The 60948-nt window shown below is 36.0% G+C and overlaps 1 protein-coding gene across 1 annotated transcript; it reads left to right on the forward strand.

The window, feature by feature from the left end:
- The first annotated feature begins 25724 nt into the window (after window positions 1-25724).
- LOC145771321 (MAM and LDL-receptor class A domain-containing protein 2-like) lies at window positions 25725-60684 on the forward strand. The gene is made up of 29 exons (XM_082583068.1): window positions 25725-26021; window positions 34340-34504; window positions 35213-35324; window positions 35748-35949; window positions 36678-36765; window positions 38307-38447; window positions 41015-41129; window positions 41934-42105; window positions 44614-44803; window positions 45608-45742; window positions 47009-47183; window positions 47989-48167; window positions 48603-48686; window positions 49896-50036; window positions 51092-51220; window positions 51767-51903; window positions 52394-52493; window positions 52618-52755; window positions 53035-53136; window positions 53369-53547; window positions 53701-53899; window positions 55472-55602; window positions 55972-56774; window positions 57127-57223; window positions 57708-57811; window positions 58101-58250; window positions 58935-59053; window positions 59928-60061; window positions 60306-60684. The coding sequence occupies exons 1-29, from the start codon at window positions 25943-25945 to the stop codon at window positions 60477-60479; spliced, it is 4674 nt and encodes a 1557-aa protein (XP_082439194.1). The 5' UTR covers window positions 25725-25942; the 3' UTR covers window positions 60480-60684.
- The last annotated feature ends 264 nt before the right edge of the window (window positions 60685-60948 follow it).

Raw genomic sequence — 60948 nt, forward strand, 5'->3', positions numbered from 1 at the left:
GTTTAAATTTATCCCACATGCCCGCAACTGCACAACAGACATACGATGAAATTTTCATGGAACTTCAAACTCATCGACGATATGTTTGAGTTTGTTGATACATTTGTCAATTCCAACAACTATCGAATCCCCTTTGCAATGTACGGTGTCGGTAGAATACATTTCCTTCGAATGATTCAGCTAGTTAAGTGGAGTTATAAAAGCGTTCTGTCCTCAGGAAAAGAAAATCATTTTCTTTTAAATTTATAATTGCCACTGCAACTTTAGCTTGCGAGTAGTAGCCTAGCCTACTCTTCTCAGCTTTCTCTTAGGCCTACTTAGATTACATCTTCCTTTAATTTCATTAAATTCATCAGTGAATCTTGTTTAGGACCGTAATCCACATAATGCAAAGCGGTCACAAATTTAAAACTGCTAGTTGTAGGCTACTTTAGCATTGACTCAGCTTCCGATCACGCTCTTGTTGGTTCCAACTTGATGCATTTAAGAAACGTCTTTAGAGCTTCAATTGCAAAAGGGTAATGTAAAGCATTGGGTATGACTGCACCACGCCTTGATTACCCTCTCGAAGTCAATTTTCTTTGCAAGATGATAGGACAGCTTTCTTTAGATTTTTCAGAATTTTTCCTCTGACTGGGCTATAACTTTAAAGATGCCACTAGCTTACAGATAATCAATTACTCCAAAAATGATAAGACATTTGAACAACTCTGTCTGTAGGCAACATTATGAATTCCAACTAGATTTAGCCTAAGCAACAACATCCATAAACAAAAAACTCACTACCTTCCAAAATCACATCATGAGAAGCATGACCACCAAAAGGCTACTTGACCACACGAAAACAGAAGATCTTTTAACTATGACAAAATTACATCCAATTGCAGCAATAATAAAATCAAAAGTTTTAAAACTGTTCGGCCACACTAAAAGATCACAATTCGGAATCAGCAAAGTTTGCACAGAAGGAAAAGTAGAAGAAAAAAGAAAACGTGGCAGACAACTAAAACGATGGCAAGGCAACATCCAATCATGGACCGGACTCAACTTGGCGACACTGGTCGAGCTGGCTCAAAATCGCCACTCTTGGAAGCAAATAACTCATGTTGATGCACAATCTGCTGCAGGCGGAGATGATGACTGATGATGATCCATAAACAAAAAATATACAGGATTTGCTTTCTTTAATCATGCTTGGACTGATACCTTTAACTTTCCCAGATAACTTATGTTGAATAAAACTTGACAAAACAAACAACAACTTCCTATGCCTGGCCAACGCAGATTTTGAAGTTGAGGTTCAGTTGTCAAGCAAAAATAGTTCCCGCTTAGCTAAAACAGCACCAGTTTTCAAGTTGAAACTATCAATACAATCGAAACCGTTCAGTGATACAGAAATCATTTCAGCCTCAGATTTTACGTCTTGAAGCAGTTCAACATCGCCTACCTTAACACGAAAATGATTTGTTCTTGATGAGAAGCATCGAGAGTGACATTTACAATGATTGAGAAATACTTGGAACTACGCACTTCATTTAAAAATTTGTTGATTATTTAGTTGGTACATCTTTACTTTAGTACTAAAAATGGGCCCCCCTCAAAATTGAAAAAACAAAAAACTACTCGTTTTTCCTTTACAATGTTTTGCTAGGGGGGAAACTGGCCCGACTTTCCCCCCGTCTCGGAGCCACTGGCTCCAACCGGTGATTTTATATCAATATCTTGGACTGGATCGACATGCCATTGTCTGTTCGCTTGTCTACTACTTTTTCAACGTAATAAGCCGAATTGGATAAATTTTTTTTTATTTTGGTTCAACGCGTAAAACATACAGTAACCCAAAATTCTCATAGTACTGTGACATGCCACTGCTACATTCCAGCTAGCATATTGTTGTTTTTGTTTGTTTGTTTTGCAGTGAATTTCCAGCTTGTTTGTTTTTACGACAAGGACGAAACGATGACAAAGTTTAGTACCACGAGTTTCTGGCTGAAGGTCTGGAAAGAATGGAAAAGAGCTCTCCTGGGTTGACATAAAAAGTTTAATGAGAGAAGATTCCGAGACGTATCCCGTTCGAGCGCCAATACATTTATACTGTAAGTTTCGCCCTTCGACAGCACCCGAATCTTCTCTCTATGAGTGCTCAGCCTTGTGCTGATACTAGCCATCAGGAAGAGATAGCCATCAGCTCCCTTTTACATAAAATTTGTAAGTTGAAAATTACAACATCATCAATGTATACAATCCATCATCTTCACGCTTTAACCCATCATCTATACTTGTTTTCCCCTCACCCAGTATCTATGCTGGTGATTTTAACTGCCAGCACATCGACTGAGGTTACAAGTATAACGAATAACAACCTCGCCCTTCTTTACTGTAGAATTCTGGCTCAAATTCTACGTTATAGAATGTCTTTCTCACTGGCACCAAACAGTAGATGGGATTAAAGTAATGCGTCGCTTGAATACACTGTTTTGGACCTCCAACAAGACAGAGAAACAAGCCATGTATCTTAGATTGAACTGAATACGGTCTTGAATTCTGTAAGTTTATTGTAGCAAAAAGTTCACAAGTCACAAGAGTACAAGCTGCAGGTCAAGATCTCAAGGTTGATTGCAAGGTCTCCAGGTCGCAAGGTTGAAAGATCTCAAGGTCGTTTACCGAATTTAGTGCGCAGATATACCTCAGTTCTAAGTAGAGCTGATGAAAAAGACAGTTCAGTCGAATCAACAAAGTCAGCAGGGCTTGAAGTGATAAATTCGTATAAAAAATAATTCGAATGCATAAAGTCGTGACAGTCATACAGCAAATGATTCTAGCCTACTAATGCTTTTTACTCAAATACAATACAAAATTGCAATTCGCAAATGGTTAAGAAATATTTAACATAACCTTTCTCAATTTAGAAATAACATTAAACATCTCACTTTACTAATGCAGTTAATATATACACGACAGAATCAAGCGATCTAATCACTTCCTGTGATAATGACAAGTCTGAAGTTTATGCTGCTCAAACATAATAAATTATTCTCCAAAGCAACGCTTCAGTGTCTAAAACGTTTTTTTGCTTCATAGATCCCACTTCTCCTCTACAAAACACGGCTCGTTACTGACACAACTCGTAAAAAACGCAATTTTTAGCACTCCACAAAAATGTATGGCCTATAACGAGAAAAAAACGATCGTTGAGTGCAGTTGTTAACAGATTTAGCAACTTTTAGCCAAAGCATTCAATTATGCGTATAGGAGTGGCAAAAATTCCTCCCCCACTTAGTAGGCTCACTCGCTTAATAAGCCCAAAATTGTTCAGTCCCTAGGTGAGCTTATTAACCGGGGACTACTGCATATTTCTATATCCTGTCTATGATGGTTGTTTTAGACACTTTTATTACCGTCAGAGGGCGTTACAGCATTGGTCTACAAAAAAATTTTTTTTTTCTACAGTTTAGACTGAACTGATTTAGGGTAATTTTGGGGTGCTGAATCCAAATCTGAACTCAGATTTCTTGTATCACGTCACATTTTTAAGATATGATAAGAAATAAACTTGATTTTTGTCAAAAGTGAAAGATTTAACATTGTGTTCATCACCAATATGCAGTGCCATAGCGAAAAGTTAGCGTTAGACAAGCCAAAATAGCTTAAATAAGGTTACTAGACAAGAATTGCTATAGACTTGTTTCAATGCTTGTGATTTGATGCAAAACATCGACAGAGAGTGCTAAGTTATACGTTTAGCTTCCTTTTCAGCTTGTCATTACTTTTTAGTTAATAACTTCAAAGACAAATTTGTATCAAATTCATTTCGAACCTACCACTTGTGGCAAAAGTAGCAATTTGTTTATCTTATCTCAAAAACCTGACGTGATAGAATGAATCTGAAATCAGATTCGTATTCAGCACCTTTAGCCTACTCTGTGTTAGCTTTCAAAGTTTGTATCGCAAAAATTGTGTTGACCAGTAAATCTGTCTCTTCTCACCTAAAAATACTGGAAACTAACTTATCGGAAGTAGCTATGATTAGACTGCTATTCAATTGGTAAAAGAATGTTGAAGATTTAAAAGCTAACAATACTTTCAATTTATCAACTGCAACGTCATCTTCGATATGAGAGTTGGAGAATGTAGCTGCCAATGTTGTTCCATAACAAAACTATCACCGATCAACAATTCATTGCAATAAACAGCCTGCCAATAGGCAATGTGATTTTTTACTGCTTTGCTAAACAAATTCTTTTAAATGGTCTTCGTAGTCTGCATTGTGTCAGGCATGTTTGTTTTGGGATACTATACCAGTCCTGTTTGTTTTTATTTGTGACCATCACAACGAAAAACAACACCTGCTAAACATAGCAGAGACCGGAATAGAATAACAAGTTTAAAATTTGGCACGGTTGCAACACTTTTAAACAATTTAAAGGTTGACAGCAAGCAAGAAAAAAGAGAGAGTAATAAAGTTAACTTTTCAAAATTTATATTAGTAAAAAATATAGATATAATTGTAATGTAGTTCGACCTTAGTGCGTTATCAAAAGTGCTAGTGGTCGTGAGTGGAACATTCTTGATGGGTTTAGCTCACCACGAAGAAGAGCAAGGTAGGCATAGAAAACCAAATGTAAAGAAATCCTACCACGGGCTAAAGGGGCGAGCAACTTCTCCAGCTTGTGGGCCTGATATGGGAAAATGAAGCACTTGGCGGGCCGGATTCATGAACCGCTACATTAATCGCGTATTTATCTACCTAGACAAGGAATAAATCGTATTTAATGTAATGTAAACTTTAGGTTTAAAGCATAAAGACCAAAAACAGTATTTAATGAATTGATTAACGTAATGTACTTCAATTGCTGGTGAAGTCAATGAGACATCGGTGGTCGATCAAAGTTGTCAACAAGTTCTTTCAACTCTGGCTGTATGTCGGACGTAGAAACCCTCAGTAAAGACTGCACGTGAACATCAGTGAGATTGGATCGCAACTTTGTCTTGTTAATGTTCATGGTCGAATGTATGTAGACCCGAACAGAACAAGTAGTTTCATGGCCATCCATAGACTTACTTAAGGAGTCTATGTGGCCATCTTTCTCAGGTTGGCAAACCTGGACTCATTCAGTGACGCATAAAATTTGTCAATGCCTTTAGATTGGAATATCTCTTTCAGGGTAGAGTCACACTGCAAATCAATCAATTCCAGCTGTAGAGCATCAGACACCTTTTCAAAGTCAGTTGTAAAGGGTGATGACAAGATATCAAACTCAGCAGAAAGTTTCTGGAAATCCGCAAAACGACGACCAAATTCGTTGTCTAGCGCAGATATCATATTGGTGTAGCTTACTTTTCAATTGTTAATTTTCACTGAAAACAAAGAATCTAAAAACACAAAGAAGTAAAGAATAACCAACTGTCACTGTTATTTGTATAGCCTACTTCCCGTTTAATTATTACATTAATCAGCCAAATTTCACTTCGATCTATTTTTCCGCTTGAGGCAAGGCTTGAGACTGAAAGAGATTGTCACAAGAGACAGAGAAAAAGGATGGAAGGGCCCGTTTATGACGGAACATAACATGCTTGTCACTTGACTAAAAACCGAAAACAAAGAACTAAAGAATAACTAACAGTCACTATTATTTGACGTACCGGTAGTAAGCAAGTAGTGGAGGATTGCGGCAGAGTGTGGCAGCAGGCCACATTATCATGTAAAGACCGGAAACTGTCTGCGGGCCGCTCAAAATCCCGTCGCGGGCCGGGTCCGGCCGCGGGCCGTATGTTGCCCGCCCTTGAAAGCCATTTCAAAACGCATCAAGCCTTGCAAGAATAACAAAAATGATTTGATGGACCGTATTAGGTAAACGACGTGGAAGTATGGTGTTGTAAGCTGTTGAACAGACAGACAACAGACTTGTAAGCTGTTGAAAAACTGTAGAAAAGTTTATCAAAAAAAGATGTAGTTTCTTGATCAAATTGATACTGCATTTAGATAACAATTTCGCTTCTAAGGGCTTTTTTAATGAGCTACCATTGACTATGACATCACACTGCTAAGCTACATCCCATATAAAGCGAGGCGATTGTGACATCATATTCCGATACATTTTGATAAGTTGGAAAAGCAACAAGAAGAGTTGTTGATTTAGACTGAAAGTTCTTTTAGAATAAGCAATTTTAAGGCATGTTTTCAAAATTTCCTGTGGAAAGTCCCCCTGACTCCTGTACAGTCTTTGACGACAAGTAGATCACCTCACTGCAGGCCCAGATTTAGGGGGGGGGCAAAGGGTGCAGGTGCCCCGGCCCCCCGGCTTTTGAAGGGCCCCCCTACGTGGAAAAAATACGATTTTGTGTTATTTTTTTTCCTTTCAGTCTTTAAAGTTTCTGCAAAATGCTGTGCAGTGTTGGATTAATGCTACTGTAGACGTAGAGGTGGATTTTTGCGCCGTAGGCGCGAAACATTTTTTTGCACGGGGGCCCCCCGATCTAAAAGTGCCCCGGGCCCCCCATCAGCTAAATCCGGCCCTGCCTCACTGACCTGTTCAATAATATTCATTTGCCTCCCCCAGAAATTTTGTGCTAGCTACCCCCCTGTCAGTGCTGTGTTAAGGGGGGGCACGGGGGGCCTGGCCCCCGGGCCCATCATCTCAGGGGCCCACAAATAATAGACTTTTGCGTTTCAGTAAAGCTTTTTTTGAGTTGCTAAAGTTCACTGCATGTACTTGTCAATTAGGAAGATGATTTAGGTCTACTTATACTAACACATCTCAAATTTGGGCCCTTACTGCACTGAAACATCTCTAAAACACCATTACTATCTTAAAAGAAAGTTAAAATGCGATAACGTTAGTAACATGATCTGCAGAAGTGTATTTAACAAATAACAGGTGGGATGCAATTAAATATGTGAATTCAAGAAGGGCCCAATTACCACAAACTGTTTTGCACAACCGTTTTAATTATTTTGGTCATTTACTTTTGTGGTGAAACTTCTATAATGATTGCATGCTTAAACATACTGGTAAGAAGCATCATACCTAAAACGTTCACTCGATGAAGATTTTGTGGAGAAACTAAGAAGTTGAAATGCAATTGCTGTAGTTGGGCCCATTTCAAAATCAATGGAAATATTTATAAGGTATTTGTGTTTACCGATATGTTTTAAAAATTTGGCCGTTTTTTTAAGTATCATTTAAAAGACATTGGAAGAAATAAGCACAAATAATGAAATAAAAAAAAAAAAAACTGGAGGGCCCTTTTTGAATTCACATATTCAATTTGTTTTTCATTGAAAGAAATCAAAAAGCACAAAAAGTGAAATGAAAAAAGTAGAGTTGGGCCCTTTGTGAATTCACATATATATTCATATTCAATTTATTTTCATCAATAAAAGTGTTTTGTTTTAAAAAAATGTTAGGTGTGGGCAAAATAACATTTCTGATAGTTTAATTATCATTTCATTTTTAACATTTACAATAACGTAATTATAAATATCCTTGACTAGTGATGTCACGAACAGGAAAAACCTGTCCGCTGCCACACTGCACATGTCTCTCTGTACACTGCAACGTAAAATGTCACACTGCCCCTGCACCACAAAAAATAAGAGTGCACTTGCGCAAGTACGGAGCAAATGGAAGGCAATCTATTAAACATAAACAAATTTTTGAAAAAATTTAGGGCCTATTTAGGCAATTGAGTAGGTATCTTGCAGCACTTATTATCAACCTTTGATAGCTCATTTTAGTTGCCTTTTATTGACGGCTGGGTAATTTTAGCAGAAACGTTCTTCTCTATTTACTTTTTTCTAAACATATGCACATGAAATTGCTCATATCTTCAAATACCTTATAGACCTGGCATATCACATGTTGTACGGTGGCCTACTGAAATTGCTTTGATCCAAAACAAAAATCATTCTTATCACAAGTGACCTGTTCATTCTTGCTACTAACCTTGGCTACCATACCCTAAAAACTTTAATCAACTTGAATGCCTACATAAAATAATGAAAGCTTTGCCTTGGAATGAAATAATGTTGAATAAAAATAATTGCTTTACACTGTATGTACTTTTTGTTTGTTTATCGCCAGCAAAACAATAAACTGAACTGAACTGTTTTTGTTTACAAATTACAATCACAATGTTTTTACTTTGGTTGACAGAACAATTAGTATTGCCAGATAAACCATAAAAATAGTAAAAACAATAATGTTACCAGATGACCAAATCTGAATGAAAATTAATTTTCTACAGTTTTGGTTTTATCTTCAGATTTTATCTGGGCGGTACCACGCGGCAAAGTTCAAACGGTCAAAATTCTGCGCAGTACGGTGGTATTACCGCGTCATGACCATACTCTATTGCCAGTTTTTTTTTTGTTAGAAATTGTTAACACTTTTGGCTTTCATTTCGTGCAAAGGTGTAGCTAAGAAATAAATAGAACTGTGTTTGTGTTTACTTACATTTGTGTTGTTTTCTAAACTGGTGAGAAAGTCTATTGAAGTGAACCACATTTCCATATCGGTGCAGTAAAAATATACACAATACTATAGGTCTGCTTGACGATAGAGGGCCCAAAATTATTCTGGCCCCGGAGGCCCACAAAGGGTTTAACACAGCACTGCCCCCTGTCAGTGACATAACATCATCTTTGAGCGTATTATAGCACTTTTATTGGTCATGGTTGGATGAAGAAACTTTTGCAAACGAACACTAGAACCAGGGGCCCAGTGGATGTGGGTTTTTCGTATGCATTATGCATACCTTAGAAAGACCTTATGCTATATTATAAATAATGTGTTGATATAAACAAGATAAATGACACGAAACAAAGTGATGAATGTAAGGTGCAATGCTTGGCTGAATAAAGTCACGAAAGTATTAGCCTACACCGCCAATACAGAAATCAGTTTATCATCTCAAAAAGGACCCCATTTTGAACAGAGCCCTCATATATTCATATTTGCTAATGTCTTAGGCATATTACATAGTATTGTGATTTGCATAATGGCTGAAAGTTTATAAATTGAATGTAACTGAATGTTGACTCAAACATAAAAGATGTCTAGAAATTTCGATAACAACTCTGCGAAGTACAGATGAAATAAAATCTAAGAATCTGCAACTAAAGAAACAAATAATTTTCTTACTATGTAGAAAAACAAATTATGTCACAAAAACAATGTAAGATTGACCAACTCTATCATTTTCATGTTGCGTTAATTGGTTTGACTAAAACCTCAACGGTAAATATTTGATACTAAACAACATAACATATTCAGTTTCGTAAACAGCATATGAAAGTAAACACAAAATACGCGCACAACAAAGAACAGCATACTGATTTACATATATCTCATCGCCTCCACCTGGTTTGACTGAGAGAATGCATTGTTGCCATGCAATGGTAATATTGGAAAAGTGATTACTTTTTGGAATGTCCAGGTGCAACGGTGACTATATGTTGGATAGTCAGCTGGCCAGTATTACACAGAAGGTTGAACCATAGGTACGCGAAGCCTAGCAACGTAATCAAATTTAACATATTTAAGTTTATTACAATAATTTTTACAGAAGTCAAAAAGAAAACTACATAGAAACAAAGTACTAAGGTTTTCGACATCACAGATGTTCTTTTCAGGAATAACATACAGTACTTTTACATCTAAACTAAAGTGCAATGGTTAAACATTAAATTCATCAACAGGAAAAAAACAAAAACTACAGTAGTTAGGAACTTGGCGGTACGAACCCTAGATAAGGCTGACGCAATGTAAATTCCATTTTCTCCCTTTGATTCATATAGATCAGTGGTTGCAACCTTTTTGGCCGAACGGAACACAATGAAACATTCCAAAAGCTCGAGGAACCCCATCTCGAACACGTTCACGACGATTTGAGCCACCGGTGTACAAACGATTAAACTGTCTGAAAGAACTCCTTGAAGCGAAGAAAACATGTCGACGAAATTTTGCGGAAAGCAGAAAGTTAAAGGTAATTGCACCACAAGAAAAAACACAAAAATTCGGGATCGCAGCGAACGTGTTAAAGTGTAGCAAATTTATTAATAGTGGCAAACCTAATCAATATTTGATTATATTTAAACAATATGCATATAATAATAAAATAGATTCTCGGATGTGAATGTAAACTTGCGGAACCCCTAGACTTACTGGCGGAACCTTACGGTTCCGCGGAACCCTGGTTGAAAACCACTGATATAGACAAAGTTTCAGTTTTACAAAAAAGTAATTTATTATTGTTTTAAGAAATGTCAAATCAGATATATATTTTACAATTAATACATGACTTTTTTGTGTTAACATATCGCCATAGCTGGTAATTGGTAAAATGCATTGTATGTTCTCAATATCACACTTTTTAACATAGCATCTGAAACTCTTATATGAGCACATTTGAGTTTCCTGGATATTGTGAGTTGTACATTTGAACCCTCGCATATTATGAGCACATTTTCTGTATTGTTGAGCGGAAAATTTTATGTTGTTTTCAGAACTAAAAGTAGTGTTGATTTGGTGTTGCTTCTACGTTTCATTTAAATCAGGAAGTTTCAAATAAGTTATTGAAAGGAAGCTTGTGTTGTATAAAGAGTGAGCAGATGAAATATCACTGCTGTTGAAACTCGATCTATCATTTGTTGGTTTCAAGCAATTTTCAAGTTTCTAGACAAAAAGTTTTCTTATTCTCTATGAGGTTTGTGATGTTTATGTATTGCCTGTTTGATTTGTAACCTATGAGAAGATTGAAATTTAAATTTTATGTGATTTCTCTTGTGTTCATTATTATCTGTTTGATTTTTAGCTCATTAGAAATGTTTCATTGATCTATCAATAAGTTTATATACGTTATTTGAAAAAAAATGGCAATGATGTCAGACCAACCATCCAGATTTACAACGTAAGTATTTACCTTTTTTTAATTTTTTTTTTCAGGTTCATATTACTATATAAATTTTTTTCGATCTCTCTTAAATTGAACCATAGGCATACGAAGCCGAGCAACGTGATCAAGTTTAACATCTTCAAGTTTAGTACATTTACATAAACATAAAACTACGCAAAAAATTAAGTATCGAACGTTTTCGACATCACATGATGTCCTCTTCAGGAATAATATACATACAACTTAACTACATCTGAATAAAATACAATGGTTAACTAAATCTGTAAACAGGAAAAGACAAAAACTGCACAGTACTTCTGACTAGCTCAAACTCAACGATAGGCTCCACGAGAATCAAAGGTAACTGCATCAAAAAGGTGTTAAACAGATCACATGATATGGCAGAAAGGCAAGGTGCGAAAAAACTAATTTTAAAACACAGAGAGCAAGAAAGACGAGCCGCAAGCATACAATTGTCTGTTCAAAAGTGGATTGTGACGTTTTATGTACAAGGCTTCCAAGATCTTAGTTTGATACTCAGATCTGCCTCTGGACATGATCTCAAATTGCTTGATAGAAACGTTGTTTTGACATTCTGATTCTGTACATGAGAAAATGTGATCTTTAATTGCGCTTTTCTGTACAGAATTCAAATTGAGGTGTTCCCCAGCTCTAGTCGATAAATGTCTTGTTGACATACCGATGTATGTCAGGCTTGCATCACGCATACAACTGAATTTATAAACGACATTAGAACATAGAGCAAAGGGCGTAGGCGACTTCACCTGGAAATATCTCCCTACTTTGAACGTTCTATATACAGGGTAAATGTCACAATCAAATTTCTTTTTGACAATTTTGACAATCTTGATCACGTTGCTCGGCTTCGTATACCTATGGTTCAACAAGACAAACTCTCTACCGAAGCTCTCTCTTAAATTCATAAATATTTTCTTTTCGGTGATTTTTATGAACGAAAACGAAAGATTTTTTGTTTTCCAAAAGACTTTTTGTTACATAACGAAAGATTTTTGCTTTCCTTGTATTATTATATTGAAGAAGCAGTAAAGTGTTATATTTTAATATTGTTCGTGAGTGGGTGTGAAAGTAAGTTTCATATCGTGCGAAATCAAAATTTATCAACCAAAAGAAAATGGATTTTCTTGAGTTTTGTTGCTTCAATTAGGCCATCCGAAAAAAACTGTTACTACAATTTGTTACCAGTGGGACAAACTACCTTGTCATATCGCTGTTCACCACTTTTCTGTTTTGGAATTACCTCTTTTACCCATTTTCTTATAAAGTAATTGACCTTTACGCTCAGCTCAATTTTTTATGCTAAAATTATCCCTCGTGAAGGAGTGCATGCTTTTTATTGTTGCATTTGCACACGCCTTGCCAGAGCAGAGGAAGAAGTAATGTTTCTATAATTAACGCATGTTGCTACATTTTATTGCGTTGTTCTATTGGTTTACGTTGGTAACCTTAACTTTGACATTTTCAACTTCAATAATGACGACATCGTTTTGGTGTACGGAATCAGGTTTTCTGGACTTTTTCTCTACTTCGATTCCGAAGTTTGAGTCTCCAACTCCACTCTTGCTCTAAATGTTTTAGGGGCATTGACTCAACTCTCAATTGATTCAGAGCGCAAACGATAAACCACAATAATTATAAGCTGTTTTATACCATAACCTAATTATACCTTCTCTATTTCTTGCCATAAAACAAAAAGCATATTTTTTAATGTAAAAATGACTGCTTGGACAATAAAGCCACAGAAGTACGCAAAAATACCAACTGCGCCAAGTCCAGCGTAAATATATTTGTACGCTGAAAGTATCAACTGGTAAAAAACAGACTCCGGCTCCTGTTTGTACTTAGAATATTAGACGTCGGCTCCAACGTTGACTTAAACCCGAGAAATACCAAACCAAAACCCGGCTTGAAATATTCCAAAACTCCGGCTATTCCAAATGCCATGACACAGCTGCGTGCTATTGAGCGGTGTTGAACGGTCGTCCTTTCGAGAGTCGTGAAGGCGCATTTGCGTAGAATATGTTTTCCATACAAGGATACGTCAACAACAACGTTGTTGTTGTTGACGTGTTGTTGTTGTTGTTGTTTGTTGTTTGTTGTTTGTTGTTTGCTGTTGTTGTTGTTGTTGTTGTTGTTGTTGTTGTTGACGTTGTATACGTCATCAACAACAACGTGTAACAATGCTAAAGCATTGTTACACAAAATGCAGAATGTGTTTTCCATGGAATATGTTTTCCAAGTCTTTATGTTTTCCAAGTTTTCCAAGTCTAATAGTTTTAAACAATACAACTTTGTATGAAAACTTTCCAATGCTAATGATGCTGTAAAGATTCTATTTTAAATAAACAGCCAGCTTGTGGAAATAATGACGAAAACTTTATGTCGTCCGATGCAAGGTCGTGAAAAGTTGAAACGCTGTCCCTGAAATCATTTGTCTGAAGGTGCATGACGGTCGGTAGTGTTTTACTGGAATCGTACAAACGTGGACAGCAAACACTTTACGTTTTAGCATAGGCTACGTTTTCACTTGATAGTATATCGTCACGTTGACGTATCCTTGTAATCTACAGTTCTCTTTAAAGTTAAACGATTCATAAACTTCCGAAAATAAAAGTGTTAAAGAAAGTGTTAAAGAAAGTCATTTACTGCAGAAAAAGAATAGAGCCTGAAACAGTACAGAACGTAAATTAATCTAGCTCCACTAGCTAATAGTTTTAAATCAATTGCTGAAACATGCTTATTTTCTGCGCTATGTGCTCTATCGTTGATTTCAGATAGACCAAGCATTTGAACCAGTTTGCTTTCAAATGTTTTCACTGGTAACCCTATTTCCTGTGGAGGGGGGGGGGGTCGGTGGGGACTTGGTACTTTTCAAAGCAGTATCATTAAAGAACTGCGCGATCCACAGCTTTGAAATTTCTTGACTTTTCCTAAAAATTATTCAAGTATTTATTCCGCTTTAAATGACGTTGCTATTGTCCATAGTTTTAAAGATATTACATGATTTTCATAACATACTCTGATAATTTAGCTAGCTACTAGCTAGCCCTTTTGTTTTCAAATTATACGGATTAATAGGATTACTGAGCGCCGCAGTGCGTGGTCTGCGACGCAGATATCTCATGAGTTGGCTTTGTTGTAAAGCATTCAACCGTAATGATTCCGCCTTTTGTTTGCAAACTCGAGTTTTGAGTTGCTTTGATTAATCTTTTAATTACATCTGAGTTTCTTTGAAATTATAAAAGAGCATCCGATAAGCTATGCTGAAAAAAATGTAATTTTACGTTGTTTTCTATGGCCAATACATTTTATTTCTAACTTATAACAAGAAGCAGTAGGAAAATTCTTGACAAAACTCTGTTTATCTCATAAAACAAACAGACTAATGTGGTATATACATATTTCTTGATTTCTTGTCCGAAAGCAAGGAGTGCGTTCTTGACCCGCCAATAAACTTTTCCATGTACCTGTACACTTATATTCACATGAATATTTATGGATGTTGTGAAAATGTTTTATGAAAACGAGAGATTGATGGATACTGAAAAGAACTTGACGCAGACTATCTAAACTGCTTGGCTTTTGTGGAAAAACACGCGCAGCTAAATTATTGTGCTTTGACAAACATTGTGCATATTGTATCAGCACTGAATCTTTACCTAAATGGTAATTTTGCAGTTGCTTGAGAGATTACAAAATTATTTTTTCTCTACGAGGATTGAAAAGTTTTGATATATCTCAGCAGAAACACTATTAGGACGAACTCAATAAATTCAAACTTTTCATTCAAATGTTGGTCTTCAAAAGCTTATTTTCACAAAACGGTGTAGGCTTATATCTTTTTCTGCATAAATTTGGACGTTTGTGTCATTTGGAGCAAAGTTGTTTGTTGGGTTGAAAACATCTGAGATCAATGCCTCGTATTTGTAACGTATTGTAACGCAATCTATCAGTCAGCCGCTTTTGTGACTTTTTGTTTTCGAATACATTTCCGTGACAAAAGATTGGCTTTTGTAATAACGCCTTCAACCATAAAGTTGCATTCTCTGACTGCATCTCAAACGCTATACCATACTCAGCAATTTTGCTAAAGCATTGTTACACAAAATGCATATCTGACAAAAGGAAAATATGTTGAATTGAATTATTTTTTATACGGATCGTTTTCCTTGTCCTTGAAAAAAAGAAAGAACGATTTTTATCGTTTGGCATAAAAATATGTATATTGAGGTTCACCTTGGTTTGCATAATGAAAATCACCCCAAAGAATTGCTTGAAGTGATTTTCGCAGCTATTTGATCCTTCACGATGATATCAATTATAGTTTCTATCAGATGAAACCTGTTCAAACTATTTTTTTTTAAAACTATGGTTCATTCAAGAATATAATACTTTGTAAATATAGCTTACTTCATTTTTGTGTTTTTACTTCGATTTTTTCACAAGCAAGACTTTACACAAAACAAGTTACTTGCAACGTGAATTGATTGACCATAGTAGCCTAAATGGACCAGAAAGCTGTGGTCAAAACTTGATTACTTTTTATCAAAATGTTTGCACATTGGAAACAGCAATCACTTTGTTTCAAATCAGCAAATCACTTTTTGTCATTGGTTCAACGTCTGCAGACGTCTAAACTAATATACGACAAAATTGGTTTTCTGGGTCTTCGGTTCGGAAAAACATCATTATGATGTATTGTGACGTGGTCTATCAGCCAGCAGTAGTTTATGCGTCTTTTGTTTTTGGACGTGTGTCAATTACAAAAGATGGCTTTTTGCAGTAACGCCATCAATCGCAAACTGCATCTAAAATGCTATTTCAAAATTTGAACAGAAAGAAATCTTCTAATGCGTAATAAATAACGACACAAAATGCATGTCCAACAAATTAGAAAAAAATGTAGAAAACGTTATTTTGCAAATCTAGTTAACAACATGAAAAAAAAACACTTCAATCATTTTGACACAAACGTGCATTTTTAAAATATCAATAACCTTCAATTTTGCCCAAGGAAAAAGTCAACACTTTAGTGATTTTTTGTTTTTTTACGACAATAGCACTCGGCCTGAAAAAGATTTTTTTTCTATTTTTCGCATTGTTATGCCACGACTTTGAGTTTGTCACGCAGAACGGGAGTTCCATTTGGCAAACGACCTCTTCTATGGCCTACCAACACGATTTGACTAAACGATTATTATTATCACTACATTTTGTCACAACTGTTTGCAAAATTGTTTCATTCAAAGTGATTATAGTTGGTAAGTATTGAAACATATCACTTAGGAATGCATCGTGACATAGTTTATCAGTCAGGAGTTTCAGACGCTCTTTGTTTTTGGAGTGCATGATGGCCTAAAATGGAACAAGCTCCTATCGAAGCAAGTCACTACCTTTGGATAGGTTGTTGTTCAAATACCACGTGACACCATTTGGCTACCTTACTTTTCTGTATTCAACCGCTACCCAGACAGCAAATCAGACACTTTTTACATCGATTCAACCTCTTTAGACGTTGAAATAATGTTAAAAACGAATAAATAGCTTCCTGAGATGTGCTGTGAAATACAAAGTGTTTCTTGATCATGCATAACCAAATTCGACAGTGCGAATGTGAAAAAAAATTTGCTTGATTTAGTTCCAATATCAAGTAATGACAGTACGTTTGAAAAAGTGTAGACTATAAACATGTGGCTCAAAAAGAACTTGAAATAGTTTTTTTGCGGTGATTTTGTCTCATTCTCTGCAAATGTTGAAACAAACCAAATTTTTTTTTACAATGCCTCCGGCAAAACAACAAGCAAACGCGAGTCGGACGCCAATTACGATTTCATTGAAGCGTGGACGACGTCTCCGCGTAAGAGATTAAAATCTACACAATGGAATTAACCCGTCACACTCAATTATAAGTTAATTAAGAAGCAATTTCTCAAGTCAAATAAAAAAATATGACCAACCATTAAATTATTTGATTTTTTAAGTTGCACTGTTGAACAAATTGCAAAAGAGTTTCGATGTTATGTTGTCAGATAAATTATCTACACCATGTGAAAATTTGATTGATCTATCTTGCGTAGTTTTTGAGTTACACGAGCTCAAAGTGATAGTGTCGAACCGACCCCCCGTCCGCAAGTCAACTGGCCAAAATACGTCACAGGAAAAAGGGTTAACATCTTACTTTTAAACAGCATTAAAACTAAACTAAATCGTTTAAAATCAATTGCGTTTTGAACTTTCTATGCCAGTGGTTCTCAACCGGGGGTCCGCGGACCCCAAGGGGTCCGTGAAGCGATTTCAGGGGGTCTGCAAAAGTTTTGGAGTTTTCAGCATGATTGATAAATTACGAAATTTAAGAATTGTTTGTGCTTTGTTTATGTATTAGACCACAGTGATTCTCAAACGCAAAGGACATGGCTCAAAGGTTTGGTTTTTTAACTAAAATATGATATAAATGACTTAAACCTTTTAATAAGGCTATGTTGGCTATGTTCAACTTAATTCTTTTGAGACGGCAGGTTGTTGATCAATCTTAGAAATACAAACGTTAGTCAGCAGTCTATCACCACCAGTGCTGTGTTAAGGGGAGGGCCAAAGGGGGCCCGGCCCCCGGGCCCACCATCTCAGGGGGCCACAAATAATAGACTTTTGCGTTTCAGTAAAGTTTTTTTGAGCTGCTAAAGTTCACTGCGTGTACTTATCCATTAAAAAGATGATTTAGGTCTTATTAAACTAAAACATCTCAAATTTGGGCCCTTACTACACTGAAACATCTCTAAAAACACCATTACTATCTTAACAGAAAGTTAAAATGCGATAACGTTAGTAACATGATCTGCAGAAATGTATTTAACAAATAACAGGTGGGATGCAATTGAATATGTGAATTCAAGAAGGGCCCAATTGCCACAAAGTGTTTTTTCACAACCGTTTTAATTATTTTGGTCATTTACTTTTGTGTTGAAACTTCGATAATGGTTATATTCTTAAACATACTGGTAAGAAGCATATCATTTAGAAGATATTGAAAGAAATTGGAAAGCACAAATAGTGTAATGAAAAAAAACTGGAGGGCCCTTTTCAATTCACACATTAAATTTCTTTTCATTGAAATAAATCGAAATTCACAAAAAGTGAAATAAAAAAAAAATGGAGTTGGGCCCTTTGTGAATCCACATAGGCCATTCAATTTATTCTCATCAACAAAAGTTTTTTGTTTTAAAAAATTGTTCGGTGTAGCCAAAATAGCATTTCTGATAGTTTAATTACCGTATCATTTCATTTTCAACATTTACATACAATACCGTAATTATAAATATTTTTGACTAGTGATGGCACGAGCAGGAAAAACCTGTCCGCTGCCGCACTGCAATGTCTTCCCGTACACTGCAACGCAAAATATCTCAAAATGTCACACTGTCCCTGTACCACAAAAACTAAGAGTGCACTTGCGCAAGGGCACATCAAATGCAAGGGAATCTATTAAATGAAAGCAAATTTTGGAAAAAATTTAGGGCCTATTTAGGCAATTGAGTAACTTGCAGCACTTATTATCCACCTTTGATAGCTCATCTGAGTTGCCTTTTATCGAATGTTGGGTACTTCTAGCAGAAACGTTCTTCTGTATTTACTTTTTTCTGAATATTAGCACATGAAATTGCTCTTATCTTCAAATACCTTATATGCTTGGCATATCACATGTTAATCGAACACTTCACTCTGTCAATCTCGGTGACCGGGCCTACGTCAGTGATTCAAAGCCTCTACAAGTATGCAAAACTGCCAGGATCAAGCTCTTCAAGAAGTTTTCCCAGTCCGAGGATAAAGATTCAATCAAATCAAATCATTCTTATCACAAGTGACCTGTTTATTTTTGTCACTAACCAGGCTACCATTCCTAAAAACTTTAATTAACTTGAATGCCTGCATAAAATAATGAAAGCTTTGCCTTGGAATGAAATATTGTTAAATAAAAATAATTGAACACCTGATCCTCAAAACGCTTTACATTGTTTTGTTTACAAATTACAATCACTATGTTTTTACCTTGGTTCACAGAACAAGTAGAGTTGCCAGATAAACCATAAAAATGGTGAAAAACAATAATGTTACCAGATGACCAAATCTGAATGAAAATTAATAATTTCTACAGTTTTGGTTTTATCTTCAGATTTCATCTGCGTGGTACCGCACGGCAAAGTTCAAACAGTCAAAATTACGCGTGGTATGGTGGTATTATCGCGTTGTGACCATACTCTATTGGCAGAATTTTTTTTATTAGAAATTGTTAACACTTTGAGCTTTCAATCCGAGCAAAGGTGTGGCCTAGCTAAGAAATGATAGACCTGTGTTTGCATTTAGTTTCACTTGTGCTGTTTTCTAAACTGGTGAGAAAGTTTATTTAAGTGAACCACATTCCCACATAAGTGCAGTGAAAGAATAGCCTACACAACACTATAGGTCTGCTTGACGATAGAGGGCCCAAAATTATTCTGGCCCCGGGGCCCACAAAGGGTTTAACGCAGCACTGATCACCACTCACAGTTTTGCAATGACTGCGATTATTACGAATTAATATTGATTACAAATGAAAAAAGGAAGAAATTCTTCGTAACGGTCGCAAGTATTCTATTAACTTTTGATAAAATTTATAGAAAAACATGAAATGAGCATATAAATTACTGATGTTTGATCCTGTGTGCCAATATATAGTTCATAAGTCATAACATAATTTCGTCAATCTCATCAATTACGTTGCGAATAGAGCAAATTCTTCTAAGTGTGTTGCTTTGAAACTTATGCAACATAGGATTCCATAAGGAGACGCGATATACCAAAATTTCAAATAGAAATTTTTAGGGGTCCGCGATCGCTTCGAAAGCACCAAAAGGGGTCCACCAAGAAAAAAAGGTTGAAAACCTATTATTCCAGACTGCATATAATGTTCTCTTGCATCAGAAAAAACAAAGGAAATAGGGAAGACACGAAATTTGCCAATAGCAATACCTTGGAGCTTAAATGACTTCTTCTTATACTCAATTCCGTTTGAGCTTGTTATTGATAAAACTAATAAATTTCTAAAAGGGCAATAGCCAAGTTCTTGCTTTTCAGGCGTAGTAAAATCATGACGAACAGTTTGCATTGTTCAGATTCAGTGGCGAGTTGGGGGGAGATTGAAGCAATCGCTCTCTTAAAATATAGAAAAGTAACTTAGCCTACTAATAATGCAAGCTTCAGTGTACCTACTTCTGCTTCCATTATTTAACAAAAAATTGCTTTTCCCCTTTTAAACCACCTTCAACCTCAAATGTTAATTGTGAAAAAAAAAATCCAAACCTTGTAAGCTACAATGACGTAACAATGGAATGTTGCACCACCACGGAATAACAATACTAATACTACATAATAATATAATTTATTTCACACCAGTTGGGTGCAAGATAGCGTCAATCAAAAGTCTCCATGCGCTAATTAACGATTTTCAGCCAACTGTGGTAGTTCTTCAGAGCTGTGCTCTGTGAGGAATCGTAAAAAACTTCGAACCCTTTGCGTGAAAGTTTGTGCTGATCTTTCTTGGGTTGGTTTACCTTTGATCAGTATAAACTACAATCAAAATAAAGTTATTGAGCTAAAGTTAGTTAATTATAGGTGGAGAAATAATTGAACCAGGTCAGTTTTGATAAATTCCGTGGTTGGTATATTCTGATATCAAAAAAGACTGTTTTGTAAGTATTGCAGCTTATTTAACATTTAAAATCTTTAAGTCCATCTGAAAATTGAGCTCACACCACCAAAACTATCAGCAGGCCAGTTACCACTTTGATTGGTACGATCACGATCACCAGCAGTTTCACAAAGCGGTCAGTAAATATTGAACATCAATTATGATTCAACGAGATCATATTAGGTTATGTGTTTATTTTGGCGCCATAAAAAGGTTTAAAAAACTTGTCTATGAAATTAAAAAGCACGAACAAGCTTGAATTTTTTTTACATTTCCTGTTCAAATTTAACAAATTAGTTGGGCAATGATTTACATATTTTAAGTTTTTGTCACGTCGCACGTTTATCATGGCCGACACAGCATTATTTCTTGATTAAAGCATTCTATTTTAATCTTTGTGCTCTATTATTTGCCAGACACAATCCATTTTACTACTTTGTCATAGACCACGTTTCTTCATGAAAATTTAACATTCAATAACACAAAAATAACTTGTAAAACTTATCGAATGCTTTCTCGACTTGCCAACCTACCTTGCAAATCCACACTTCATGGAAACGAGACGTCATTACAAATTTCTACTTTCAGCTGCGTCAAACGCTTGTGCAGTGTCATTTCAGCTTACCACGTTTCATTTTCTTTTTTATCTTCCAGAAATTTCTTTTTGACGCAAAACGCAACACGATCTATCATACGTGTGCGTGGCATTAACTTCAGGTGAAAAGGTGCTTGCTCAGCCCCAAATTCAACTAGTGTTTCCAACCTGGGTTTCCACTTTACCCAAACTCGAAACCCTGTCTTGCTCTTTTTACCACCCAAAACTAGATTGCATAGAACAGTGGTTTTTGTCAGCAAAGCAAAGTTCGCTCAAAGAGCATTCGGGAATAAGTCATATTCAAGGTCGTTGATAACTCTAGTCACAACCTCTTGAGTAGGTCTACCATATTTTCATCACCCAAAAAGAGGACATGTTTAGTAAGCAAGTAAAATGCCAGTGGATTTGTACGTTTAAACAGTTTTTGCATCTTAGATGATTATAGGCCTATGTAGCAAAAGTGACAAATAAAAAACATCACATATTTATTTGTCAGATTTAGTCAATGAACATTTTGCTGTTCATTTGATTTTCTCCACAGAAAGTTTGCATTTGATTTGCTCCACAGTTGGGCGAAGAAAAAAATCTCCACAAAAAAGATTCGTTTTACATTTGCATTTTGAGCCATAGCTTATTGTAGATGAAGAATTGCTCGATTTTTAAAAATTCATTTAAAAAAATCTATAGTTCTGCAATATTTGAACTATTCTGTCCATTTTCTAATGTGCCATCATTTAAACAAAGCTAATGCAAGCTACCTATCAGGTTTAAGATGCCTTTGCACTAGCTTTGGTATAGATCGAACCATCAATGTCAACATTTTTCTCTGACAGATACTTCCACACACCGCTGAAAAGCGTTATCCTATTCTTTGGTGTAAGACAGTATAAGCATCCAATCAAAGGATGTGAACTCGGAAAATGAAATTAGTGGTCTATTCATCCAAATAGGCAACAAAAGAGTCGAACAATAGAAATACATCTGACATGATCATCGAGTAACACTTTCTTCCTTTGCCACAGAAATAAATGTATCTACCATATCCACAGCAAGCAATGTATTGTCAACCTCAAAGTCAATAAACACTTTTCTTAAACAAGTATAGCCTACTTCTGCCACAGCTCACAGAAAACATACTTTTCCTTTTCGGTATCGTTGCTTAGCCTTATTTAGCTTTCGCCAAGGTCACATAAAAATAAAACCTTGTTGAAAATGATAGCAATGCAAAAAAGAGGACATTTGAGCATTTTCAAGTGTCCTCGGAGGACAATCCATTTTTTACAAAAGAAGAGGACAAGTCCTCATAAAAGAGGACATATGGTAGCCCCACTCGTGAGGAAACGGTAGCTGTTGAGAGGCAGAAGCTTCGATAACACTTCTTCCATTCCCATATTGTGCGTATCTTCAACGTACTGTTGAGCTCATGAGTCTATTTGCAGCCACGCACTGAGTAGGAGATAAAACCAGGAAATAAGAAATGTAAAGTATAAAAAAAGTTCACTCATTTAATGTTGCATTTTCTTGCCTGGTGTGTGATGCCGTGCATTGTGAGGGTATGTGAGAAAAGAGATTCTAAAAGCTCACATTGCAGTTGATGCATTTATGTTACGCTTTTGCGCATGCGCGTAGTCATCAAAATTAGTGAAGATCTAGACGAGAAAAACTGTTTACCGCTGTCCTGCATGATGTTGGTGGGTTTTAGTGAAGTAGCAAATAGTATTTAAACTTGAAATGACGTTTGGCGCCATACTTTACAAACGAAGAAATTGCAAGAGCAAGCGGCGCTGGTTCGATTATCGGGATGTGCCCTGAGCAACGCATTTCAAGAACTGTTCTTCATTCAGCGGCACCTAGTGGATGGAATAATTGCAGACAGCAACATTTCAACAATCGGAAACTTCACTCTGTTAATCTCGGTGAACCTGTGTCACTAGTTCAAAGCATCTACAAGTATGCAAAACTGTCAGGATTATAAGCTTTCAAAGAAGCTTTCACAGTCCGAGGATAAAGATTCCTTCTAATAAACGTAAGTAAAAAGTGATGAAAATACAATAAGTTATAAAACAATTTTGACAGCGTTGTAAATAAAGCCCTTTTGAAAAGTAATTTTCAGTAATTTTTGTTTTCAAAAATTTTTACCAAAAGATAAAGAATACCTTGTATCTCTATCCAGGACTAAATTTGAATTTGCTAAATAATGTAAGTCCTCCCTTTTTAATGTAAATATACCTATCATTATTTTTCACAATCTTATTTACGTTTTTTTGCCGAACTGTAAGCAAAACCATAAAATTTAGCGGCAGTGCTGATAAGAATGCACGTTTAATTCTTAGGCCTACTAAATCTTAATTAAACTTCCATTGAACTGAAATCGAAATTTAGGAACAAGTTATTATTAATTTGTTTATATCGAGACTTTTTCTTTCCCTTTAAAATGTCGATATATGCAATTATGCATGTTCTACTGTGGCTCACTAGGTCTCTCTTGGTGTCAAGTTTCAAGAATAATTGCGGGGCTGTTTTACATTTAACCTTTCATGCAAAATAATGTCTGGGTGTATTTCGGATACTGTATATTTTGTACATCTTAAGCTGACTTTCAGACAGTTGCGTAACAACTTCGAACAATGACACAAAAATCTTATATTTGTTAGAAACTTGCATGAACCTTTCCAGGAAACAAGATAAAATGCCTTTGTGCTTCAATTAGAAAAAGCTAAGAAATTACTAGCTTTTCTCAGACTATTTTGATTCAAGAAAAATCCACATAAAAGTTGAAACACACAAGGATAAATTTTATATAAAACAGAATTGTTTTATTGTTCCACAGAGAAACAATGAATTACAAACTTTTCGAGACATTTCCAAAAAATATGCGATCAAAATTTGAAGCAAACTTTCTTCAAGAAACAAAAATGTAAGGTATGAAAATGGTTTTGTGTAAGTTTGTTGGATTGGCTCAAAAACTAAAACGATTAAAATGCATCACTTTTCATCTTGTAGTCCACATAGGAAAATGCAGAAAAAAAACACATGCTTTGATGCAATTTTTTTTATTGTTATTTAGTATAGGAAAGGTGTTGTAACTGCTATTTGTGAGTGCTGCAATTGCCTACTGTAGCATATTTCAGAACTCTAAATTTGTTCTCACAATGATTGATATTCATATTCCTACTTATAGCTTTAGTAGATTGTTGTGCCACAAACAAAATAATATAATTTAATTGTACTTGCTTTTGCATGTTCTTCCTGGATTTGACATAATTTGCACAAGTTAATAGACAGATCATGTTCTTGGTGAAATGACTTTTAAAATAAAGGCCGTCTTTCATGTCATGGTTTTATCTTTCAAAGAACCACACAAAGTTGATTAAAATGTCTACGAAGAAGCTTCAAGATCAGGCGGCTCTGGTTCGACTCTCGGGGTGTGCGCTTGAGCAACGCACGTTAAGGATTGCTCTCCTTTCAACGGCATTTGAAGGATGAATAATTCCACGGCAACAAGACTTCAACAATTGGAAAGTTCACTCTGTCAATCTCGGTGACCTGGCCTGCGTCAGTGATTCAAAGCCTCTACAAGTATGGGAAACTGCCAGGATTAAGCTCTGCAAGAAGCTGTCCCAGTCCGAGGATAAAGACTGAAACAATCTTCCTCTGTACATTCAGTTCTTTTGTCACGTATTTATTGTTCATGCATAAGCAAAGTATGAACTTGGTAAACCATGCCTCTCAATATTAGGTTTGTTTAAACATGAGTTAAGTCCAATGATTCAGTTTATTTCAAGAACCTTTATCGAGTTTAGAAAATCGGGTCTTAGACAAATGTGTAATCCCTAGCGAAGTGGTTTTTGAAAGAAATGCTGTTTATTTAATCTTTTCAGTCTAAGGCTAAGCAAATTTGCAAAAGTGTTCCTCTATTTCCAAATTTCTTTTTCAAAGATGGCGACTTTCGATAAGATTATTGCCTGAGGCAGCCCTCATCAAGATCAGGATCGAGTCAACCTGCAGACATCGAAGTCGCTTTCTGTCAAGCAACATCTGTGAAGTGGGCGTGAAGTGTTGAGGAAAAAACGCGGCGTTCTAGCATCAAAACGTCTACCGAGGGTTGACGTCGAACTAAGAGACTTTGAGAAAGACGTAGGAAACAAAATGGGTTTAAATAATTTCAATTGCGTTTTGTCCTTTTATCTCAATTGCTTTGAAAGGTGCAAGTGTGACGTAACAATACATAAGCAAAGCGAGGCAGCTGGATACAACTTGCTTTGTTACTTCACAATTTTGTGTCTAAAAATATCTCAGTTTGCAGCCATCAGCCTTGCCAGCTGGTTAGTTGTACATGTGCTGTAGTTAGTTAGGTGTTTTAAATGTTGAGGTGCTTTTAGCTACATGTGTGCCAGCAGTTTTTCTATAGCAACAAAACAACGATGAAGTTACAATGTTGTTTATTGTTAACAGAATGCAAGAAAAAAAAAATGAAAAAACTTTAATACGATTAACAGAATCTAAGCGCAATTAATCAGATCGATGTTTTGCGTTGGAGAACGTTTGTTACTATTTTGAGAGTGACACGGAATATACTTTCAAAGATATCGTGCCTTATTAACAGTGGTAGCTGTGATCCAGCCATTTATTGTTACAAAGTCTGTCCATCTACGAAGTTCCCTTTTTACGTGTGGTTATATGGGAGCAATATGACCAGCCTACTAACATTTGGAATATTATGTGGATTGGTAGTCTTTGTCCGAGGGACAACTGGAAATCTTGAACAAGGTAAGTACAAACATGTAGAATAATACTTTGATTTTGTATTTGTAAGGTAGACAATACATTCTAAAGCACTGTGGCAGGAACGTGGTCTTCATAACAGCTGTGCTATGGCAAGATTAAGGACAAGAACTTTTACATTGCGAGCCTAACGAGATGTTAGAAGGTATACAAGAAATTAGTTGAAGGTACAAGTTAGGTTAGACTACGGAAAAGTAAGTATTTTTAAATCTTTTACAATAGCGTATAACTTAAGATAAATATTCGCAATTTTATTTAGCTACACAGATACAGTACAAGATATACAGCTACCGCAAAATGACTTGAGACCTCGATCATTTTCACACGTTTTTAATTGCAATAAGTATTAAACCATTGTGTATTGCATAAAAGGCAATTGTTTCACTCAAAACAATTATGATTATGATGTATAATACGTACACAATGGGCTATTAGCAAGAAAATGTTACTGTAGAATTGCTTTGGGCATTTTATTAGAGTAAAATAGTGAAGAGAAATCAGAGGAAGTTCTGGGAGAATCATAGTTAATTTGAAAGCATAAGAGAATCCAAAGTAAAAGTTTTCAGAGGTGAGTAAGTATTTTTGTAGTAAACTTGTCATGCCTGGAAAGTACACTAGTAATGAAGAGAAGGCTCGTATTCTTGCATGGAGGCAGGAAAACGTGCCAATAAAAGTCATATGCAAGCGAAGTGGAAGAGGAAAAGCAACCATTATGAGGCTCTTGGCTGCAGCCAAAAATCTTTCATGCAGAACAGTTTCCAAGCATAAGTTTGGTGGAGGAAGAAGAAAAAAAACATCTAAACAAACTGACACCATCATGAAACGAGAACTACAAAAGAACCCTCGTTTAACAGCATTAGGCCTGCAAGATCTTTATTCAGATCTGCTGCAGCATGTAAAAATCCGGACAGTTCAGCACCGCCTCCAAAAGGACTTGGATCTTCCAAGCCGTAAAGCTGCCAAAAAGCCTCTTATCACTGAGCGGATGAAAAAACAACGGCTAGCATTTGCCAAGAAATATGCCCATTGGACCACTGAACAATGGAGAAAAGTAATGTTCTCTGATGAGAGCAACTTCCAGGTCTTCAAGATGGGGTCTACTACGGTGCGGCGTCCAAGGTCATCTGATCGTTTTGATCCTCGATATACAGTTCCGACTGTTAAACACCCACAGTCAGTCATGCTGTGGGGAAGTTTTTGTGGAGAGAAGGGAAGGGGAGGCATGTACTTTCTTCCAAAAAATAAAAAAATGAACGCTGATCTCTATATGCAAGTTTTGGAGGAGCATATGCTCAATTTCTTCCACATTCATGGCTCCGAGGTGTTCATGCATGATAGTGCACTCTGCCACAAAGCCAAAAAAGTAACAAGATTCCTTGAACAGCGACAGATAAATGTTCTTGAATGGCCTGGCAACAGCCCGGATTTAAATCCCATCGAAAATTGCTGGCACAAAATGAAGAGAACAATGGCCGAAAAAAAACTCCTAACCTGGATACTCTTAAAGAAGAGCTGAAAAAAGTGTGGTGCCTGGAATTGACACCGGATTATTTTAGAAATTTAAGCGACTCTATGCCCAAACGCTTGCAAATGGTTATCAAAAACAAGGGCAATATGACAAAATATTAACAAAAGTGACTATTTTTAATAAAAGCGTTTATAACAAATAAACCTGTGTTTTTCTTGAAAAATAAGGTAGGTCTCAAGTCATTTTGCGGTAGCTGTAGGATAAAATAGCCAAGGTTGGATTTTCGTTGCCGCATAAACACAAGATCCTTTTTTTCTAAAATTGTCTTTAAACTTCAACACCTAACTTTCAATGCGTAGCCTATATGTCAATAAAGAGCATTTTAGATTTTGATACTTGCACAATTAACTTCAATTCAATTTATTTTTAAGAGTTATAAATTAACTTATAAAGGTTTTAAGTAAGTGTTTTGTCGAACAATGAAAAATTGTAACTGATATAGCCTATAACCGGACAAAAATTGCGATGACTTTAAGGAACGTCAGTTTAATGTTTATGAAAAGGTATATTTAAAGTTTTGATGGAAAATGTTAGTCATATGTTAAATTGGAAATGATTTATAGAATTGTTGGAATGATTAAATAATAAAAGTTAATGCGATTTCAAGAAAATGTGTGGCCAAAAAAATTATAAAAATGTGGGCTATTGATGGAATTTTCTGTTAACTGTTTTGCTCAACTTTTCCTGTCATGGTTAAATCTAAATTTAAAACTTTACTTTCCGATTCAGTTTGTCATTTTCTTAATTAAAACTTTTGTACTCATGATCTAACACATTTCGAGAACAATGGTATTTAAAATGCTAGCTTTGAAAGAATAAAGTCTAGACTTTTTTTTAATTAACTATTGTGTCATTGAATATTTGCTTATGCCTTAATTATCACATAACACCAACAATAAAATCGTTGCAATACATCTCTTATTTTAGTGTATTAACCTTTCATTTATTTGTAAACAAGAAATGTAGCTGCTTCTTCGCTCAAAAAAAATTGTCTTAACGCTTCAGGGATTTTTTGCCAAAAAATTTTAGCGGGAAGATCACAGGCACCCATTTGCTTTCGAGGGAAGAAACAAGTTTAAAAATGGTTAACGCTAAACAATTTAATATCTCTGTTTTCTTTGCTGTTAACTTAGTAGGCTGTTTAATTTTATTGTTTTTGAGTATTTTTAGATGTTTGTTCAAGCGATGAAAAGCAGGCTTTGCGTAATTATGGCAGTTTTCCATCCTTATCTTGGCGACCGACTTTTACATCGTTTGCCGTTTTTGTATGAAAATTGCAGCACAATATTGTAAGTTGCTACAGCACAGTGAGACAGAAAGAGTAACAAATAATAATTTTTGATTAGTCATAGAGTCAAACTGATACGTGATCATGAACATGGTAGGCTATATGCCAGTTACATAACTTCATTGCAATGTTGTTAATGTAATTGTAAACGAAAACCTTACCAGAAATTTTAAGTAAAAGTTGAAACGCGAATGTTTTGTATTTCATAAGAGACTTAGATTTCACACCAACCGCAGTCTCTGGGTTTGTACACAACAATATTATTATTTACTAGTTTTTGAAAAAGAATGAAAAGAGTTTTAAGCTCACTTTGGTTGTATATTTAACATCACAGCATTAAATAAAACCAGGAAGTTTTGTTTTAAAACACAATTTAAAATTACTTGTCCCGGATAAAATAGGTTTGACAACATTCGTTGAAAAATTAGAACAAGGGCAGTTAAAACCGAAAGGACACGCATTTCTTGAAAATTCCTCAACTTGGCCAAACTTGCTTTTTTCATACTTGCATAGACAAATAGGTTCATTGAGGTCTTCTGTCAAAACACTCAAATCTAACATTTTGATGCCACTCTTCGAAATGCCATTTGAAAAACCCTGTCACGCCCATGACGCATCAATGTCGACAGCGTGACACATGGACTCGACGCAAAAATGGCGTCATTGGTTCTGAAACCACGTTCAGAGAAACACGCGATCTATCTGTAGCTATTTTACAGAGAAAGCTGTCGCAAACGTGCAATTACATGAAATTTGCACTGCTCACTGCCCACACACAAGGTATGCCACCAATCATGACTGCCAACATACATTGCTTCTCAAATAATTTAGACAGCAAAATATACTAATACCGTCCATGTTTGAGCTCTTTGATAATAGAAAATGTGTTTATTCAAAACACTATGAACGCATCAAGACACATAGCCTAACGGTACATCTATTTTTAGCAGTGTAAAAATATATATTTACATCACTTTCAAGACTCATAGAGCAATTTCCTCACTAGCGACGGAGGCATGAACAAATGTATTTCCTTTGTGTTTTCATAACTTTGCTATTATGTCAACAGCTTAAAAAACTTTAACATCGTTTCTAATTTTGAGAAATAAGCACGCTTTGAAAAAAGTAGTTTTTTGTAAACTTTCTAATAAATGTCAAGTTTACTAAATCGTTTCCTTTAAGATGTTTCAAAATGAATGTTTGTTGTCTGCGCTCATGGCTTTGTTCTGGGGATGAAACCAGTGCTCTTAACAAATGCAAGCTTAATTTTTAGACCACATTACTTTAGCATTGTCAAACGTTGCACACAAAAGTTGAAGCTTATTGCCAGCAATAACTTTTTACACTGTAGACTCTGTTATCACAGCAAAACCTTTTCTCATTTCAGCTTTTCTAAAAGAATCTTTGGTTAGTTCTCTAGCTAAAATTGCTTATGGTAAGTTTTTTTGGCAGCTTTTTTCGACGCATATACCGCATACAGCAACAATGCAAATGATCAAAGATGCTCATTTGGGGTGTAGCCCATGTATACAGAGTGTTTTCAATCTGTTACTATTTCAAGCATTTCCATCACGGCCCCGCCTTTTGGATAAAAATCGAATAAACATTACATCATTTCCGGATTTTGAACAACCAAGAGAGGTCGTACGATTTTCTTTATGGAAAAATTGAAAAATTGATTAACTTTTTTCCATATCAATTGTTATATCATGATTTAGTAAAAATGAAACTCAGTTGAGTTTGGTTGTATGGGCATGCGTGTTTGTAGGAAAAATAAGGGCGTTAGTTTTTATTAAAATGTAATATCCTTTTTTGGTGATTAACTAATTCATTAAACTTCGATGTAAAAATGAGTTGAACATGCCTGGTCATCGCGCAATGTTTTGACATTTACCGTTCCTCCCGTACGATCGCTTGTCCGATACATTCCTCTGGGAACAGAAATGCCGTTTTGGGTTTAATAAAATTTAAACTGACTTTCATGAAAATGCAGTTGATGTTTCGACGGCGATCACTTGCGGAAGCTACAAAAATAACTTAAATAAGTCGAGTCAGAAATGCTGTTATTTCACAGCGCAATTTATGTAATTCGATTAGGACTCAAAACAGAAAACGATTTTAAGTTGTTTCAAACAATATTCTACGTGTTCTTTGACGAAAATTTTGAGTGTTATTCGGTACAAAATTTGTACATTGTTGATCTTCTGGGTGTCTCCAATTTCTTTCATCCGTTTTTTTATGCATTAAACAATATTCCGTTTGAAAAGTGCCTCTTATTGTTTTTGCACAACATTTTTAGTGTTAAATTTGGTTTTGTTTTTATTTGTTTATGGATCCATTTCTTGTAAAGTGATTTTTTTTATGAAATATTAAAAATACCTTTAGCGCTTTCTTCCTCAAAATACAAGATGGTTGAAAAAGACGTCATCACAATAATTGTTAAACTGCATATTTGTAGACACCATTGAAACGCTTTGCAAACTGAAAGGCTTTTTTAACTCGTGCTTTTCGTTATTATTGGTGAGGAGATAAGTTGATCAATATATTAGTTGCATCGGATGAAAAGCTGTTTAGATCTTATTGAATGTGGCTCCATCACATCTTGCACCAATGCATGATGCTTCCAGGAAGTCTAAATTCTTTGCATTTCGCAAAATTCTTCTTTGTTTTGTGAACCTTTCCTGGCTTATCTGGGCAATCGAAAATGCCAATTAGATGTAACTTTTCTTCACGATGAACATCTTTCACAAGACACATCCAATATGCACATTGATGACGGACATGCCAGGACCAAGTATGTGTACGTGACTAAGTATGGGGGTCAGACATCTTTGCAGCTGACAAAATTACAACTTTTGCATTGTTGTAACAAAACATGACTTTGAAACGACGTGAAACTGACACTGTTTTGAACTTGAATTTGCATTACGTAACTTATACAATCTTATCACGTTTCAAGAAAGATTTCAGCCAGACCGAATAATGGTTAGCCAATCTAAGAGTCTGTATGGTCATAAACAAGTACTGTCATGTTTTTGCAATGAGCCAAAAATTGCGAGGAACAAACGCTATAAGATCTGTGTTGGTTGCTCAGTTTAATACAAATCTGGAAGTAACTTATTCATTTTTTGGTACTTCCATTACCGTTTATAGGACATCGCATAGGCTACATAACAAAGAATCACACTCCTAAGCGTATCTGGATCTAACAAATAAATAATTTATTCAAGCTTTAACGTTGTTACGTGCTCGCTATTCATTGGCTCACACTTAATACATTTTTATGTTTTGTTTACATAAACTGCAAATGACTTATTCATTTCTTGGTACTTCCATTATTATCATTGCTTCCATATCAAGTGCATGCGGCATTCAAATTAAGTGTAAGAAATGGTTTCTTTTATAAATCAACAAAGAGGAGATCGAACTGTTTATAAAGATTATGTGGTTTTATAACACTTAGCAAATATTCAATGCCTCTTCTTTGAATCTGAATGGACGCAAAAATCGGACGGTATTTTCAAAACATTGAATTGAACATAACAATCTAAACTCTGTGTTTTTAAACAAGACCATGAAGCTAAACGAAGGCATTGATAGGTCAAAGACAATAATTCCTAGTGATTCTTTTTTAATAACTTTTTGAAACATCTTTTTGTATTGATATTGGCAAAATCAAAGCTTTCAAATTAAAATAATTTCTTCTTTTAAAATATTTCCGACCACAAATAGGCTATTTATCATATTGTCAGGTATAAACAAAAAACGACCTATCACGATCACCTCAATAGGTTTCCCAAAAGTTATTAAATTAAAAAAATGTAATGTAAAAAAATACCCTTTTAGCCCTCGGTCGTTTCTTTAATCACTTTTAATGGCCTGAAAAAACTTTGTTGAGAGCTATATTCTTTTATTTTATCGCCATAAACCAACTCAAGCGCTAAGAAGTATTGAAACTTTTGTAGTTTTTTACCCAAAGAGGAAGCGATTTCCCGTGAGTTTTAGTTTTTTTGCAACAATTGGTGCTAATTTTTTACACATGTTTTCAAAATTAATTTTTAAATAAAAAAAGTTGAATTTCCATGTAATGATTGAATTTGTTTCCCAGTTTTTCTCCAAAAAAGCGAAAAATCATATTTAATAAAATCAACATGAGAATTCAGACAATCATACATGGTCTGCATAATCAAATTTGGTTGATGACTTCAAATTTTTGAGGCGACTGTGTTAAATAATTTTTTGGCAGAGTTCATTTTAATTTAGACTACGCAAAATATCATCACATTCCTTTAAAGTTCTTGCTATTGTTCTTATCGTTTATTTTAAAACTTTATCTTTGCCTGTGTTGAAAACGTTGTGTAGTGTAGTCAGAATTCGACGTGTTCTCTGAATCCATGGTTTTGTCTTTAAGCTTTTAAGTCTTTGTTCAGTAGATTTGAATGCACTTCCAGTAACAAGTTAATTCAGCTTCTTCACCATGGTCTTTTGGTTTATATGATTGCAGACTTAGTGCAATTGTGGCTAAGCTGCGAATGAATGCGAAGAAAATGTGAATATACTGAATAAATTTAAAACATCCACATCTTAAAAAGACTTTTAGACCGCTAATTGTGAGCTACACAGTATTCAGCTTTACCACAGAAAACAATCAGTTTAATGTAGGATTTCATGAAATAATCCATGATACGCTACGTGCAATGCAAAGTAAATATTAATGTGATTTTTCTACCAAGAGAATTTTGAATTGTGAAAGCTGGGCCTGCTTCAATTTACAAAAAAGATTACCTATACACTCAAATGTTGATGTGGTTCAGATAACGGTGGTCCGTTGCTATGTGAACGAGCCTCTGGGATGAAAATATGTGGGCCAAGTGAAAGTAGAGTGGACGCTTCTTTTTCCGCCCCATTTCCTTCAGCAACTTGGCCCACCCAATCTTTTATAACCTTAAAAGAGATATTTGTCAACTTAACTTGATGTTGAACCAGGATAGTACAAGCCAAGCACTTTACAAACACCAAGTACCAAATACCAAGTAACAGGCGTGCCAGAGCTTGCAATACATTGATGACACTAAATATTTACGTTAAGTCAAATTTGCTTTTTGAGTAGGAACTACATAGACAACTCGTTCACATTACTGTGCAAAACGTAAATTGAAATCGTTCAATATAAACTGAAGTAGTCTATCTCACTTCACTTCAATTTAAGTAAGCTGACAAACAGCTTTTAAGCCATGTCACAAGATTACTTCATTTACCCCCTATTACTCTCAAACAATGTAGCCTACGTAAGCTACAAAGCATGAAGGCATAGATTTTATTCAGATTGCTTTTTTTCTTATTTCTGAACATTACAGCGAACATATTGTAAAGTAAGACCAAGTTTGGCCATGACTACACAGGCCATGGTTAGCCATCCATGCTCTTACTGATTCTTTGATTGTGCAACAATATTTTTTTACCATGAAAAATTGTTTCTTGCAACAGAAATTCGAAAAAACGGGTCCGAAAATCTACCTGGCTTTTCGTGTGATTTCGATTCTGGTTTTTGTTTATGGAGAAACGATTCGAAAGCTGACTTCACTTGGGAAAGACACCAAGGAAAAACTCCTTCGGAAAATACTGGACCTCCGTGGGATCATACGACCAAAGGTATGTAGCTGAAAGCTGCTAACCCGTATTTTTACTGCAAGCATTGAAGCTTCCATTAACTTTAGAGAAATCGGAAATTTTAATGAAGCAAATACTTCCCATTTTTCAGAAATCTAGTGCTGTTTAAATTTATTTTCTTTAAATTAAAAAAATTCCAACTACGTAAGTTATGTACGTGCATCCATCAGCGTTCTTTACTATGTTTCGATACATAATTTGCAAAGACTAGTGAAAATAAACAGCTGTGCATGACAGAAAAGATTGTGTGACTATCTCAGACACTGCACCCAAGAATTTGACACATTGAAGTAAAAATGTAACAATAATGATAAGTTGTTCCCAACTAAAGAAACAGTTCCGTAAGACCCAGAGAAGTTGAAACTGTTGTGGGTTTGTTTCGTAGCATAAATTATTCGTTGTAAACCACAGAGAGGAAACTTTCATACAAAATTTCGCTTGCAAGAAAGCTGAGAATATGAAACATAACTACTGCCAATCTTGCCATGTTATTATACTGTAAAGTTCAAAGAAAGTTATTATTTTTCTAACAAAAGTAGGCTACTGCTATACAAGAGATAAGAACATCAATTTCAAAATTGATAATTTGATTTTGAGAAATCAATGAACTTCAGCAAATTGCTTTTGTAGAAAATGTTGCTATATCTCTATAATTGATTTACCGACCAACCGTTGTTATGACATCCATAGATGCAACTAGAGGGTCTTATCTCTACATTGAGACCTCCTCCCCTCGCCGAAAAGGTGACCGGGCCCGCATCATCAGTCCACCCTTGAAACCACCAGGCACATTTTGCTTAAAGTAGGTTGTCTGGTACTGAGGTTATTGCATAGAGTAAACTTTAGATGAATTGTGAAACATCAATTATTCAATTATCTACTATCTCAATCAAACTATATTTGCAGGGATTCTTTATAATGATTAGACCCTCATACACAGCATTTTCAAAACTTGGAAATCTTGTACATTTTCGTTTTGTGTGCATTTATTTAAATGTACAAATTTGTCACTTCGTTAAAACGCCATTCTGTTCATTTAACTGTATTTAAAACTAAATAGCTTAAACGGCAATTTCCTACACCACTGAAATACATTGACTGATAATAATCTTAAACCTTAGAACATCTTTAGAATCACGCCTATCTATCTACTTTAGCCTTTGTTTCGGGTAGATTGATGGTTGATCTTAAGGCTCTTAAGGCTAATGTTTTTTATTACCTAAAGACTCTGGCATCACATGCACGGGGCTGACGTGAAGGACTTAAATATTTATCTGAAGAAGACTTCCAGTAAGGTCCTCCAGATAATCAGTCATCTCTCAGGAGCCTGGTCCACAGAAGGAAAGGTCCAGAGAAGATCGTTTGGGAACAACAGGGATTGGTGGAATGAACACCAGGTGGAATTCCAAATCACAGAACGTGCTCAGGTTTGTCAGGGCGGATGCAATATGTTTCCTACACTTTGCTTTGTCCTGCAGAATATTTTGCTGTACTACTGTAGTTCAAAAATACTTGTACAAACAATATTATTGTTACTTCAGTGACTAAACAAAGCGTTTAAATAGTGATCAACAAGACAAAAATATATCTACTTGATTAGTAACACTTCCACTCCATGGTACGTTATCCAGAGAACAAAATTTATCATTTTTACATTGATTTAACGTCGGCAGACGTTGAATCAATGTAAAAATGATAGATTTTGCTCTTTGGTAGTATCATTAACAAGCGTTCAGACGTCCAACTAATTCGGAACAAGTTGAATGTAATAACTAACCTGTGGTTGATTGTAGACTAGTTGGACCAGGCTGCTGAGGCCAGACAGAGTTTGAGAATAATTTTGATAAAATGCTTGTAATGAAATCACTATGGAAAGAAATATTATAGTTTTCCATTTTTTTGTCGTTGTTAAAAAATTAAGTGTTGACTATTTATTGCAGATTTATCGACATAAATTATAGCTTTGACAGGTTAATCAGTACTTGCTTAGAAAATTTGTTTAAAACACTTGAAATTAAAAATCGTGCACTAAGATGCAGATAATTGTTAATCTTATCTGCTTAGAAAGACAACTTAATCGCTTGCGGGAATGTAGATCTAAGAGGTTAAAAAATTTCGTGAATTTTTGAAATGATTTATCAAAGCAAATTTGCAGATAATAATCGAGGGAGTTCGTGGGCAAAATTACAGAGGAGATATTGCCATCGATGACGTCAGCCTTCGTCATCAAGCGTGCTCTAAGCGTAAGTTGCAAAAATATTTTGCCATAAAAGTTGAACTTGTCTGCGTTTAACGCTTATTAAATTAGCATGAAAATGGCATAGTCAAATTTGTACATTACTAAACTCCCAACTGTTTTTCCATACGGGAACGACCTTTTGAACAAAAACACAAAAAAAACACAAAAAGCATCCAAAACCGTACGAAATTGTTCAGTTCAGTTTGTTTTTATTTCTGACCATCACAACGAAAAAACAATTATATGACAAACATAGCAGAGGTCTAGAAAAAGGTAGAAGCGACAAAACGCGGGCGTTATGGCGTGCATGATACCAAAGCAGGACAATCAGTGTAAAATATGGCACGGTCGCAACACCTTAATATTTTTTTTATAAATTTAGAAAAAAAGAGAACAAAAATAGGCTGGTGATTTTTTTTTAACAATTATGAGTATGTTGTTGAAATGCTGCAATTTACTTTCAGTTCGACACCAGGTAAAAAGCTTGAATCTAACAAATGCTTTTGTTTTAAAGAAAAACCAGGGCTTACATATTAGCCTACAAATTACGCTCTGTTACATGAAGTGTTGTAATCTAGATTATCTCTAATTAAAGTTGTTTACAAACATACTGTGTGCTTAGTAGACTACTATTTAGTAAGCTGCCACTTTTTAGTCACTCAGACTACTAATTGAACTGTCATGCTATACAGTAGACTGCTGCTGTTGGTAGTTAATTGATCGGTTTTGAGTTTTGCAACTTTGCTTCTTTTTTTTTTGGAGAAACTGGTGAATGCTGAATTATAAATGCTTTACACTTGTCATGAACAACAGAAATAATTCGATGTTTACACTCAAATTTAATCAAAATTTATCTGCCGCAATCAACGACGAAAATTCAGGTGTTGTGAATTGCTCTCCCGTGCTTATTGGTCCCTGCCACAAAAATCTCACAACGAGTTCATTTTGTATTAAAGATGCTACTATATTAAACTAAATTGGCACAGCTTCAAACTGAGACTGCAATTTGTGACAGCTTTAACAACAATCGAAACGTCATCGTAAACTCGTAGGCGTTATGTGCCGTGCCAAACATGACATCATAGTCTAGCAAGGCTACGGGCAAGGCCTCAGCTGACAAGACACGCCTTTTTCAGATTGATTCTACGTCTGCAAACGTTGAATCAATGTCAAATAGTGATTCTGCTAGTTGGGACTTGTCTCTACTACGCAACGATCTGTGGTAAAAGGTTGCCCCGTGCTGAATATAAAAGTTTAAAAACACTTACACAAAATAAAATCTACTCCAATAGCGAGTTGAATAACTTGATTTCAATATTTTAAAAGATTTTAAGTGTTTGACTCATATCACATGCAACAAGTTGTTGTTGTTCTCAATTGAGAAGGCTTAAACTGGATAACATCGAAAATAAATGCAAAGCATTGCGATTTCCTATCTATTGTGATAATGCAAATACAAGGGAAAAATTGAGTGCGAAATGATGTTATTCTCCGATTTTCTTATACACACCGCACAATTGATTGTTCAATGCAATGTTTTCACAGGACAGATTGATTGTGACTTTGAAAACAACACATGTGGATGGGTTCAGATGTCGCGGGATCAGTTCAATTGGCTCCCCAATAAAGGAAAAACCCCGTCAAGGGGCACCGGACCCTCACTCGACCACACATATGGAACTGAAGGTACCGGATTTGTAAAGTCGCTTGTTCTTCTACTTATAGAGATTGGAAACATGTAACACGTTTTCACTCATAAATCGTATTAATTATGAGTTTGGCTGTTATTGATTGATTGATATGCTTTCTTTCAGTTTCGAGAAATCTATCTATTTCTGCACTAATTTTGCGTTCCTAACCGTTTAGAGAGGGTCTGAAAAGTGTTCAAATAATTTCTATGGAAAGTCGGTGTCTTATTGCCCCATTTATGTTTATGAGGATCTTATCTGTTTTTGAGTTGGATAAGCTTGATGGTAGAAACCAAGCGAAATCAAAGCATGTCTGTGTTTAGTATCCCTAGGCTGCTGCCATTTTTCCCATCATTGCTAGAAAGGTTATAATTTATAATGATGCAACCACCCAGTATGGCTGGGAGTAAACAGACATTCCATCAAGATCAAAGCTGTGATGCTAAGACAAAAATTGATTCACAAAACCAAACGGTACCTTTTGATGATTTTTTGAACACTTTTTGAACACGATTTTGAACAATGATTTTTTGAACACGATTTGATGATTGACGATTTTCTACTATATACCCCATATAGTTTGACATGATCTATGTAGTCTGACTAATCGTTGAAGTTTCCAACAATATTGCAGTCAGGGGCGCCGGAAGCGGGGGGGGGGCAGGGGGGGCGGATGCCCCCCTGCCCTCAATTTTTCTGCAGATGGAGGGGCAGGGGGGGCAATGGTGCCCTTTTAAAGTCATGTAAGCTACTGCACATTTTGCAATATAGCCTAACAATTTCTGCTATTCGCTTTTAGCCTAATTATATAATCTTTCATTTTTGCCTCAAAATAATATTTATGGCACAAAATTTTGCAACACAGTACAGGCCTTAAAACTCGTTTTTTTTTTCGGCAGCCATCGTGGCCTACCGGGAGATCTTTCTCGGGGGCCAAATCTGCGTGCTTTGAGGCCAAAATACAAAATAAAAATAACGATAGCACAAGTAAGTAGAATTAAACTTGCAACAATGCTAAAATGATCACTTAGCGTTGTTGAAGTCTTGGGCTGGGCGATGTCCTACAATAGAATTGTTGCACCACGCAATAACTGCTTTATCGGGATTGTAATCCAGTACTATTCAAACGAGTGTCTCCAATGTGGCTAATTTTAAAGAAGTTCGCCACTCCCCTAGAATTATTTGTAGCAACGAAAAACAACGTTCGACATGACTGTGTTGACGATGACGGCAAGGTAATAAGTATTTCAATGATGTGAAGGACATTACTAAAAGAAGCATAATTTTTGCAAAATATGATCAAAAAATGTTTTCCCCTCGGATGTCAACTAACTTAGTACTCCTTTTTAACAACTGTTCAATGTCCGACAACATCGAATCGACATAAAAACAATATTGCCAGCCGATGTAAATTAGCACTTCGGATTAACACTTTGTTAAAATAAACGTCGGGAATTACAAATAAGACTTACAACGCTGGCGATCGCAGATGGATATATTCCATCAATAACAAATATTCCCGCACAATGCAACAGTGGCGATTAGGCTATGACGCGCTGACCTAATTTTGCGTCACTCTTTGATACTACATATTTTCGACAGTTAATCCACGATCATTCTATTGCAAAATTAAATAATTGTCTAGAAGAGACCGGCGGCCAAACTTTGCACGATTGAGGAGGTAGCACCGGCGGTCATTCAAGCACTACTTAGCGGCCATGGCCGCAGGCTGTTTTAAGGCTTGACAGTAGGTTACATCATTATAACATAACATGGTGCCCTTCTTTGTATACCGCATTACCATTATTGCTATATTTTATCTTAAAACTTGAAAAAAAATTGGCCTTTTAGTAAACAAAAGTGCCCTTTTTTCGTAATCTTGCCCCCCCAGTCACAAATCGTTCCGGCGCCCCTGATTGCAGTTGCTTGCTGTTGAAGCTGTTTGTGCTGAAGGAAGTAGAGTTTTAAAGGAATTTTATCAGTTGGGTTAAACTTTTCTTTGAAACCGACTTAACACTACGACCAATTTGTTAACTTAATTTTTTGTTTATCTGTTTTGTGTGGACAGCGTATATAGCTCATAGATCGTAGTAGTACTTTGCGCGTAGAGTTATAGCAACTTTACTTTTAATAACATCTTGTTTCAAAACAGAAAAATTATTTTTAGTCGTGTGGGTTATATTTTCTGTGCCAAGTTTATGCTTTAATATCACGTTGTTAAAGTACAGCTTGCATGAAGCATAAAATTGCTTTGGTGTAGGCTACCATAGGTGCACTTTTCTATACAATGACTGGACTGTTTTTTACTGAATCGCTCCATGTTGGCGTGACTCATAAATTAGATAAAAATGTTTGCGAATTTTTATATTACGCAAGTCTTTGCCACAGGCTGATAAGGAGCGACATGTCATGCTTAAAGTATGTTGAAGGTATGTCCTTTGTTTTGCATAAACAGTAATTATGTCCTATCGTAATGCTTTTGTGAAAATGCACGAAGCATTGCAAGCACGTCACAGAGGCTCAATTAAAATGGCAACCATCAAATGATGTTTCTTCCTTTGGCAGAAGGCAGATATCTTTACATCGAGGCATCGTGGCCAAGGGCGGAAGGGGATCGTGCCAGATTGCTCTCACCATCCGTCACTTGCATTGATGACGCCAAACCAATTTTCCGCTTTTGGTGAGAAGCGACAAGTCGTTATTTTCAAACATGTTTGTTTACTTCTTTGCTGCAATTTGTTATCCAGTCGTGGTGTATTGATAACAGTTTATAGTTTGATACAAGCCGAACATTTAGGCAAAAGTGAACAAGTTTTTGCAACAGCCGACTATACTTGTTGGCACTTATGCATCTTCCATTTTAAAGTAAAAGCAAACGTCTTCGGAGTAAGATGTTGAGAACAGTTATGGCTACCAAGTAGGCACAAGATTGAGCAGTAGACTTATAGCCTACTAAGGCTACTAGCTGACCATTTTGACAAAAATAAAACCATTTTAGCATGTCCATTAGATTGAATGTTAATATTTATAGGCATGAAACTTATTAATTTCTTACATTCAGTCTTTTGAAAGGTTAACGACCCCAATATTCCCATGCTTCTATGATGCCGTTTCAATTAACGTGACAACTTTCTTTCTGGTATCCCAACCGTCGTGACCCTTCGATAAAATCAAATTTTGGTGAAAAATGAATTTCTTTAGGTTAAAGTCCAGCTGTACTAATTTAAAATAAAGTATCTCTTGAAAAAGCTTTAAAAATTGTTATTTCTAATTTTAAAAGTTTTGATACAAGAAACGTGTGAATTCACTCACCACGCAAGAAAACTCCCTTTATAATCACGAATTGTATTTTTTTATCATTAAAGTTAAATGCATAATCAGCTAATAGCACGGACAGCCTGCAATATCAAATAACCTAATAAGTTGCAAAAATAGATATAACTATGCATGCAAAATTTAGGGATATGAATTTTATTTTCATCAGGTGTCACATGTATGGCCAGTCTGTAGGCCCATTAAGAGTATATCTTGTTGTCAACTCGACTTCAAAACTTGATCAGCCCATATGGGAGATGAGTGGGGAACAAGGTGATCGGTGGATAGAGGTTCGAATCCCACTCTCAGCGGAATATGTTGCAATTAATAAAAACTTTCATGTAAGTTGTATTGATGAACAAATTGATTTTATTGTTTTATTATTATCGTTTCTTATTGATGAGTATGAAGAATTAACCGCTTTTACTTTTACAAAGTAATGTGTTACAATTGAGTTATGTGAGAGAAAAGAGATAGATGAGTAATAAACCCTTAAACCGAATTCTTGTTGTAGGCTACTTGCTACCATCATATTAACCTGTTTCAAGTTGTTGTTGGCAGGAGAGTAGGGACATTTATGAATCATATTTGAGGCGTGTTGTAGTAAAAGCCTCTTGAATATTTAACAAAGCATTCATCAATAGTTAGTATGTTAATGTATCAATCAGTTGAAAAGTGCAAGTGCGATTTTCCCGAAATGTACCCTTTACCCATGATTAGATAAGATCCATCCTATCGTGATTCAACTTATACTTAGAAGATATGTAAAGTCACACTAATTCAGAAATACAAAGCAAGCTTTTGTTGGCAACGAGCACTGTTATGAGAAGTAAAATCAACATCAGTTACGTAATACTTATACATGTCTCCTGCCCAATCAATCAAATTTTGGCTAAAAATTTGATGGATCGTTTTTCCGTGTAAGGAAATGTCAAAATTACATTAAATGTGTTAATGCTACATGTCAAAATGATCTGTGCAATTCCAGCATAGTGGCCCAATTCCAAGTGGGCGTTTCCATTAAGTTTTCTGTCTATTTTTCATGTTATGTTTTGTGTTGTATTTTCATCGTTCAGCAATTGAAGCGTATACTTATTTCTACAGTTTATACTCGTTTTTAATTTATTCTCAAGTGCTTGGCTTCGGGTTTCATTTGATGAAAGTTCTCAATAGGGTTTTATATAACATTGCGTCATCTGTAGGCTATAAGATGATGTGATGAGGAAGACGACATATATAGCAAGACGTAACATTTTTCCACATTTTAGACGTCGGAAGTCGGTCAAACAACATTAATTGCCCAAATCTTGAGTCGACCAAAGTTTATGATTCTTAATTCTTTTGTCAATTATGCTAAGTGGTCAATTTTTTTAAAGTTTTTTTTTTTTTTTGGGGGGGGGGGGGGTTATTAACGAATTTTATAGAAGTTTGTTTCTTGTTTTCTCTTGAGCGTGAATGAAGAGTTGTGAGTAACAAACCATAAGGAAATCGTGAGAAAACTCTTGAATAAATTTGGATTAACGATGAGAGAAACTGAACATGGGTTCTGAAAAAGACTTTTACTTTCTCAGCTTGCTGCACTCGAGAAATAGAAGCAGCTTAAGTGAAAGTTAGCCTTTTTTTCTCGAACTGTTTTGTGAGAAGAATGCTATTTTCTCATTTGCAGGAACAAACAAATTTTACATGCAACCTATTGCCGAACAATGCATAAGATGTTTCCAACATACACACACAGCCCTATAAACAATAACATCCTACTCGAGCTTTGTTTGTTTTGTAGTTCTGATTTTAAATCTTAAAATAATTTAAATAATTCAAATTCAACAAAAATTTGGTGCAATTTTTGTTATCACAGTAATTTATCGCTTTTTGTAAAGCTCAAAGGATGTGGTGAACGCCATGCGGCGTTCAGATAGGGTTTTGATCTCTAAAACGTTTTGGCGTATTATTAATCCGCTTCGTTCTAAAATTGAGATTCAACAAAGAACTTAATTTAAAACCTTAAAGCAGGAAGGATAGTTGATAATAAATGACGTCTCAAATAAAGGTTTAGGAAGGTAAGCAGAGTTAAAATTTGCCACGGGGGTTCAAACTACTTCTAACTACATTAACTTAATTTCAGTACTGTCTGTCTAACACGACTTTATCCATGGTGTTGCTTTATCACAACTTAGTCTCAATTAATTAAAAATTGTGTTTGCCCATGCGTGCATTATCTCTTTATGACGTCGTGATAATACGATTATAGTGATCACTGCAACACAGGCACACCCGGTGCTGGCTTTGGCTTTTGCATTATTTTACGTCTTTCGACAGTTATCAGCACAATGTTAAACGAATCTGGTTGAAGACACAGATTGTTCTCCTTCCTGCAACCGTGCGGTAAACAACAAAATGTTAAGCCTTGCAGGTCTACTTTTATGTACAACAACAGCATGAGGGTGGTAAAGGGCATGCTAACCAACCATAAAAGGGCAAGGTTGAAAGTTTTTCTTAGAACTTAAAAATGTTTCTTGTATGTAACGAACTGGGATTGAAAGATAGTGTAATTGTGATCAAAACACAGTTTGCAATGTAAACAAAGATCTGATCATCAAACTTTTGCAAAACTGCATGTAACGCAAATGAAGACGTCGCAGTGAAGGTTTTGCCACGGAGGTTTTTGCATACTTTTAAATCTTCTACAAAACGTCAAAACCAAAATTTAAGTTATCCTATCTTTCTTTGTAGATGATACCTAGACAACTCAATTCAACTTCTAGTGCAATCACTTTCTTGTAAAACTGAAAACGCTTTCTTGTTTCAAATTTCGGTAAGCCAGGTGTTTGTAATCTAGTGTCTTCCAACAGATCATAATTGAAGCGGAACGGGAGGAATACCGTGGAGATGTTGCCATTGACGATGTGTCTTTGGTTGGGTGTTTTTCAAGGGAAACTTTACCTGATATACCAAAGCTGACTACAACACCTCGCAAAACAACCGCACCAACCCAATCATCTGTTGCCCCACCTCGAAATGTGGATGTGACTACTCTCCCAGGCAAGGATTGCTTTGTCAAGAAATACACTGTAGTCATATTGTGAGCTACCTTTGCTAACACTGTTTGATAAACGGCGTTTTGCAAATTAATGCAGTTTTTTTTTGTAAAGTAAAGAAGTTGCAGGCGTGCTCATCAAAACGATCACATACCGGTACGAGATATGTTTCATATTTTAACAACTCATTTTGCATATATTAAATACAAAGCGTTTTTTGTCAATTTCCTGAAGATACTCAATACAGTTGCAAGTTATGATGACTTTAGACTGAATTCCTGATAAGGAACTCATTCTACACCCAAGGCTAAAGTGATTTTAGCGGTTTATCTTAAGGCTTCTAAGAAGTAACCACGAATGGCATTTATTAAATTGACATCTTTTCTTGAAACTGCCAAGCTATGAAAAAGCCAACAAATGGCAGTATATGATGGAATCGCAACCAGGGGCAAAGAAAAAAATTTCAAAATAAAACTTCGTCACTAAACTTTTCATTAAAATATTTTTTTTAACTTCACCAATGATCCAAAAGGACGCGTGGTGTGGTAAAATAATTAAAACGAGTAGAGTATCACACTAATGTGACAAATTCAAGTTTATTAATGATTATTAATTTGAATTTGCTAATTTAATGTGGTACTCTCTACTTGTTTCAAAATACAAGAATTCGCCATTTTTTAAGGATTAATTTTGACCTCAGGCACAAACAAGTTTTTTGCTTTGAGCCCTGGAATTGCAGTTTCACATAGACAATAGACATGGCACCACTGACTAATATTTATAACTTTTGCTCTGTTTATGCCAACAGGAGATTTGGATTGCTCTTTCGATGATCAGCACATTTGCGCATGGAAGAATGATAGAGCAGATTTTATTTGGACTTTAAATCAAGGAAAAACAGCTTCTTTAAAGACCGGTCCCTTATATGACCACACAACTCGAGGTACTGTATTGTCATCATCAAGACCAGATGTTCTCAAATGTTTCATTTTGTTTACCCTTTGCCGAGTGTCGAAAAATACTTTCACCCTATCAGCATTATTCTGATCATGGATTAAGCATTCATCATGTATATAATCTATCTTTTCGTCTTTCATAAGTTTTTACCCCCCTTGGTGGACGAATTTTACCCTGGTTGAGAACCCTTGATCTAAAGCTTCTGAGCCTATCCCTTTCTAACTTAACCTCGCCTCATTTAATCAGTAGTAATTTATTTTCCACAGTCTACGGTAGTTATGAATATTGCAAGCAAAGTTTTAAAACCAACGGCACAAGCTTGCTATTGTGTGTACTTCTGGACATGGTACTGTTTTAGAATAACTCTTGCACTATTGTAGCCTACCGCTTTCTTATCATGTCCAAGTATCCACAGAATTTAAAAACCTAGATCTTAAAACCTTGTGCAACCCAACCATCCGATCTTCAAAGTTTGTGAAACGTTAGAAACTATTGAGAAACATGATCAATGTGAAACTTGCGTCTGATCGTGGCATTGAATATAGTGTAGGGAAGATTAGAAAGAAGAGCGCTGTTTGAAAAGTGATGACTTTGTTTGAAAGCTCGTTGCTTGTTGGTCGTTCGTAAAATGCCAAGCGTCCAAAATGGCATAAACATCGCAACAAGCGACGATTTTTTATCGGGAGTCAGCATCAATTGCAAACAAAGTTTTTTACCTATAAATAGGTGTTTGCAGTTCGCGGTGTTTTATACACAGAACATTTCTAGATATCTTATCACTTCAGCTGATTATTTGAACCGAGATGAATCACGCATTACCATGATAGACCTCTCCCCCACTGGGATATTACCAATTGTAGTATTGTCTACTCTATGAAATGCGATTTGCGGCATGTAAGTTAATTAGCAAGGGCACGATTGACAGGGAGCTGACTGTTTTTTGGCAAGTTAAATTGAAAAACTGATCCCTTGTTTATTTATATTTTGCCTTATGCCCCAACTAGTACTTTAATACCATATAGCAATATTGTACAGCAGCAGAAAGCGGAAAACTAAGCTAAAGTAATTAGTTTTGGCTCATAAATGTTTGTATTAGTATTTACAGAACAGCACTGAAAGTTAGTTATAAAATACGCATGCCTGAAAACAATGTTTTCTTCAAAGTAATGTATTCTTTAATCTACGATACGTACAGCTTTGCTATTAAATTCCAAACTTCAATTTTACTCCAACGTGGTATGTTTTCTTCCAGCTGGATGGTACATATACACTGAAGCATCTGCTCCTCGGATGATTGGGGATAAAGCTACCATCCGAAGTCCCGTCATCTCACACAACATCCGATCGTGTCTCAGATTCTACTATCACATGCGTGGAAGCACAATGGGGAAGTTGGAAGTCTTAACTTCCAGAGCAAGAGAGTTTAGGTAGCTTGGCAAACAATGTTTCTGAAGTTTTCAATAGCTTAATAATATGAGTAAAGTTGAGAAGTTTTTTGTTTTGTTTCGTTAAACAAGGGTAATATGCGATGATAACCCACGACTGCAGCAGATTTTACTTATCATTATAATTCTAAAAAAACAACGGTGTTGCTTATTTATATCAATTTAGAATAGCCAACGATTTTATTATTAACAAAATGTGTTTGAATCAAATGTACGTTTTTACTGCTTCAGTAACCCCGATGTATCGTCACCCATGTAGGGGCCAAAGTCGTTGTGTTTTTTCTAACCTGAAATCGAACCTAGGCCTGTATTAGATGAAAAGGCAAACAGCCTAACCATCTTTTGAACTTAGCTGGCGCTCAAAAGAGACAATAAGCAATTATAGCCAGAGTTCTAGTAACGTAATACACTGCTACACTGCCAGGGAAATATAAATGCAACCAAACATCACAACAATTTCAAATCGAGAATGGGGAAATACTGCTTGTTAAATTTTCTTGTTACCCATTTCTTTTGGCTAAAGAATAATAAAGGAATCTTTGATCTTTTCTAAAAACGTTAAACTATTTTTAAAAAAACTAATGGCCTTTTGAAGGTTACCATTGATCACAGAGACAATTATTAAGCGAAACATCGAGTTATTGATAAAATTCATGATAGTTAAACTTTATTCGATATGAATGTTTAAATATGCAACAATTTGCAATATAATTGAAGCATTATATTGGTATTTGTTAGGCGTCGGCTTGTAAGTTTATTTTGTTTTTTCACTTCTTTTTCGTTTCAGATTTTACCACAAATGGTCTGCAGATGGGGAACAAAGCCACAACGAGACAGACTGGCATTTGGCACAAGTGGACATCACTGAGTCCTTTGATTACAACATATTGTTGAGAGGCATCAGAGGAGACAATTTTTATTCTGACATTGCCGTTGACGACATGAGTGTGGCCGCATTACCTTGCCGTGAGTAGTTCACGCTTTGTGGTGCTCAAAGCAAAAGCAATTCAAGACTTTTCAAAGCAGTTTAAAAGACAACATTTATAATAGCCTACAATGATGTGTGATACTAACACTAGTTTATGCATTTTTTGTGGTTTTAAAGTGGTTGAACGGTCAAGCATAATGGTGTCAATAGAACTTTCCAGAATTAACGAATAATTAAGTAAAAGGGAATAAATTTCAATTACCTTGAACTAGTGTTGCGGTTGATCTAAACTTCTGAAGATAAGATTAATTCCTTTTGTCTTTTGTGTAATGTGAGTGCTTGAAATGATAGAAACTATTGATATGCGCTTAGTTGTTGCTAGAGCTCTCTCAAGAATATCGTCGACATAAGTTGCTGAACCGCAATGTACTTATCAGTGTATCCAACTAATATCGACTTTGGTTTTACTTTAGATGCGTCCGCATTAAGCACACCGTCACCAAAAACGACTTCTCGTCCCATTCCGACTTCAAGTGTTAACAGTACGACTTCAGCATGTAAGTGTTGATGTATTAAATCCTTAGTTTCTCAGCGCACAACTCCAAGAGCGCTAGTTAGTTTCTACGTCTGTGTATTCCAGTCAGGTTGCATATGCCGAGTTCACAAAGCTTTGTAAATGCTGTCGTTAGTTCAGTTCAGTTTAGTTCAGTTGTTTTTATTTCTGACCATCATATCAAAAACAATACACGTCAACATAGCAAAGGTCGAGAAAAAGGTAGAAGCGACAAAACGCGAACGTTAAAACGTGCTTGTGACCAAAGTAAGTTATTGAGTTTAAAAAAAATTTGGCACGGTCGCAACACCTTCAGAAAAATTTAAGATGTAAAGGGAAAATAAAAAAAAGAAAATGTTCCAAAAAAATAAAATAAAAAACATAAATTTAGGCTATAGCTTTATTAGCCCACATAGCTTTAGTTGATATATTTAAGATTTGTATGGACAGTTGCTATGAAGATCGGCCATGGTGCGTTATCAACAGTGCTGATGGTCGTGAGGGGAACACGTCTTGATGCGTTTATAGCTCATAGCAAATAAAATTTGCAGCAGCGTTGCAGCAGTGGCAATGACTGCCTGATTTATAGCAGAAGTTCCGATCGCAAAATCAAAAGTTTCTAAAAAAATTAAGGTTAAGTCCGGGTGATAAGATAGTAGGCTACAGTAACTCAATAGTGTGGACTCACAGAGAGATCATTTTAAAAACAACGTGTAAAGGGTGAATCTTGTTCTTTTTACGTCAACGTTCGCTGCTGTTGATCATCTAAAACTACTTTAGAGAAAATTGAACATAAGTTACTTAACTACAGTATAATTATAATATATGTACTTCACTGTTAGCAGCTTTAGTTCACTGATTTGTACCACTTTGTGTCGTGGTTTTCGAGCCGAAAAACACAAAGTTAATCTCTTTAATACGTCATTGAAAGCAATATGACCAATGTTGTGCCTAAAGCGAATGTGTTTGTTCATGTTATGAAATTGTACTTTTCCTCTCTGTATTCCATAAGAAACTACTGAAATTGCGTTTGATGAAACAGTTGTTTATGTTTCTCCAAAGTAATTTATACAGAAATGTTTGTTTTGCTTCGGTCAAATCCAGAGATTATCGCAAATAATCTCCAACATACTTCCACTGGATTACATAGAATGATGTTTTATATAAGATCATGGTTGCGTAGATAGGGGCTATTTAACAATTTGTTGTTTAGATCAACGCATTGGTTGCAACTTTGATGACTCCACCCTCTGCAACTGGAATCAGATGCATGATGACAACTTTGATTTTACGGTCTCTTCAACTGGTCGCACCCCATCCCCAGTGACAGGACCTAGCGAGGATCATACAGGGGGTATGTTGAATAACCTTTTTTGTATAAGGAAATGTTTTTATTGATGTTCTGGCACATCTTTAAGTCTGTTTTATCTGCTCAATTTATTGTTTTCAATCAATTTTTTCAATCAAAAATAAAAATGCTGGAACAACAATATCAACACTGTTATAAATGCGGGTTCAACATCGCCGAAAACCAGAAGATCCAGTATAGCAAAAGTTCCAGATGGTAGGCTACTCCAGCTTTTCCTGTAAAAACCCTGTGTTTCAGTGATTCATAATAGTTAATAGATAGACTACTGAGCTAAACCAACATGGTTTCCACAATGGTGATAGGTCACAACATTTAGACATGCACAAAAATGGGAAAGCTGGCTGCATATTATCATAAAGTCAGATCTCATGCTGCAAAAGCGAAAAATGTCTAGACTACTTCTTGTGCTGATCACTTTGCTTCAAGTTGATGCGTACTGTTGGCATGTATGGCATTTGGTTTTGCTTGGTTTTTCAGTGATTGTAAGATGCAAACACCAAACCAAGTTTTCACAGTGCCTTGGAGGTTATCTTGTTAAATTGTTTTGGCTTTCAAAGAATTTTTTTGTAGTGTCGCTTACAATCATTATTGCAGAAGTAACTTTTTCCATTGGGCAAAGAGTACTACTTTCAGTTATCGATCGCATTTTTGTTTGGAAAGCCAAGATCTTAGTGGTTTTTTGATTTGTAAATTGTAATCAAATTAACAGAGATGTTTAAATGAAACTGCTGTATATTTAGAATTATTTCGATTCTCAATTTTTTTTGCTAATTTTTCGTAGATTTCCAAAATTAAGGCTTAAGGAGTGTTCAAAACAAGCAAAACTCTTTTATGTTGGATTTATTTTACTATCATATGAATACGCGCATTTTATTATCAATTTACAACATATCATACAAATAGGCCTACATGGCTTAATTATTTATCCGAGGCCGTCGATGCCTGGTTCAAGCAATGCAGCTGAAGAAGAACGTTTCAAACGCCCTTAACAACCAACTTGCAAACAACATCCACAACTTATTGTGCAATAATTTTACCAGGAGGACAATTCGCGTACATCGAAACATCAAGACCACGGCTAACAAACGACACAGCCCGCATCCGGAGCCCAAGTTTCAAAATCACGGATCCTGTTTGTCTCTCGTTGTGGTATCACATGCGCGGAAATCGTGAGTTCCATGACGTGATAGATCTTTCGTAATGATTTTTCTTTGTCTTACAAAACCAACCTGCACTTTTAGATAATAAAGCTTTGGTAGAGAGTTTGCTTTGTTGAACCATAGACAAACAAAACAATGTAACTTTAGCGTGTTTTTAACATGTTTTATTACTATGTCCTCATCAGGAAGTGTCCTCATCAGAAATTGCTTAAATCTTCAATAGTGCATAGTCAGATTTATCTTATAATTTTCATTTTATGTATATTGCAGATTTAAGTAATTTCTGATGAGGACACACGTACGTGTCGAAAACGTTTGAGTTGATTTTTTTTTAATTATGTTATATCTTGTTGTAATAAAAAAAAAGGTTACATGTTAAACCCGCTAAACTTACTTTGTTTTGTTTGTCTATGGTTCAACTTTTAGATAAGCATGTAAAAGCTTGTATGATGGCTGTTGTCCACTGCTAATTAAGGTTATGCTCCATCACATTTTAGCTTTAAGTCACAGATGAAAGGAAGTTGTTAATTTTTTTAATAAGTTGTTTATCTTTAGACACTGGGACTCTGTCCATTCTTCAAACCTTCACCACACGAGATGATGCGGTTGTCCATCAACAAGTGGAGCACGAGTTGTGGAGGGTAGAAGGAGAACAAGGAAACATGTGGAGGCAAATTTACTTGACATTATTGGTAAGAAAATGTTCATCTCTCTGAGTGAAAAAGTTTTGTAAATGCGCTTTCGGCAACAGCCTTCAACGTGAAGCACAAGCCCACACAATTGGGCCTTTTTGATGGGTCACAGGTAATATATACGGCCTTGTGTGTGTATCTTTTTCATGTCTTTGTGTGTGAGCATGATACGTGTGATATGCTTTTCGTTTGCGCTGATTCACTGCTCACAGCTGCTCATTTGACTTATCTTACTAACCCAGTGTAATTACTTGTGGTTTCGTGTACACAATAAACTCCGCTTAGCATTTTAACCTCATTATGATATACTGGCCTTAACACTAATCAAAACTTTTTATTTGAATGTTAATCGACTTAACTTTGACCAACTTTTGGTATTTTTGTTATTTTCTGTTCCTCGTTTGTCTTAATGTATAATAAATGGTTGAAACTGAAACTGAGTCATACATAGTTATCAAGCCGATGAGTCAATTACCCATGTAACTTGCAGGAGGCAGGGGACTCTAGAATCATCATAGAAGCTGTACGTGGTGATGGCTGGAAAGGTGACATTGCTGTTGATGACGTGGCACTGGAAGAAGGCGAATGTCGTGAGTGGATTAAGTAAAAATAGCAATGAAGTCATCAGCCTAAACGTGTATATCTGTCGTTTGTTTGCGTTTTGACTTTAATTTAACAATTTATGGAACTAAATTTGAAATATATTGTTTGCAGCTGTTTTCGATTGCACCTTCCAAACGGGATTGTGCGGATGGAAACAAGATCTTCGTCGAGATGACTTTGACTGGACAAGGTCTCAACTAGAGACCCCCACCTCAGGCACTGGCCCTCAGCACGATCACACATACAGAAGTAATCCTCACTGATTTGTTAGTAATCGTAATCACCACACTACCTCCATAAAATAATATTTTGTTCTGTGCTTTAGTTGATTATTTGACACTTTCAAAATTCAAACACCTATTGGGTTTTCCACTATATCAATAAATTAAAAAATAAAAGTAGGTTTCAATTTCTCGTTTTACATTCCTACTGTAGAATTTATCATTGAATGCATTTATCTTCAGAATTTATCATTGAATGCTTTCGTCATTGACACTTGGCTTCATTTATTGAAAATGTTTTCTACAGCTGACGAAGGAAGCTTTTTATTTATTGAAACTTCCAGCCCTCGAGAGATTGGAGACAGCGCTCGGTTGATCAGTCCAGTCGTTCTACCCGATAGCAGTGGAAGTAAGTCGCCCTACTGTAAAACAAAGCCAGTTTTTCAATAAGTAAACGACTAATGAATACAATTTACTGAGTTATGTCTTGGTATAAGAAAGTTATCGAATGAAGAACAATTTGTGTCCACGCTAAACAACTTTTTGTTTTGGATTTGAAAATACTATTTGATAAATTAAAAACTAAACTTACAAACCTAAAATAATGCGTTTTCATAGTAGCATTGCTTTTTTTTTTTCAGGCAAGTGTCTACAGTTTTGGTATCACAGTTACGGAGTAGATATTGGTGCCCTGAATGTTTACAAACGAAATGTGCATACTAACAATATACAAAACTCTCCGCTGTGGTATCAAAATGAAGATGAGGGCAATCAATGGTTACATGCGAAGGTCAACATTCAAGATAGTTCTCCTTTCCAAGTAAGAAAATCGTATTTAGAAATGCCAAAGGAATGCCATTAGCTTTCTTTGACTGATAGTATTAAAAAAAATTGTAAATTAACTTTTATCAAAATAATTCATCAGCGTTCTTTCGCATTTTGATGCAACTGTTGAAGATCTTTTTTTTCTTAGATCATTTTTGAAGGAGTAAGAGGCGCCGGTTATCAGGGAGACATAGCCATCGATGACGTCACCATTTCTGACGGGGAATGTCCCACTTGCTGCGGGCCTGACGTATTTCGTTGCGGCAACTTCTTCTGCGTGCCAAGCTCGGCCCGATGTGACGGCATAGACGATTGCGGGGATGGAAGCGACGAATCATTTTGCGACGGTGAGATCCCAATGTTGAGCAAACACACACGAGAATATGATTTTTGAGGAGAAAATCTTGTGAAATATTTAGTTGCTTGCTGTTTTGTTGATTATTTATTTGCTGTTGGATTTGTTCATTGCAAACATTATCAACTTTTTTCATCTGATTTTTCGAGAAAATATTCAATTTTTTCAGCGTAGGCAGGGACCTTATCCATTCTTGTTGTCTTGTAGAAAGAAAAAGCTCAATTGAAAGCAATTACACCATTAGGCCTACATCAAACATCAAAATTGATATGTTTTGGTTTGAATCCATCATGTACAATGCGACTTGCGGTCATTTCTTTTATACTTATCCGACTCTCTGGGTGTTGTTAACACCTCACATTTTGTGTGATGCAAGACGAAAGCATCATTAAATCAACATCCATTTCATATAATATTCTCATGTAAGCTGAGTATTTACATTGAACACAAACAAAACATTTAATTACTGTCAATCATAAAAAGTAATTTCAATATCATGCAATTGCAAATACAACACGATTTGGTGTTTATAGCTTTATCTTGTTCTTATGTAAACTCACTTGACCACTGAGGTTGCAAATAGTCTTTGGATTCGATAGAACAATAATAGCCTTCTACTACACCTTTCTCCATAAAGAATGTGGCTATGGGAGTGTATAGCAATTTTACACTTAATTGTAGTCAACGTTTTTTCAATTGGCAAAGATTTTCAAAGACAGATACGTTTTTCTGATAACTTTTGTTGTTTGGTTAATCCATCCCACGCTCGTGGCGCATGAAATCCGCGCCGCACTTTTGACACGCCAAGCTATTTGCTATTTTAGATTGTTGGTTTCAAACTGCGACAGTGCTTTCCACGCATTTACACAATTCGTGAGATTTATTTACCGTAAATAAAGATTTCGAGAAATTTTTTTTAGTATGTAAATGTCCGCTTCAATTTCTGGTTTGTCTTATTTTAACATTTTCCAATCATGAACTCAGCTTTTTCATTCCTCCAACTTCATGAAAGCCACAGTTTGTCTTGCGCACCATTTATTGAAAAACAAAAATTAACGCCTTGACGCCATGCAGTTTTACATCAACAATGCAACCTACACCACAAGCATGGTTTCAATATATAACATAATCCTTTCCCCAGGAGTGTGCGATTGATTTTCATGCTGTTTTCTGAGAAAACCCTTTCTTCTTAGTTTAGTAGCGTCTGTGTGTTACACGGGACATTCGGGGTCACACTGACAGGTGGATAGCCTCGACCCCTGAAAGTTTAAATCTGAAAACTGGGCCCTTGCTCTTTGGTATTGCGCGTTACAAATGCTGCATGTTCATTGTAAATGTAGGCCTTGGTTTCGCTTTAGCCTTCCTACGCTTGCTCTTTCTTGCCACAAAGATATGTGCTTAAAATCCCGAAATGGCAGCATATTCACAATTTATTTGTTTACTTGAAACAAATTAAATTGGTCTTAGAAATCTATCGCTTTTTGGATTGATAAAACAACAAGGTGAATAATTAATCAAACAAACTTTCTTTTGGTCCAATGATATAAACAGCTTGATTTAACAGGTTGTGGAAAAGCTCGCTTCAGACCGAACACAAGTTCAAAGTTCGGAAGGACCACACACGTAGGAACCACCCAAGTTGTGACCTCTCCACTCGGCCCAGATAGATACCAACCCAAACACCAGACCGGAAGTGTAAGTACATTTACTAGCGATTGTGTTCTGTCATCTTTCTTGGTAAATTTGTGCTTTCGAAAATGAATGTAGCCTACTGATAGAAAAAGTCACCCGACAAGGAACTGATAATTATTCTTATTAACTTTTGACCTGTGTCTTTAACGCAAGGTGAATAAAACGTTTTGCATTACCTTCAAGGCCACAGCTTAAAATGACAAAATTAATAATTCGTATCGTGATAAATGAACCTCGAATGGATGAATATTTTAATGAGTGGACGTGTAATCAAACTAGTACAGTAACCTATTGTGAGCTACATCCTGAACATAGATCATTAGACCTATCACTAATATAAAGGTACAGTAATTTTAAATATTTCCAATATAGAAATCTTCACAACTGCGAGGATTGTTTCGTCGCGTCTTAGTGATCAGGGATGATCAAAAGAACAGATTCCAACATCCGAGACCGGTCTGGTTCCACCAACAGCGTCTTGACGTCGATGTCATTGAAGAAGGATCGCTACCTTCTAATGCTACACGACTAAACAATGTAGAAATCATTAAAAGGGTCAAGCGAGAAACTCCCGGCGCAGGAAATCGTTATTCGATGCGAGCGCGGCTTCTTCGCACAAACAAGAATAGAACAGGAGTGAGCGAAACTAGTACTAGACCAACCGAAGAGACCCAGGAAACCACAATGTACGTCAACGAAAGTAAAACCTCTCCTCAAATTACACAGCAAGTTTCTCAGATTGATGATGAAGAAGAAAAAGATAATGAAGAAGAGTCGGATGTTGATGTGGAAACAGAAGAAGAAAACAAAAAAGAAAATGAACAAAAAGATCTTGAGACAAACAACGAAGAAGAGCAACAACATGAAAGAGAGGACGAAGAAAAAGAGAACGCTAAATCGAAAGAAGAAAAAAGAAATAAAAAGCAGCAAGCCCGATTCCCACTGACACGCATCATAAAGCCCGGAAGACCAGCACAACCCGTTCGACGAAGACCGTGGGGTTCGTTTAGACCTTATCGTCCCATTTTGCCGATTCGAATAAACAACAGATCTTTCAGACCGATCAGAGGACGTCCACGAGGAGCAATGCCCATTTCAAAAACACAGTGGAACCGCATCCGAGGACGATCCAAGAAGCGTGAAAAAGAGGAGGAAGAAAAAGAAGAAACGAAAAGGTAGGAACAAATACAGTTGTGTAATGAAATTTTTTATGAAAAGATTGATTTCTCGCTGAAAACTAAACAGTGTAGCCTGCAAGTACTTTCAAAAAAACAAACAATAGGCCTATTCTTTAATGAATCGCCCAACTACTTATACTCATGTTTGACAACCTAATTATAGTCTACAGCACTGTAAAGTGGTTTATTATGTGAATCCTATACCTCGTACGGTATACATTAGTCCACAAGTGAAATGAAACTGTCTGCATGGTCAATGTTGTTAGACAAACGTTGACTCCAACAAAACTCTTCGTGATGCAATGTCACGGGAATATGCATTTATTGAGATTGATCTTCTTTTTTGCAGGGAGGGTTTGGTCGATCGAATCAAGCGCAGAGTCATTGACATACAACTTAAAATTACTGGCGGTTTCGAAACGAAACGCAACAGCTGGCCATGGCAGGTAACATTCCGGAGTCGATCTAATTTAAAAATGATTTACTTACAATGCCTTTAATTAAACAAGCGAATTTTTTATGATGGATTTTTAGTTTTGTAACCTTGCTTGCTACAAACAAATACTTAGGCTGCTACTGAAGCACTTGTTTTCCAGTATTTTAGAAAATTAGGATTGTGCCTGCTCGTATGTCATGCAAGTTCGTCAAGTAGCCTACAGGTCAATGGCCAAACGTAAAACAATGTGCAGTTATAGGGTCTGCTACTATTCGGTGAGTTCCTATCCTCTAACCCCTAACCCTAACTCCTAACCTCTAACCCTAAAACGGCAATGATAATTAGGCTACGGTACCCATTAACTTAAAAAAAATGAAAAAATCCCCCGTTAAGGGATCGGACTCACCGAATCGGACTCACCGAATCAGACTCACCGAAACGGGTCATTCCGGCAGTTTATATGCAACCAAGACTTTAGCAAGTGTTTCTTGCAGGCTGCGTACTACATCACTGATTCGCACACAGACTCTTACTACTTTTGTGGTGGAACTTTGATTGACCGATACTGGGTTGCAACTGCAGCACACTGCCCTACTTTGTAAGTGATGGCTATAAATACTGTATAAGAATCTGCAGTTACTTTGCATTTGTTGTATGCGGGTTTACGTTCATTTTTATAAAGTTGGGACGCCTAGATCACAAATATTGAAATTGGGTATTTTAGGTTTAGTTTTTGTTTTGTTAGTTTTTGTGTTTGGTTTCTGAGGTAACATATTTCTGATCAATGAAACTATTGCACAACACTTAAAAAAAACTTTATTTGCATAAACATCCTTGCTAACTTTCAATGGTTATTGTTTAAAAAGTTCTACGTTGTCTTTCTACAGAGGAAATGTTCATATTGTGGTCTTGGGAGATCATGACCTCTATGAAGATGAAGGTACCGAACAAGAGATGAAAGTTGAGGCAGTCTATGTCAACCAGGCGTATAGGTTCTCTGAAGATCTTGTGGGAGATATAGCTCTTGTAAAACTGAAGTAAGACTCCATCAAATAACGTTTTCAATATTCACTAAATCACTGATAAAACATGCGATCTGCATGCCAAGTGTGGCAAGTGAACTGAACTTCAGTAGGCGGCTTGCTCAGTTTCATAATTTACCAACTTTAGTCACTTGCTCAAATGTTGCTAGCTCAGTTGTCACTTGCTCAGTTCACAACTGCTGACTTGTGGGAGACTCTTATATTTTGATTTAACGTTTGTTGACTTGTTTGGAGCCTGGAAACATTTTTCGGAGCTTAATTATAAAATCCCCATCGATCCGTTCTGGTTGATGAACATGAGGATAATGGGCATCCGGTAATCAGCAGTTTCGTAATAGTGAATCCGAATATAGATGATCTATTAAGATTAGTGTCAAACCTCTCTTCATAAAATTGTGAAAACTTTTCTTGATTTACAATAAATCTAAATCGTCGTATTGTCATCACACATTCAGCAAGGCTGTTTAATATAGAGATATTTTGTTGGACGGAAAACTCTTTCTCTCGGTTTCTTTTCATTTCGAAAAACAATCAAAATTGTTGCATTTCAATTGGTACAATCTATTACGTTTCAAGTACATTCACAAAACTTTGAATTCTACATACGATAGAGCAGACATTTGAGACTGGGGTGAATCTCTACAGCTGGGCAGGTTTTCACGTTTTTGATTGTTGCAGATATCCAGCTCGTACCAACGATGCAGTGCAACCAGCTTGCTTGTTGACGCCTGATGAGCCGAGATTTTCAACGGGCCATGTTTGTGCTGTCACTGGGTGGGGAGGAACAAACATAGACGGTGAGAAAAAAATGTAAAAGTAAATCTTGAATTTAAAAGTAAATATCGTTTGGATGAGATAAGCTTGCAACTTAATGAAGGGAGTAAACAGAGGCTCAACTAACGGGGGAACGTGGGTAAAAATCATTCGCTATCTCCGCTTGCAGCAGATTGTGCATCAACATGGGTTACTTGACAGGGTTCCATGTGATTTTATGAACGTACTGCTTCCATGCTGGCTCAAGGCAGATTGGAAGAGGGTGATATGTCACCAGATTATTACCCGATTTATCCTCACTGCGTTATGCAAGATAGAACACAATCGGTACCTTTTTTAAAGTCTTTGGTATGACCCGACCTGGAATCGAACCCAGGGCTACCAGCACCAGAGCCGAAGGTGATAACCACTGAGCCACAGGTGCTGGCGTGGGTAAACCACTCGCTAACAAGCTAATAACTTGCTTTTAAAAGTATGACATTTTCATAAACCTCACCTCTACCCAGGGTGTAATAAATAGGGTGGGCTTAGTTGCTGAAGGAAAGGCGGCTGAGAGAAAGGAACTGGCCACCCTATTCTCGTTATTGCCGAAGGCTTAGTATAATGAGAACCTTATCTTATCCCCGATGCTTGGATCAAGTATGGGACTCACCTTTACCAGTAGATCCGCTATATTTACATTTGCTCTGTAACACAAACATGGTTGCCAATGCTTGCACTTGAGCATTTGATCAATCGGCCTACTGAAGTAAAGTACATTAACTATAGTAGCTTAATATTAGAATTTTTCAGCCCATTTACTGAATGAAACTTAAGTTACCGTACTTAAAACTTCTTTCGAACAATCCCAGGCTAATTCTTTTGATATTCAAAGTATAATTAAATTTTTTCTTACAGACCTTGGAGTTGAAAGAGTATTACGACAAGGAGAAGTCCCTATCACTACTCGAGAGGTTTGCCAACAGACTTTCACACCGACAATTCATGACTCAATGTTCTGTGCCGGTGGTACTGGGGCTAACACATGCAGGGTGAGACAGCTGACTTGCCTTTTAGTTCTATTCTGTGGCTTACAGTAATCTACGATTTAAAAATTCCCAGATCTTTGGCCATTTTTTGTGTTTTCAAATTACATTAAACTCGTGTTGTTTTGCTGATTGGTTGGGCCCTGTAAAAGTATCAAAGTCTTAATTTACACTATAGTAAAATCCAAATCATTTATCGCTGGGACTTGTGTAACAATACATGCGCTTGAACAGTTTGTTTTGATTTCAGGGGGACTCCGGTGGTCCGTTAATATGCCAGAGAAACAACACAGCTTATTTAGTTGGAATTACAAGCTGGGGAGATGACAGATGCCAGATCGGAATTCCAGGGGTTTACACAAGACTCCAAAGCTACATGGATTGGATAGGGAGGATAATAAGTCAATCAGAGACATGCACATGAATACTTCAGTTAACTTTGCAAGCGCTTGCCTTTTGTGTAAAAAAGGAATGTTTTTTTCGCTTTATTTTTACACGTCCATTTCATTATCTTTTTTGCTTGTTTCAAATGCGTGTTGTTGATATTCTATTTATTTTGGTTTTAACAAAAATAAATGAGTTTTTCAAATATCACGCTCTGCCAAGTGTGTAAATACAATAAAGTTCATGTGCATATCATATGAAAGATGATACTGCTCAGGGAAACTTACAAGTTACAGGTTCAAAACTGCTACAAGAACATCGGAGTTCAAAGTTAAAAATAAAAAACTTTTCTTTGAATTGATCAGACACGATAACGTGTCATTGAAAACAATGCATAAGTTAGTTGGATCTGGATGAAAGCAGGCAAAATATAGATGATCATATGCAATATCGAATCTAAAAAATTAATTTTGAGAAACTATAGTTTGTTTGAGGCATTGACAGATGTT

This window comes from Aplidium turbinatum, chromosome 5, assembly GCF_918807975.1.
Source record: "Aplidium turbinatum chromosome 5, kaAplTurb1.1, whole genome shotgun sequence".
NCBI classification, from domain to species: domain Eukaryota; kingdom Metazoa; phylum Chordata; class Ascidiacea; order Aplousobranchia; family Polyclinidae; genus Aplidium; species Aplidium turbinatum.

Bases quoted from the DNA above. Each gene is read 5' to 3' on its own strand.
- LOC145771321 (XM_082583068.1), top strand. From the start codon at position 25,943: ATGACCAGCCTACTAACATTTGGAATATTATGTGGATTGGTAGTCTTT. The intron at 36,766-38,306 runs GTAAGTTGCAAA...ATGTTTTCACAG, and splicing joins TCATCAAGCGTGCTCTAAGC to GACAGATTGATTGTGACTTT. The intron at 45,743-47,008 runs GTACTGTATTGT...GTTTTCTTCCAG, and splicing joins ATATGACCACACAACTCGAG to CTGGATGGTACATATACACT.